Source organism: Mytilus californianus, unplaced genomic scaffold (genome assembly GCF_021869535.1).
Source record: "Mytilus californianus isolate M0D057914Y unplaced genomic scaffold, xbMytCali1.0.p SCAF_1, whole genome shotgun sequence".
Lineage (NCBI taxonomy): Eukaryota > Metazoa > Mollusca > Bivalvia > Mytilida > Mytilidae > Mytilus > Mytilus californianus.
Window position 1 is genome coordinate 63562983 of NW_026262581.1, and position 60948 is coordinate 63623930.

Genomic DNA, 60948 nt, shown 5'->3' on the forward strand with positions numbered 1-60948 from the left:
AGTAATTGTAGTCTTAATATCATTTTATATGCCTTTTATTTCTTAATCACATTGCAATAGTTTTAACTAGTATTTTTTATTAAAAAAATGTATTTCAAAATCATTGGTTTATTTGTATTATGAAAAACACATTTCTAATATCAAGTTTAAACTTGTAATCAGGAATTTTGAAATTACAAAATCCCTAGCAATATTTTCAGTGTTTTTATAGAATACCTGACAGTTTCAGGGATTTTACAAAATCCCTGATTTAACAAATTCACTGTAACATATATATGGAGGTGCAAGCTCTGTGTATCATTGTATCTGTGTGTGTCCTATTTCAAAATTAATTTATGTTCATCGATATATTGTATAGAATAGACATTTTAATTACAACCAATGGTAGCTGAGAGGTTTCGTCGATGTGTTTGATATCAGTCAGACATAACAGACCTGAAGGAGGGTGTTCGATTCCCGATAAAGGCAAACAATAATTACAAAAGTTAATGGTAAAGTTTTTAAATTAACGAAAGTTCGAACGGTCTATCGAAGTTTAAACCAAGGAAAGAAATTCTGACGGAACAATCTTATTCAATCTTGTTCAAGCATTAATTTTGTGGATATGCAAATAATATAAGAACTATTAGTTAACAAAGTCGTGTATATTTATATTATTACCTGTGTTGTAAATCCTGATTTTGTATTTTTAATAAGTCGACCTCATCTTTGTGGTTCTGTAACATGTTCGTCACTTTCTGATTTGTCTCCTCTTTTAGAGAATCCAATTTCTTAACTATCACACTGTTTTCGTCTTTCAATTGTTCCATTTTTTGTCCTGCTGATTCTATTTCGCATTTATAAATATTGCTATTTAAAAAAGAAACCGTTCTTGTTATTAGTTCCTATAATTTGATTTTTGAAGGGGGTGTATATGTATTATATATTTTGAATCAAGCCATAAGAAAATGCTAGGAGGGGATAGTTTTATCACGAAAGATATTACAATATTGTTATGAAAGTATCACTTAGTTGGCAGCTGGAAAACCATTTTGTTGTTTTATTTCTTAGAATAAGTTTGTGTATTTTTGCATAGATTGCGATAACATTATGCTTTTTTTACTTCTCTATATCACTTAACCGTTAGTTTTAGAAAAGTGGTTTAAGGTTCGTAGTGTTTTGTAATAAGGGATGAATAAATGCGACGTAATGGTCAGTACCAATACAACAGCAACAAACATCGCAAAGGGTAGAAAATTAAAAAAAAACATCTGCGTGACTCCCAGTCAGAGCAAACTCTAAATTTGCCCGATTGATTTTTTATAAGATTTGAAAAACTTCAATATTATAAATCATCAACTGGTAAAAGCAACTTTGTATTCCGTGATTCATATTTCTACATTACTATTCTTATACAGCTTATGTAGTGAGAAATTTACGATAATTGAACATACACATTGCCTTCCTCTGTGTTTAGTTGTGACAGAAACGCCTTTTGTTGGTCCTTTTCTCTTGCATTCATATAGTTTGTCCATTTTGCACGACGGAGACTTAGTTCCTTCAGTTCTTTCTTTAGTTCTAAGCTAAAAATGAAATTCAATAATGCTTCTTGTTTTAAATCCATTATCAGTGCTAAAAAATCAGATAAAACGGAAGAAGATGGTTATGGACACAGACACTTGTTTCTACATTTGAAAATGCCTGTACCAAGTCAGGAATATGACAGTTGTTGTCCATTCGTTTGATGTGTTTTGTCATTTGATTTTGCCATGTGATTAGGGACTTTCCGATTGAATTTTCCTCGGAGTTCAGTATTTTTGTGATTTTACTTTTTTCTATCCTTTGGGAGGTCGACTATCTATATATATAATAGATACGGATAGTCGACCACCCAATGGATAGAAACAAGTGCCTATGATTATGGAGTGTAAATTCATAACATAAAAATCCCTAAATTGCCTTGTCAAAATAGCAAAGTAACAGCGCTAATATTTGACATCAGCCATACGACACAAATATGTAATATTTAGTGCGTGCGTCACATGGGTGCAGCTATTTAGCGTTGGACACACCGAGAGACTACTTGTGACGTTAGAATGACTTGCGTTACCTGTTTTCGACTTATTTCACGAGGTGAGAAAATTAAATTATGTCGTCTTTTTCTCTTCTTCAAGACTCAAAACTCATTAGGAAAAGAAACAAAATTTGAAGGTTTCAGTTTAGTGTTTGAATGAATTATATTTAAAGAGGTAAACGAAATTATAATACAAGTCAATTAAAAGAAAATAAATTCAATGTTTACCAACTTCACATAACCATTTGAGATTTAATTTGCCAATCATTATTTTAAAAGACGAGAAAATAAATAAAATGCTTCTGAATCAACAGCACAATATTTAGAAAACATATTAATGCAACTAATCTCTACAAATTTAGTAGTGACCTTTATTCGGTTAGTTTAAGGTCAGAAAACGATGTCCATCTCGTGCGAAATTGTAAGTGAAATGGGACAAATACAAAAGAAATGGAGATAGACCCGAATTGGCATCGAAGGTCATTTCGTCCCCAAAAAGATTTCCTATATAATAGTTCTTATTTTGTATTTTGTAGGTTATTGCCAAAGATGGATTAGAACAATATTCACCCTTTACCGTTTCGGTGGTCGCGTTTAAAGTGCTCACCTTGAGTGCGAGATGCTGTGAGTACAATCTCCAGCCGTCATATTCCTGACTTGGTACAGGCATTTCCTTGTGTAGAAAATGGTGAATTACACCTGTTTTATAGTTAGCTAAACCTCTCACTTGTATGACCGTCGCATAGAATTCCATTATATTGACAACAAAAAGAGGATTGTGGTTGTCTTAATTGCCAGAGCAGTTTCAAAGGAGAAGAATTTTGTAATCGTTAACGGACGACGGACGACAAAGTCCCTTTTTTTTGTCCAGGCGAGATTGAAGTAGATCATATCATTAGTTTTGTATTTTAAATTATCAGCAGATAACCTCTGTTTAAATTATCGTTATTTGTATGTCAAGGCAAGTAATTGTATAAATAATGATAGTAAATTAAATTATTTTTCACTCTTTTTGAAAATTGCAAGGATTTTCACAAAAATATACATCCGGTCAAACGTAAAACTGGTACATCACATAACAATCGGACATATATAATTAAATCATGCCAATAATTTACCCTTTTTTCTGAGATGTTGTTGATTTCTGAGGACCTTTTGATTCTCCTTGGGATTCCTGGTTGGTGATACTCGATAATTTTAATGAAAATTTGTCAACCTTTTCCTCATATGATTCTTTTTCTTCTCTAACCACCCCCATCTCGTATTCTTGATTTCTATGAAATGTGAAATTCACACATTTTTCAGTATTTCATTTTATAACATATTAATTTATTTATCGATTTATTTTTTACTCTTTTAAATCAGGTCTTTCCACCTTTCCGTAGAAATACCTTATGCCTTTGGAATTGTTCCTGGTCGGTCGCGACATATTGAAAAGATACATATGATATATGATATCAAATATTAATATGCTCTCAGGACTCCCTGTTTAACTCAACATTTTTCTTTATAGAACTTTTTTGTTTTCTTATGGGGCAGTTTCAAACCATCCTGTATACGATTCTTTTCGTTTAAATGACACAAAAATATGGCTGATATGTTTCTGCATTTATACAAATTTTCATATTTCCAAATGTGTGATTGACTTTCATACTGCTCGAACCCATTTCGAGATCGTTTATTGTTGATTACCATATGTATGTCATGGTTTAATTGAGTCGTGCATTCCAAGAAAAAAGTCTTAGAAGAGAATTGATCACTAACATGGCAACTCCTGCGACCATAAAGAAACTTCAACCTTAATCTCCAACGGAAAGGACCATCTGGAAACAAAAATGACAACCGATTGTATTATGTACATTACGTAGCAACTTTGAAGTAAATTATTTTATGGCGCACTAAAGAGAAACATTTACCAGTTGTTTTACTACATTCCTCGACCATTCAGTTACTTGTTACCTTACAATTCTGATCTCATATTGACATTTTTCTTATCATTTCAGTTACACGCAACACGTAAGGGTCAACAACAAAACTCACAAGTTTTCACCCAAATGTCATCACACTGGACAAAATACAAAGGGAAACCGCTAATCTGGATAAATTTTTTATTACTATTGTCTGAGATGTTGATTATGGTGTGCATGTGCCATTTATGTGTAAATTTCTAATTTTTTATCAAAAATATGGAATTTTTAAACGTTTAAATCTGAAAATTGAAAAGCTCTGAAAGTTACTGGACTGTTTTGTTTGCATATCCTAAGACGTCTTCAAAATTTTACAAGGAATACGGATTATCAATTGTTTTCTTGTTTCCGAATCCCTGTATTTGTGGTGTATATTTGTCATTTGTGCACTTTTAAAAATAAAATAGTGTTTAAACTGAAATCTTAGAACTATCGGTCAATTTCTCAACAAGATCCGTCGGTTTGAATTTTTATCAGATGGGAAAATACATGTAAGGGTTGCGGTCTGTTGGCACTCAGTATATGAGGCATCTCGTTTTACAGATCAGTTTGAATTTAAACTTCTACTTTAGTAATTTGATTTGTGCAAACAATCATTATATTGAACAGTGACTGTGACAAAAAAATAGACAAAAACATGCTGTTTTTTGCTATTTTACGTGGTGGATACAATTTTATGTAAAAGAAGTCAGGACTACATTTGTTTTGATGCCATGTCTTAAAAAGTTTGTACTGGTATATGTAAGTATTCACACAGGTCTAATTGAGTTTGTTTATAACCCTACTCTGTTATGTAGTGGACACATTCTCGTGAGACAGGATCACTGCTACTGAATTACATAAACAATTTGTTTTTAAAATTAAAAAAATAGATTTTACTTTATATGTACTGAGGAATAGTGAATAAAGCTTCCAAAACAAAACGTGTACAATATCAATGAGAATCAAGGATACGTTGATAACGGTTCTAGTGAGACAAGAATGTTCCTGTAATTGTAATACAAATATTTTTTTTATTTTTTATTGAAGTAATAACTGTTTTGGTGCAATACATGGTTCAAATAAAACACATAAATGTGAGATATATGCGACTGAGACACAAATGTGCATTTTGTTTTAAACCCACGTAGGCCTATACATGTCTGTCAGGTTGTCTTTTTTTTTATTTGGTTGTTCTCATTGAAATGTAGAAACCTTTACTATTCATGTATAAATCTGACCTTTTTCTATTATTTACAAGTCCAGATATTCGTGTTATCACATATATATTATAATCAGTTGAATTTATCTATTTGGCTACATGTATTATCAGTGCAAAAATGCCCAATTGATATAAAATAAAGGCTAAGCTTACATGTCAACAATGAGATTGCCAAATAGATTGCTAACGTCAAACGAGTCTTCGACTCCAGGACGAAACTTCAGCTTTTGTAACAAATATGGACAAGGTTCCATACTTTCAAACTCTTCTTTTGTGTGTTTTATTTTCAACCATGACTTCAAAAATGTCCATACATTACTATTTTCGAGGTTGCTAAAACATGCCTTCGCTGTTGTTAGAAGCAATTCCAACTCTTGACAGTTGTCTTGTAGTTGACCAATCTTACCATCAACAATAGAAACCAAGGACTGTTTTTTTCTTAGGATATGATACGTCCATTTATTTCCTTCATATTCTATCTGTTGCTTAATCAAACTTAGTTCTTTTATTTTACTTGCACATATTTCATCGTAACTGTTTAGTTTGCTGCAAAGAAGATCAAAATCATCTTTCACAGCGCGCAAATCTCTTTTAATGTTGTTATGGACCACTTTTACTGGATGGATCACATGTTTTGAATGATTTTTACACTCTACGCAGGTAAGTTCAGAACATTCATTACAGTAACCACTTACAATAATATCGTGTAAAGCACAATTACAGCTAGCAGAAACGGACCCAAGATCGGAACATGATTTATTTTGGTGATCTGGTAGACAGGCAGAACACAACTTGAAACCGCAATATTCACATAGATATATAATCCCATATAATTCACACACAACACAGGTGTCGTTATTCGACATTGTTTGTTCTAATTTGTACGCCTACCAAGGATTAACTTCCAGCTTTAAAGTGAAAATAAATTCATTTATATAAATTTATCTATGTTAATTTATCTATATAAATTTATCTATAAATTTATCGAAAACTAATTGTTGGCTACAGTAGTTTACCGATGTTCAAATCTCATTAACCGAATTTAGAAGATAAGTAACATAAAAACTGAGGACCGGATATGTTTTTCTTTGTGCCTGTCCAGAGTCAGGAGCCTGTACTATCCAGTTATTATAATTTGAATCAACTGAAGATGACGGTTACATAATAATGTATACTTACAAGGCAGGTAGTTGTCTAACACTAGATTTCTATGATCTTGAATCGATTGATAACCATCATTCAGTCAAAATTGATGTCTATATATAGAAATATATATATGTATATCACTTCAAAATTGTAAGAAAAATATGCCTACCAAGACGTTAGTGTTCATGTTGTTTAGAACTACTTGTGAAACGATGGCCTATTTCTGTCCGTTACGCTCAGGTTATTCCGAACATTTATTCAATGCTTTACGAAAAGTAAAAACATGTCCAATCATCCAGGCTTTCATTTTTTACAAATTCTATTTTTCGATGGGACTTTGCGAACTTAAATAGAAATTATACAAAAATGGGACGCTTTTCGAAAACAAAAAATCAGTACAAAATGTAACATTTTAGCCAGAGATGGATTGGATCGGGGTTTCGTGTATTTTTTAACCATCTCTAACTACTCTTGAAAAACAATTTGGGTATATGCCGATCCATTTGACTCACCACAAACAATATTTCATATAAAGTATAGTAATAAGGAGCTAATTTATTTTATGAATGGGACAGCAACTCACAAAAAAAAGACAACTGATTAGAATTGCTTGATTGTTGATTCATTGTTTTACGTCCCGTGGCAACCATTTCATCAATATAAAGGACGGCTGATATGATAGGAGATACACATCTAGTTGGAAGCTCATCAATGTATGGGGTATATTTTTTTTACTGAAAACTAAATTAAATTGTCGAGTTCGATCATCAATATGACGACGTTATCAATCTGAAGCGATATAGAAGGCTTAATCTTGATTCCTATCACATTGTTTTTAATTCCATTTTACAGGATCATATTATCCTTTTTGATTGATCGGAAATAGGTTTATCAGATGACAATTAGATGATTATACATCCTAATCAATCGGTATTTTTTGTAATTATTCATTATTCATAGAATGATATAACTTTCATTGTTCTACATAGTAAGTGTTACGTATAATACCATTTAAACTGTCCTGCTGTTTGAGATAACCTATATTTATTGTATATCATACTGTCCTTTCCCTTCTGTGTCATTCAACGTTGAGTGTACGTTCAATAATTAAGTTTTCTAGACAAGCTGATATAGTTTTTTTTAAACATGATGATGATATATTTCCTTTGTAGATGCTTTGAAAAAAAAAGGAAAACTTCATTAGTAAAATTGAATATCGTAGAAAAATTAGAAATATATAGATTCTGACTGTGACCTGGCATACAAATAAACCTAATAATTGCTTCAAATTAAAGTACTGTAAGGTTATACAAAATTTTTGAACTCTTATTGTGTGGTTGTACTTAAAAAGAAGTTTTTATAGTCTGTAGTTTATGTCATAAAATCATTTAATGTTAGAATACTCAGTTTTTAATGTTTCTTAAAACATTACGGAAGGTTGATATTCTAAAACATGTATAAAACAAAGATCTGTGACAATAGAACACCATTGTTTACTCACACTATCACATTTCCCTGTTCAGTGAAACGTGAAATCTGGATAAAAACTCTACTTTGGTTAGAAGTTACTTAAGTAATAGTTGTTATTGGCTTTGAATTAGCTGTCAGCAACTGCGAGTACTCTCAGATCTGTTCTTAGTGTATTTTTGTTGTTGGGATGTACAATTACCCGGTCACGTCCACGTGTATTTGTTATATGTATTTCTATTTGTATCCATCTGATGAGTTAAGCCTTTTTCAACTGATTTTTATAGTTCGTTCTTATGTTGTACTGTTACACCACTGTCTCAGGTTAGGGGGAGGGTTGGGATCCCGCTAACATGTTTAACCCCGCCACATTCTGTCTGTATGTGCCTGTCCTAAGTCAGGAGCCTGTAATTCAGTGGTTGTCGTTTGTTGCTGTGTTACATATTTGTTTTTCGTTCATTTATTTTGTACATTAATTAGGCCGTTAGTTTTCTCGTTTGAATTGTTTTACATTTGTGATTTCGGGGCCTTTCATAGCTGACTATGCGGTATGTGCTTTGCTCATTGTTGAAGGCCGTACGGTGACCTATAGCTGTTAATATCTGTCATTTGGTCTCTTGTGGAGAGTTGTCTCATTGGCAATCATACCACATCTTCTTTTTTTATATGTATTCAAATTCGCAATATCAGTACGTGTTTTGGGTAGAAAAAAAGCAGTTGTAGTTAGTACACATTTGTATCAGATAAAAAAAATGTTTGGCGAAGCTTTTTACTGGAACATAGTGTCTGACCGAGTTCTAACGAACACTGCATTGCTGCAAATTAGAGCAACCACTGTCTGGATTTAAACAGATATACTTTTTGTCGAGCCTGCGACTTTTGTCGCAGAAAGCTCGACATAGGGATAGTGATCCGGCGACGGCGGCTGCGTTAGCTAACTTCTTAAAAGCTTTATATTTTAGAAGCTAGAAGACCTGGATGCTTCATACTTTGTATATAAATGCCTTATGTTACGAAGTTTCCGTCAGTCACATGTCCAATGTCCTTGACCTCATTTTCATGGTTCAGTGACTACTTGAAAAAAAATTTAAGATTTTTTATAATGTTAAATTCTCTCTTATTATAAGTAATAGGATAACTATATTTGGTATGTGCATACCTTGCAAAGTCCTCATGCCTGTCAGACAGTTTTCCCTAGACCTCGACCTCATTTCATGGATCAGTGAACAAGGTTAAGTTTTGGTGGTCAAGTCCATATCTCAGATACTATAAGCAATAGGTCTAGTATATTCAGTGTATGGAAGGACTGTAAGGTGTACATGTTCAACTGGCAGGTGTCATCTGACCTTGACCTCATTTTCATGGTTCAGTGGTTATAGTTAAGTTTTTGTGTTTTGGTCTGTTTTTCTTATACTGTATGAAATAGGTCTACTATATTTGGTGTATGGAATGATTGTAAGGTGTACATGTCTAGCTGACAGGTGTCATCTGACCTTGACCTCATTTTCATGATTCAGTGGCCAAAGTTAAGTTTTTGAGTTTTGGTCTTTTTTTTCTAATATTATATGCAATAGTTCAACTATATTTGGTGTATGGAAATATTTTATGATCTATATGTCAGACACAGGTTTTATTTGACCTTGACCTCATTTTCAAGGTTCATTGCTCAGTGTTAAGTTTTTGTGTTTTTGTCTGTTTTTCTTAAACTATAAGCAATAGGTCAACTATATTTGTTGTATGGAAGAATTGTTAGCTGTACATGCCTGTCTAGCATGGTTCATCTGACCTTGACCTCATTTTCATGGTTCATTGGTCAATGTTTAGTTTACTTGGTTAATGTTAAGTTTATGTGACAGTTGTAATAAAGCTTTATATTTAGGACTATCAACATAATATCAATGATTAGTAAAGAAGACGAGACATTCCAGCGTGTGCACTCTTGTTAAAAATTGCCAGGGGATTATAATGCTTCAATAGAACGTACTATTAACAACGTCACCAATGTCTACCGGGATGCAATTATCCTTGTAAGGGAATCTGTTATTTCCGATCATCTTCCATCATTACATTTAAAATGCTACAAGACAATGGTTCGTCTCATTGGTAATCACAATGGATCGGAAGTCTGTAACTGTAGCTGAAATGACATTAATGTATTGAGCCTGAATCCCTAGTCAATGAAATGAAAATATATCAAGGACATATACCGCTCAGATCTTTGTTCAATTTTGTCTAGAAATAAAATGAACCACATTGTGTAGTCTTCATAGCATTTTTTCATGTATTTGATATATTAATGATGACAAAAGTAACGATCCTACGTCAAAGTAATACGTTTTTCTTAATCAAATTGCAAGATATATTTAATAATAACAGCAAAAAAGCAATGAATTTATTGAATCCCGGATTTGTTTTTTTCTCAATCGATTTATGAATTTCGAACAGCGGTATACTACTGTTGCCTTTATTTAATTCTGCACATTTTGGTTATATACTGTAGCTCTAAGGAAAGGCGGCGGCGGATTTGCAATGAGTGTTTTGCAAATTAAAAGTGTCCAGTGTTATGAGTTAACTGGTTTAAAGTCATATATATGAATTCTTTGTATGATATATATTTGAGTTTGCTTTCAAGAATTATTCAAAGTTTCAATCAGTGATCGCGAATAAAGTTTGTAATTTTTACATTTCCTTCAAACTTGACATAAAAATTATATAATTGTAAATTTCACCCACGAGTGTCAGCCATAAATGTTAAGTGAATGCTCTAATCATGATCAATGTTAACAAGTACTCCATAAATATCCAATACATGTTCCCAGCTTCTTTCAATTTTACAGCTGGATAAAAGAGGTTCATTTGCACTAATTAGTATGTATTGATACTAAGAAAAGTCTTCAGATTTGTTTAACGACGCATACCTGGTACTTCAAGTTTTGCAATTGTTTGGCAAAGTTCATCAAATATCGTTGAACTGTCAGAACTGTTTGTTTCCATCACATGTGAAATCCGAGGAATACGTGTTAAAAGAAAAAAGGAACATTTAGGAAGTTATTTGGTCTGGAAATTCACCGAAAATAAAAAAGAAACCATTATAACCATTTGTCTAAACCTCAGGCTTTCATAAGATTGAAATTATCAGTTTTAGCTTGGATTACACATTAAAGCGAAAGAGAGATCATCAATTAATAATTGTTCTGCTAACTGAAGTGGAGGGCATGCGTTGTCAAATATAATCTTTAATGATCGCAAAAGTACGACGACTCAATCTTTTTGTCTTTTGATATTCTAACATATATTGTGTAAAGTGCTATTTATTTCATTAATACCCCACATTTCCGTTTATTCATCTTCTTAAATCACTACTTACTAGTAATTAATCAAGTTGCGCAAAACGACCTCCCACCAAAATCAAGTCTCTATTATATAATTCCCGCTTCATTACTGTAATTTACATTTATCAATTCTTGTTTTAGATCTCAAGTACTGATTGACATACAAACAAAACATAAAATAAGGATTACAAATGGAAGAATGTCGAAGTAAATCATCATAAAGAGATTCACTTTCATTGACTTGTGTATTTGATTCTTCATCAATTTCTTTCATATTCCAAAGGCCAGTTTCTAAATCGAAATCTAGCTAAATTTCTATACAAAGATGTGGTATTATTGCCAATGAGACAACTCTCCACCAGAGACCAAATGACATAGAAGTTAGCAACTATAGGTCACCGTACGGCCTTCGATATTCTAGTCTGCATTAATAAGTGTATTATTTTCCGTAGCAACATACATATTTTGTTTATCGCTGCAAGAGTAAGAAGAATTCCGTTATTTTCACTACTAAGGAAACTGAGCATGATTGTGCCCCTTTTTTATGGTTATATATGTAAATATCGCCGGCGAAGGCATTTTATGGTCCCGCCGACTCAGGTCGGGGCCATATGGTTTTAACATAATCTGTCATTCCGTCATTCCGTCATTCTGTCATTCCGCAAAACAGTTATACGGACTTTTCAAATTTTCTAAACGCCTTTACATATTGAGCTGACTTTTAGTATGCAAGTCTACTATGATGCATTTCAGATGGAGTTAACGTTTTGTTCCGCTCCGCTGATTTTTGCCGAAATAACGGGCTTGGGACTCTGAAAATTTCGTAAAAATAACAGTTATACGGATTTTGGTCTAAATGCCTTCACATATTGAGCTGATTTTTAGTATGCGAGTCTATTATGATGAGTTACAGACCGAGTAAACGTTTGGTTCCGCTCCGATGATTTTTTTCCGAAATTACGGGCATTGGGCTTTGAAAATTTCGTGAAAATAACAGTTATACAGACTTTTTTTCTAAACGTCTTCATATATTTAGCTGATTAATAGTATGGGAGTCTGCTATGATAAGTTACAGATCGAGTTTTACGTTTGATAAGACAAATTAAATGCCTACATTTCGTCTTAAAATCATTAAAGGAAAAAATTCCACTCTCGGCAGTTGAATTTTGAATATGCAAGCCTCGTTTTATAATCGAAAAGTTAACCAACTCGACCGGAGAAATATTGTATCACACTCGATGCATTGGTAGAATCTGTATATGAACATTCAGACTTTCTGAGGTCGTGAGTGCAACGTCCAGTTAATACCTCCTGAAAAAAAGTGCAATCGTGTAATGAAATTGTAAAGTTTTGTCACAAGCTAGATAATATTTACAGAATGAACCTTAACTACAGGACATTTCAATAAATGGATTTTTTGGTACGAGACCTAACCTCTTAGTATGCTTAACATTCAAACAAATCCGTTCTTACCATAAAACTTTTAATCAAATCTCTAAAACACTGAACGTGTTTGGAAATCAAATTACAAACCATTGTCCCAACTTTTATCTCAAATATTACTGATCACGTCAACATTTTAAACCATTGATATGAATAATTTACAAAAGCATTGTTTCCTAAAATTAAGATATTAAAAATCCTGTTTACCCTTCACAGTTTAACAGTTCGTCTCATTAGCTTGAATTTCAATTTGTAGTCAGCACCTGCAACATCAACTCGTAAGAAACAATTATAAACACGCGTCGACAGCGTTTTAACTATCGGTTAACACTAAAAAAGTAGTATTTTTCATCCAAATTCTTATACCTTTAGTAAATTTATGTTTAGGGACTTAATCAAAATTAAATTAATAAAATCACAGGCAATTGTCTCTGAAATTCTTTTTACCCATATACTTTGATATGTTATATGTAATTTTTGTTTCAGCGACAAATGCCTGCGTGAATAAAAGCTGTGTATCAAGAGACCCAAATAACTGAACATCAACTCGTCAGTTAGAAGCCTAAAATGGATGTGTGTAGGATTATGCAAGACAATGGACGGAATGGGATGATTTAACACATCTAATTCGATCAGATTTGTGGGAGACAGTGTCAGAAGGTGGACATCTAAATGGTTCATTGTTCTCGTAGATTCGTAGTGTTTTCAAATATCTACAAGTTGCAAAGACAGTTAACTTTCAATATCTTCCTTTACAGCTGTTTTAAAAACTTCTGTAGTGTCGTGAAGATAAAACATAAACAATAAAAAGTATAATAGAAATTACTAAAAGTATTTGACAGTATATCAGACCGCAACAATCACCAACATCCAACTCCCAAAAGATATACACACTTTTATCAAACACACAATACAAAACTTGAACGGTCAAGCTATCAGTAGAATAATCACTAACTAGAACAATTTTGAAAATAAAAGATGGCAAATAATTCAAAAGCATACAGTTAGAATGTACCCACTTCTACAAGAAGCTATCGAAGGAAGCCAGGTCTGATGGTCGAATACTGTCGCTCAAGAAAACATGCAAACTAAAGGAAACGACACACCAAACATGTTTCATAAAGTCTCATAATAAAATTTAATTGAAACCGACAATATCTGTATTTATAGAGGCCTGTGAGTATTTAAAATCGTCAGACTGTCGAAAGAAATCAAAATTTTATCTCAATTAGTTACACGTGGGGGGGGGGGGGGGGGGGGGGGGGATTCCAAAACATATAAATTTCGGTACCGACGTGAGGCTGGGGTTTAAAAAACATCCACCATGCATATATTGATTTAAGCGAAAATCCAAACCCATTCATATATTTCACAGGAAAATCCCAACCCATTCATATATTTCATAGGAAAATCACAACCCATTTATATACACTTCAATGCTATTACGACATCTTATTTAGATGTTAACCACATGGAATCATTCATATTATTAGATAAAAAGATCAAAACACTGTTTTACTCACTATATAGAATATGAACATTTATGACCCATTTACTTGTTTCCTCCGTGAAATTGCGCCCCATTGATATATTTGACATTCCAAAAAAAAGTGACCCATACCAGCGGCACGTCTGTGTATACCTTTAGGAAAAGACCGCTCCATATAACAAAGTTTTTGAAAATATTCAAAAGTCTTTATCATTAAGAATTAAATTATCTGTGAGAAGCAACTACAATTATAGGAAACACAATTTCTGGAACGTCGTATCAACTGGGAGACCTTTACCGTAAGTTTGGGATATAAATATGAAGCATATTTAACTTCATTTAAATGGACGCGATCAACATAGTCACACAGCTTTGCATCATTCAGTGAAAGGACATCATCCCTGGACGTATATAGCTGACCTTTAAGATAAGGGATAATGCTATCGTCTTTTCGTTCATCTTTAATTCTGCCAAATGCGAAAAAGGAAAAAGTCGGCTAGGAAATATTTGTACTGATAGGTATGCCGACTATCTGTTGAGAAATTAAGTCGAACAAAGCCAGCATATTTTGTTATTGTCAAGATTGTTCTGTCATCCGACTGCCGAAACAGACCCCAAAACAGTTTTAATGTAATAAAAAATGAAACAAGTATATGTAGATGATGTCTGATTCAGATATCTTTTTGCAAGTGTCAGAGTGGTTTTAAAAAAGTGTGATTTCTAACTTCCAAAACCTATAATATTTTAACTGCAATGGATATTCCTTTTTTTTTTTTTGGAAGAAAGCTAAACCATCATCTTAATATGACTGTAAGTTTAATTGGTAAATATAGTTTATAGGGCAGATTAGTCAAATGTTTAATGTTATTGCTTGAGGAGAATGGCTGTTATTGTATGTAATTCTAACATTTTAGTCTCCCTATCGGAATCAACCCACCTCTAGAGTATAGGTAACTTGATAAAGTAAATGTTAATCATTTTGAAAAAAAAAACATCGTGGAACATTTGATAGACTAGGCATGTAACGCTGCTGGCAGTAACACGTAAGTACCATACACACACAAGTTCTATCTCTTCATCTTTAGTTGAAATTTAAGGAAACTGAAACATGTAGACTTATAATTTTTTCATGATTTCCTCTTTATTATCTTAACACTTTGATATGTCTACATTTTCTAACATAGAGGAGATAGTATAGTTATACACATATAGGTTGAGGATGACAACAAATATTGTACTTGTTCACATAAAAAGTACACAGAAGAAGATATTGTCAGAATACTTGAGCCTTTATTCGAAAATATCTTTGGTGAAAACATATTTTGCAACAGTCAGCTAGACCAACTGTGTGAATTTTTAATTGTGAATTTAACTCTTCATCACCTGCGTAAGCTACTTTTATATTGCCGTTGATTCACTTTATGTAGGTACTGCATTAATCTCATTGCAAGATACTTTAATAAATTACGTAGACATGTAAAGAAAGTATTAAAACCATTTGTTTTTATGATTAAATTTATGATCGATTTGGATATAAAGTATTCAGTTAATTTATTAATATTCCAATGGAGACTAACTGTGTTCCAGTTATTTCAGATTTGTTCCTTTATAAAAATCAGAGTATGAAGAACTATTGAAACACAAAAGAAAACCCAAATATTGTCAACAATTTTTATGGACATAAAGACGATACATATCTGTAAATGTATGGATAAAAGGAGATAAAGGGGGTTGTGTCAATGCGGCAACAATCTAACGATACAACACAAACACAAAAGACATATAGATTCAGCAAACTATCTTCAACTATAAACCGGTGATGATTTTTTTAGTAGTGACTGCCATCTACAACAAAATCTCCAAATGAGAATACCATTAAGCTATAGGGAAAAGACAAATACTGTCGAGATTTTTTTAATAAGGACAGACAAATGAATATGTGGATTAACCTAGTCTTTTGAGATGACCACCCATAACAGAACATACAATAAAAATCTGTTTAGGAAAACCACATAACTCTAATAGGATTTTGTACATTGCACAAGACGTGCCTCTATAGAATTTCAATGCAGGAAAAATACTGAATGAACATTCTAGTCTTGCTTCGCTGCTTTAAATGAATAAATTGATGTTCATCCTAATCCCCCCCCCCCCCCCCCCCCCCCCAACACACACACAAAATCCACCAAACACAATTACTGAACAACAGCATTCTAAGTACAGTCCTAAATTTGTTAACTTTATAAATAATATTACAGTTAAAATTCCTCTTAGGGTAGAATCATACTTTCTTAAAAAGTCTTTATACTTGTGATAAATCTTTGTATAGAGTGTTGACCAATTTAAGATTACAAAACCAGATTTGATAAGTAGTTCATCATTATTACTTTGGCAATTACCTCAGTTTATTAATCTCAGTGCTCTTTAGGTATTGCCAAGTTAGATAACTCTGTTATTCACATTGGTACTTTTTGCTTTTACCTCAACATAAACTAAGTTTTCTGTAGGAAAGAAATGAACATACAGTTAACTTCACGTGTTTGTTTTAATAATAAGAATAAAAGTACCCAATAAAATTTTAAAAAAAAACAACAAAAGACGGAGATAGTCTTAAAGTAGTACTCAGAGAAGATATACCGTCAATTAAAAGAGGTAATCAAAACCAATATTCGGCGGAAAATACCAGACGGTTCAATTGGTAAAAAACGACGAAAAGACAAACTACAGTCCACACTGATACTACTTACAAATCTAAAGATTGAACACACACCCCATTAAAAACCAGTGGTCACCAAGGATTCAGATAGAATAAGAAGTTATACTGTTGTTAAAAATACCTTGATGAGTAATGTCCACTGAAAAGAAATCATATGATATTAGCGAAATGGTAAATGACTTTTATTTGAATCTACATCTACATCTACTTAATTCATTAATACTTTCGTAACAATGCCTTCAATATCATGTTGAAGATTTGAAGAAAGAGGGACGAAAGAAACCAGAGGGACAGTCAAACTCATAGATCGAAAACAAACTGACAACGCCATGGCCAAAAATAAAAAGACAAATAGACAAATAATAGTACAGATGACACAACAAAGAAAACTAAAGACTAAGCAACACGAACCCCACCAAAAACTGGGGGTGATCTCAGGTGCTCCGGAAGGGTAAGAAGATCCTGCTCCACATGTGGCACCCGTCGTGTTGCTTATGCTATTACAAATCCGGTAAATAGTCTATTTCGGTAGGTCACATTCGTGAAAAGGGAAGGATTGTAGTTACGACATAAGGAACATATCCGATATCATCTGTGAAACGGTTATTCCATAACAGTCAACCAACTTGTGATGGGGTCCTACTAAAAAGCCCCCGGGAGCGCCCGGGTAAAGATAAAGCGCCCGGGGTAAAAAAAATCGCCCGGGGAAAGGAAAAAGGCACCCGGGGAAAATATATACTCGTAGATACTGTATTGGCATGAGACAACTTTGAGTCGATGGAATACGTTATGCACATTGATTTTTTTAAATTTTAGACAAGTATTTTGCAAATTCAAGATAATAGACACTTGTAATAAAGCACAAAAACAAGTATGAATGTTTCAATTTTAACAATAATATATGAATACTATTTCGAAAGACAGACAATAATGGATCACAGTTTATGCTGAAGATTTATAAAATGTTAAAAATCAAAAGACATGTTTTCAAAAACGATATCAAAATAAAAAATGCAAAAACAACTTAAATTTCACAGATAAATATTAATTTTATAAAATTAAAAGAGTTACACATTATTTAAAAACGATAAAAGTTACACGCACATGTATATCAGCATCAGCAAATAAAACAATTATACTATGCATGTTAAAAGCAGGAGCTTGGTATAAAACAAATAACATTGAATCACCGTAGTTAAAACAAGGGGGTAAAAAACAGGAGTTTGGTTTAAATTTAAAACTAAGCATTAAAACACTGATAAGCATAGCCATTAAAACAGTTTTAGTTTTATAAAAAGATATAATAAATCTATATCAGATTGATTGATTGTTGGTTGCTTAACGTATATATCAACATCTGCATATAAAACATTTACTATTGTTAGTATTGTACTAAAAGTAAAAATTAAAACACTGATAAGCAAAGCCATTAAAACAGTTTCAGTTTTATAAAAAGATATAATAAATCTATATACGCTTGTTTATATTTACTTACTTACTTACTCAGTTATATACAATTTTGAAATCTAAAATGTAAAAGTGAAACAACACTATCTACACACTTTAGATGTAGCATCGTACATATCCCCATTTATATTAAGGACAAAACAAGCAATGATTTTTTTTTTTATTCAGGAAAACATTTATTGTTATAAAATATTATTATTTTATTCTCTCGGTCGGCTTGTTTTTCTTCCCCGGGCGTTTTTTCTTTTCCCCGGACTCTGTATTTTCTTTCCCGGGCGCTTTTTCTTTTCCCCGGGCGATTTTTTTTCTTCCCCGGGCGCTCCCGGGCGCTTTTAGTAGGACCGCGTGATGGCGTCCGTAAAATTTACGAAGGGATGATTTCAACTTCACCGGCCATTTGGAACTCTTGGTTTAATAGCTTCCTTGTGAGCAGCAATCCTCTATCAAGGAAATCATGATAGGAAATACAAGCCCGGGAAAATAATATCAATTGGGAGATATATATTGTATAACCAACTCTTCTAAGCCAACTGTCGACCAGTGAGCTTGGATCTCCGGCTAAGTCATTCCGGAAAGCATATCGAAACCGTGTTTGAATATTTTAAAAGCATCCTCTTACATCCGGTCGATTCAAGATTCAACGAGCTCGATTCAACACATGTTTCTGTCTTATTTCAGCATCTAATTCAGCTTCTATGGCAGCCGTGACGGCCCATGTTGTCACAGGAGAATGTTATAAAAAAAATATAGGTATGTGTTTTAATAGCAAATTCGCTCATTTCTTCTCCAAAGTAAACATTTATCTATTAATGCACAGGTCCAAAGACAATGCTCGTTTAGCTGTTTAGTGGGTCAGACGAGGTTTTACTGTCAGTGGCGGTCGCTATCCTATATAAGATTGTTAATTAATATAGGATAGCGACCGCCATTGACCATCGGCCTCCAGTGATTATCGCACACACTCATTCTTCCCAAGATAGATATGACACATTTTGTGCCTTATAATTATACATGTAGGTCCCAAGAACCATCCGGGATTGGAACGCTCTTCCTCCTGGGGTTGTATCAGCACTGTCAGTCGAGGCTTTTAAAGCCTCTATGACAAAGCTGAATTAAATTTAAATAATGTGGGGGCAGGGGGTGGTTCTGGGGTCGCCCCAAAATTGGACACCCCATTAGTCAGACACCCCATTGGTCCAACACCCCATTGGTCCGACACTCCAATAGTCTGACAAAGGTAAATTACTTTGGTAATAGAAAATCTTCATAGAATCATTATCGACGTGGTATATGAACTACTCTTTGTTATAAGAAATGGAAATAGATAATACTTCACCAGAGCTATCAACCCATTGGTAGTAAAAACTGGTCAAAGATACCAGGCTTATAATTTTTCTATATATGGCAGACACACCTGTCTTTTAAACAAGACTTGTCAGTGGGGATCAAGTCAAAGCAGTTTGAAAGTGAAATCAATTACTTTGCAAGTTGAAGAGCTTGAAATCAAAAAGTTTTGCCAAATCTGACTTAACATGGCTAAGGCCATCAATATCAAGTGTTCGAGAGGTTCAGCAACACTACAAGTTCTGCAATAGTATGTTTTTGCCACACTTAGTATTTTATTATATTCTTAACATGTACAAATATATTATACATTAATTGTTTTGACAGAAATTTTTGTTGACAACAATTAACTTACTGAATGCCAGTGTGACACTTACAAGAACCTGCAAGGACACCTTCTCACTCTCCTGGATCAGTATGATTCATTTTTTTAGGGAGGGCGGGGCTGGTGTGTAGTCTGGGGTCTGCCAACAATTTCTGTGCAATAACTGATGAACCATTTAACAAATGCTTTTCCAATTTTAATATGATGTTACTGATGACAAAACCAAGTCAAGTTCAATGAGTTATAGTCCCTGATAAATTGTAATTTGGCATTGCATGTCATATGCATTTAATAACTTATGAATTGTTCAGCCAATGCTTTTCAAATTTTACTTACATGACTTATGTTGTTAGTATTGACAAAATGGAGATCAAGTAACTTAAAGTTTGATATTGACTATGTTCAGTTTTACCATTCAGGACATATCCTTGATACATGTAGATTGTAAAATACATGTAGGAATAGAACTTGGCAGGTCAAACAAGCCTGAAAGCTCAATACATTTGTATCAGCTGCTCTCTTTAAGTTCAGCATTTGGTCACCTTCAAAATACAGAAAACACTATTTCAATGCTGTCAATTTGACAGCACATTTCTTGTTGTTTATTACCTTGAAAACTAAAATAGATAAAGAGAAACTGTTCATAGCAAAAATGATCAGCAAGACAAGATCTTCAAATAAATCATCTTACAGTAGTTATTGCCCTTCGATTAGGATTTTTACCATATTTGTCATTTTTCCCTGATATTTTAAATGATCAGTAAAACAACCTCTACAAATTAGTAATATGGTAGTTATTGTCAGACAACCACTTATTGAAGTTATTGCCCTTAAATGACGATTTTTACCAAGTGTTTGCGTTTTTGCCTATTATCTTTAAAACTATTATAGATTGGGAGAAATTTTGAATACTAAAAATGATCAGCAAGGCAAGACTTATACTTATAGTATCTGAGATAAGGACTTGATCACGGAAGCTTAACCTTGTTCACTGATCAATGAAATAAGGTCTAGATCAGGTGAACCATGTCTGACTGACATGCAGACCTTGCTAGGATACAATATATTAGTACCGGTAACCAAATATAGTTATCCTTGAACTCATGATAAATGAGGCATTCAAATGACAAAAAAAGTTATACAGTTTTTTTTAGCAGTCACATAACAATGAAAAAAAGGTCAAGGATAATGATCATATGACAGACAGACTTTGTAACACAACAAATCTATATACAAAGTATGAATCATCCAATTCCTCTATTAATCTCTGAAATATAAAGCTATCCAAATAATTTACGTCGTTGCTGCCACCACCACCATCAGATTGTATTCACTATGCGTCGTATTCTACGACTTTCGTCGAATGTGTCTTAAAACAGAACAACTGAAATTAGCTCTCTGACCTAGATCTGGTCGCTGGGCTTTCAAATTAACAGTAGACAATGAAATGTAATAGCTACTTAAAACTACTAGCTTCAACATAGAAAACAAAAGACTGAGCAACAATTTTTTTTCAACAATTTTTCTATGTTGTTTACACATGTTACAAGTGTTTGTAAAATACATCGGATGCTGTACATAACCCTCTTTTTGTAGATAATCTTTTACTTCATGTCAATTGTATAGCAAATGTATGCTCAATAAGTCATGTAAGTGTGTAAGATGGAGTGATTAACCTGTTTTTTTATTGTCAGTTTGTTTTCGTATCTTTGATAGACACCCCTCCCCCTTTTTAGCTCACCGGGGCCCAAAGGGTCCCATGTGAGCTTATGCCATCACTTGGCGTCGGTCGTCGTCTGTCATCATAAACTATTTCAAAAATCTTCTCCTCTGAAACTACTGGGCCAAATACCTTTAAACTTTAACTAAATGTTCCTTAGGGTATCTAGTTTATAAATTGTATCCGAAGTTTTGATCCATTGACAAACATGGCCACCATGGCTAAAAATAGAACATAGGGGTCAAATGCAGTTTTTGGCTTATATCTTAAAAAGTAAAGCTTTTAGAACAAATCTGACATGTGGTAAAATTGATCAATTGGTCAAGATCTATCAGCCCTGAAATTTTCAGACGAATCGAACAACCCATTGTTGGGTTGCTGCCACTAAATTGGTAGTTTTAAGGAAATTTTTCAGTTTTTTGTTATCTTGAATATTATTATAGATAGATATAAACTGTAAACAGCAATAATGTTCAGCAAAGTAAGATCTACAAAAAAGTTAATAAGACCATAATTGTCAATTGACCCCTTAAGGAGTTATTGCCCTTTAAAGACAATTTTACACAATTTGTTCATCAAGTTTGCTAACATTTAAAAATCTTCTCCTCTGAAGTACAGGTGAGCGATTCAGGCTCTTGAGAGCCTCTTGTTTTACCTTTTCCAGTAATATCTCATTTCTATAAAGCAAAAATATACTCAGACCTGCTAATTCAATCATTCTGCGTTAAGGTTACACCAGTTTTGGAACAAATAAAATTGAGAATGGAAGTACAATTGGATGTGCTTCCACACTTACCAAAAGAAAATTGGATATAAATAACCAAGAAAATCATATAAGAATACCTTCTATCAAAAGACAACTTTGTAAATGTTAATGTCTGAAAAAAACATCTCTAGAGATCACTAGTATGGAATCTTAAGTAAAAATTCTGATTTTGGAAATTTTAATGAGTCAACAGTCAGGGACGTTACTTAAACAAGTAATTTATTTTAGTAACTTATATAGGTAATATTTGTTTTTGAAAATTATTTAAAATTACTCAATAGAGTTATTTTATATTTCAATAGAAGCATGGACTAATGTAGTTTTCATGAATTTTTACATCATTTTATTACATAAAATTAAGAATCTATTAAATTTGAGAGAACTATAGAGATAAAAGGTTACTTTGAAAATAATGACAAAAATATTACTTGAATAAGTTATTTTATACATCTTTGAAAGAATTAGTAATTACAATTAATTAAGGAACATATGTTATTGTTTTGGGTTACAAATTAAAAATAACTTGAAGTCTTAATCAAATCACAAGTTTCTATCTAATTATATATGTCTACCTTCAAGATTTTCAAGGAAAATGATATTTTAATAGTCCCATGAAACCAATCTTTGACCAAGAAGCCTTGATATGAAAGAAAAGATAAGTGCGTTTGGAAAGGCAATTAGTGTTTCAGGAGGATTTATCTCAGGGGGTTCACGCTTATATATTAGCAAGCTTTGGAAGTGTCTATGGGTCACTCGATATCCTCCGAATCACGATTCTCAGAACGTCTCGAAAATTTTCCATCATTTATATAGGTAGTTATTTATGTCTTTGATACGGTCCCTCTATGGATAGGCTACCAAGTGACATTGTATATTTCAACAATCCGACAAACGGTTCATTTGTAGATTTGAAAGTAAAACAATAAAGACTAGGTTGCATTCTAAAAATCATTTATATGTTAGAACCTATTTGCCTTTTGACAAAACATATATGTTTTTAATAATGTGAATGTTTATTAAATATCAAGTATAATGATAACGTAATTATATAATTCATGCTATGAGATGGTCCCTCTACGCGTTGTGTGTGTTTTACTTAATAAACCTGGGAATAGTTTATTGATATACAATGACCATGATGACCCAGAATAAACTGATTATTTCTGAACCTTTATCATTTGATATTTAGTATTTAATCATAGCATGAGAAAATGTCAGAATGAATGAAGAAAAGTAAGAAAACGATGTTTCCTGTTAAAAATATTTATCTAAGGTCGGAAACACAGTGGTTGGAAAGCAGAAAGATAATCAAACAAAAGGATTTTTCTGTAAAAAATTTCTAATTTCATTAATAGATACTACCAGTCTAAGAGAATATTCATTGTTAAGGTAAAACTGAGACTGAATTTATTCCTAATAATTATAGAATATAATTAAAATTGTCATGTATACGAGCATTATGTCTCACAGGTGTGATCAGTCATCACATTTATGAAAATTATATGTAATGTATGAGCACCAATGAGCAGGGATGCGTGGCCAAAGTTAGCTAAATATCTAAATTTTAAACGGTCCTGAATGAAAAAATACTTACATGGTTTCAATTCACAAGGATTTTAAATCCTTGCATCTCACAAAAAGCGTAATTAATATTTTAAAATAATCACAACAAAATTTAATTACTATTATAATGTTAAATTATTTTTTAAAATTTTTTTTTATTTAATTAGTTCAACCTTATAGCATCTAAATATTTGTACTATGGTACGGTTTTGAAAATTGTAATCATTGTGTTGGTCAGCTATCCTACACGTCTTGATTCATTCAGATTATACATCACCCTGTTCACACGCATACTATCGGTTTGCGTTCACAAAAATTCCAGATAAAATGTCAATGAATCCGGAGTCAAAACACTTGAGGTATGTAGTTTGACATCCGAATTTAACTATTAGATTAATATACATGATATATGTGATGACGCAAATGCGTATTCTTATCCAGAGTATCAGTGCGTATGCTTTCTACTTACTATTTCTTGCGCAAAAATACCAGGTTCATGCATAAATATTAATTTCACTCGCGAATGTGAATTTTAGCTTTTCTATCTAAATTCAGGACACGGCAATAAGAGGTTGCCATGTGACTTTCAAGCACTGTCGTCATTGCTTACAGTATTCTGACCTCTAGCTGTTTCTTTTTTGTTTTCTTTTTTGAGTCACTGTCCTTTTATAAACTTTGACATTTTCCAAATGCCAAGGAATTTCTACCCAAGGAATAGATTACTTCACTTCGTACTTTACCTAAAAAATGGCCTTTTTAACTATTTTTATTCGAGTGTCACTGATGATTCTTTGTAGACTTAACTCGCATCTGGCGTACAACATGTTTATCTTTTTATTTAATTGGTTCTTTTGAGAGTATGTTCAAGTATTCATAAAACTTCTGAAAATAAGATATTCTTCAAAACCAAGTTTTCCTATAAAATATTTGGATTGTTTTAAGTAAAATCAGGAAATCCTTAAAATTTGAGATGTTTTATGAGACCAAAATAAGTCTCTATATAAGAGGTCCAAATGAAGCTGGTGTGTTACTCTCAAGAAAAATATACAAAACCTTCTTATAAGTTGCATGCCACAGGGTTTCACTTCACATGGAAAATGGACTTTAAATTTATCTTTACCAGTCAGAGATATAACTCTATAGGGTTATTACAGAAAATAAATTGCGTGTGTTATTACAGATACTTTCATGAGTTGTCTACTCTTTATTCCTTAAATTTTCTAAATCTGCAATAACATATGTTTGTTATTTGTAAAATAAATCAAAAATATTTTAATTTGTAATGGGCTCTAGGGAACTCTTGATACTTTGTGCAGAAACTAAATGCATAGCCTTGATAATTAATTTTTTATTTAAATTAATACATTTTTTATTAACCATGGTAAATCAATGAGACGAGGCTTTTAAGGGATAAAATTAGCTGTAATAACATAGCTTAGTTATTAAAGGAATGTAACCTATTAAATGAGACACTTGGGAATTACTGGGAAGCTTGCACAGAACCTCATTACATGCTCTGGTCATTATTTCTTACAATAAATTAAAATACATTGTAATTAAGCATGATGGATGTCTGAGAAAAGCCTTGATTTTGGGGGTAATTGCCTCAAAATTTTAGGAATTAGGGGCCAAAAAAGGGGCAAAAAACAAGCATTTTTCTAGTTTCATGACAATAACTTGTGTGTAAGTGTTTGGATATTTCTGAAATTGTACTACAAGGTTCCATATCACAAAGGGAAAGCTGGAATTGAGTTTGGGGGTAATTGCCCGAAACGTTTAGGAATTGGGGGCCAAAAAGGGGCCAAAAATAAGCATTTTTCTAGTTTCCAGACAATAACTTGTGTTCAAGTGTATGGATCTCGCTGAAATTGTACTGCAAGGTACCATACCACAAAGGGAAGGCTGGGATTGAGTTTGGGGGTGATGAATCATAAGGGGGTTCAAAAAATTTGGGGGGGGGATTTTTTTTTTTCTTTTTTTTTCTTTTTTTCCTTTTTTTTTCTTTTAAAATTTTCCATTTTAAGTTGGTTATTTCTGATTTATATTTAAAATTTTCCATTTTAAGTTGGTTATTTCTGATTTATATTTAAAAGCAAATAATAATGATATGGTAGGAGATACACACCAAACAGGATGTGTAAATTATTATATAATAAGTATTGTGCAATAGCAAGAAATTTTCAATTGCACAGTATTGCACAATAGCAAGAAATCTTCAATTGCACAGTATTGCGCAATAGCAAGAAATCTTCAATTGCACAGTATTGCGCAATAGCAAGAAATATCCAATAGCACAATATTGCGCAATAGCAAGAAATTGTCAATTGTACAGTATTGCGCAATAGCAAGAAATATTCAATTGCACAGTATTGTGCAAAAGAAGATACTTCGTATAAATTGCTTATTTCTTGATCAATTTCAATGGGGTTTATTCTTGAATTCTTGGGGTTCTTTAATATGCTGAATCTAACCGTGTATTAAGTTTTTGGATTTTGGGCCCTGTTTTTAAATTGGTCCACATTGAGGTCTAAAGGGTCCAAAATTTAACTTTGTTTGATTTCATCAAAAATTGAATTATTGGGGTTCTGTGATATGCCGAATCTAACCGTGTATTTAGATTCTTAATTTTTGGTTCCGTTTTCAAATTGGTCTACATTAAGGTCCAAAGGGTCCAAAATTAAACTTAGTTTGATTTTAACAAAAATTGAATTTTTAGGGTTCTTTGATATGCTGAATCTAAACATGTATTTAGATTTTTGATTATTGGCCCAGTTTTCAAGTTGGTCCAAATGGGGGTCCTAAATTAAACTTTGTTTGATTTCAACAAAAATTGAATATATGGGGTTCTTTGATATGCTGAATCTAACCATGTATTTAGATTTTGATTTTTGGGCCCCGTTATCAACTTTGTCCATATTGAGGTCAAAAGGGTCCAAAATTAAACTTTGTTTGATTTCATCAAAAATTGAATTCTTGGGGTTCTTTGATATGCTGAATCTAACCATGTATTTAGATTTTGGATATTGGACCATAATAGGTGAATGTCTAATTTAAAATTTTTAAGTTCTTAGACCACATTCATTCTGTGTCAGAAACCTATGCTGTGTCAAATATTTAATCACAATCCAAATTCAGAGCTGTATCAAGCTAGAATGTTGTGTCCATACTTGCCCCAACTGTTTAGAGTTTGACCTCTGCGGTCGTATCAAGCTGCACCCTGCGGAGCATTTTATTATATTTCTTGGAAAAAATAATCAGATGACTGTGAAAATTTGTTAAAGCTAGTAAAATTTGTATTAATGACACCTATAAAAACAATATTTAGAAAAGTTACTTATATAAGTAATATTTGATATAGCCTCGTTTTTAACATTACTTATATAGGTAATTTTAAAAGTTACTTGTTTTTAAAGTAATGTGCCTGACTGGTCAAGGACACTGTTATTTATCAGCTGAGTGAAAATTGAATTATTCAGAAAATGTGCACCCTATAAGTACAAATGTCTTCCTTGAATCATATTTGGCAACAGAAATATCAAATTAGTCCTAAATATAGAAACTTTTAGTTATAATCCTTTGAATTATTTGAATTTTTTGCTCTAAACGCATATGTAGGGGTTGCAAGCTGTCTAAACATGACTCTATGTTTTCCCTGAAATTTTAAGAAAATCGTGACCACCGTAGACAACGACGACATTGATATTTCTTTCCAATGATATAAAATACTGCTGTGTGTTATTCCGCTAACCCAAATTGCTCAAATTCGTTGACTGGGCACCCTACTAATAGCAGATTGAAGAAAACAAATCAGAAAAAAATGATCAACAAAAAGAGATTTTAGTCATGAATTATATTATAGCCTACAATGTGGGAGAGTGGCCATTGTTAAAGATGCACTTAGATCCAGGTGAGGGACACAAGCGCTTTAGAGCCTCTAGTTTTTCCGTTTCAGAGATACTAAACTCCTTCTACTTCAGTTCTTCAGACTTCTGTGATATTAGTTTAAATGAACTTATCCTCATAATTTAATTTACTGAAAATAACTTTATTAAACACATACAACGTATTTAAATTATTCTCTGAAATTTTAAGTACATTGTATGTCATTTAGCATTCCTAAAGCAATACAATTTTTAATAGAACCTCCATTTTTCATGTTTTTACTTTAAGAAATAGATTAATGGAAAAATCAAATAATCAAGAAAGCATGTAAATGTTTGAAGATTTCTATGCTTCAGGTTTTATCTAATGTATAATTTTTCCATAAAAGAAATGAATTAATGCCTCAAATGACAACAGGAAAATCTAAAACTCATTTTTAAATCTGATATTGTTTTATTATTGACAGCTCATTTTACGAATGGAGAGATAAAAGAAAATCATACTGATGGTTTGTCAGTTGGACAGTTTATCAGAGCAGGAGATGGCAGAAAGAGAAAACACACAATATTGGTTTGTGGTACTTTTAAGATTTCTTAAAACTATTTAAAGAAAAATATTATTCCATTTGTTAAGAACATGATTTTAAATCACCATTATTAATAAGTTATGATATTGAACTTAAAGTACTGAATTAATGGATTAAACATGATTGTTACATAAGCTAATTTCAGGAGGAATTTATTCTTAAGTTCAGTCTTATCTGTTGTTTATTATCTCTTTCACTACTTGATTTCTCAATAGATTATATTGTACTTTAGCTAGAAAAATTTTGAGCAATTCATTTAAATCTTCTTGAAGACATTGTAGAATTATCTACTAAATTACAAGGCATACAGTAGTGCTCAGCATCAAATGTGATCCATGCCTTCTTTTTCTTTTTGTTTGGTTCCATCCATTGTGATTTGGTTTCCATTCAGTTTCTTGAATTTAGCCTTTACAATTCATTAAAAAAAAATAAAATAGAAGTAATAGATATATTGGAAAATTAGAGGTTTGTCCAATTTCATAATTTAGCCTTGAGCAACCAAAGTAATGAAAATTTGGCAGCTTACTTCAGGACTGTTAAACTCAGATGAAATTTAAGTCTTGTTTTATTTTTGGCAGCAAAGATTCTAAGTTTTGCCCCTTGATTCTACAGAAAATAGCAAAATTTGAGGGATTTGTACTTGCTTCTAAATTTTTTCAAGCAAACTTTTTCATTTTTTTTACAATTTTAGGAATAATGTAAGATAAATTTCATTAAGATGATTAATGTACATGTCTATATGTAATTTTTGTGTCATGGTCCATACCATCAGCAAGTCTTTTTTTCTTTCAGTTTTGCTTAGTTTTTCAAATGGATTTGTTTAACAGAACAGGTTATTTTTTCTGGGCTGTGCATCCATTTCCATCGACTATTTTTACTTGCATTACTGAAGGCGGAAGCAGGTCTAGTAACTGCTTGACTCCACCCGTCTTTCTGTCTGTCCAATAGTCTGAAATTTTGCAGCACTCTTTGTACAAGGGAAAATTTTCTTCAAACTTTTCTTGGCTAATTTTGAAGTGAATGACTTTAATTTTTGGTCCGGGGAATGATCAGTTATGCTTTGGTATACATGTTATCACAATCAACTACATGCAGTAACACAGATCCAGTCCTGGTTTTGATCTAGTTTCCATTAGAATTCACACGACTTATATTTATTTGAAACAAGAAAAAACTAACTGACTGAAAATTATCTAAAAGAAAAATACACATAAACAATTACTTATATTCTGGAAGAGTAAACATATCATTCACAGTTGTCATTTATCATTGAAAAAAATCCAATGAAATATCACCATTAAGAAAGGGTATAAAGATAATAAAATTAGACAGCCATACACATGTGATATATGATACATCAGAAAAACTGAGTCTCAGATCACACCAAATAAAATCAAATTCACATTTGTATATATATAATATACAAATCATGGGTTACTTTCATACAATCGAATTAAAATTAAATTTCTGCATCGCTTATTTTTTTTCTACCATTGTAGTGACCAAGCATAAAAAATGAGTGAGTGCAGAGATTTAATTTTAATTAGATTGACTTTCAAATTTTTTTTTTATGGTAGTTTACTGTGAAGTGGTCAAATCAACTTGAAACTTAAAATAAGTACACATGTTCAATATGATGTAAACTTTAAAAGGAAATATGCTAAATTAGGGTCTTGTCCCAGGTTTTATGGTTCATTGAACATGAAAATGTGATAGTGTGAAGAGGGAATAGTGTCCTAAGGACACATAGTCTTGTTTGAACTGTCATGGTTTGGTTACAGTATTCATAAAAAAACTAATCAAAGTCTTTAGTATTTCATGCTTAAAGCTAGGTTGTTAAACGTCCTTTAGAAATGTCATCTTAAAGTATAAATCTATGTGAAGCTGATTTGAACAAAGGCTGAATTTTAAAATTTGATTGTGTTTTTTTACGGCAGCAAAATTTTTTTCGTATATTGGTATCACATCGTCATCGTCCGAAGACATTTGGTTTCCAGGCAATAACTTTAGTATAAGTAAATAGAAATCTATGAAATTTAAACACAAGGTTTATAACTACAAAAGGAAGGTTGAGATTGATTTTGGGGGTTAAAGTCCTAACAGTTTAGGAATTAGGGGTCAAAAAGGGGCCCAAAGAAGCATTTTTCTAGTTTCCAGACAATAACTTGTGGAACTGTGTATCGACCTCTCTGAAATTATACCACAAGTTTCCATACCACAAAGGGATGGTAAGGATTGGCTTTGGGGGGTAATCGCTCAAACCGTTTAGGAATTAGGGGCAAAAAAGGGGGAAAAACAAGGGTTTCCTTGTTAATGGACAATTACTTTTAAGTACAATGATTTGTGTTCGGATTACCTCCCTTACACTGCTTTTTAATTATGTATAAAGAAATTTATTGTCTTGAGGTGATTAGCTGTCAATTTATTTTTAAAAGTTACTATTAAAAATGCTGATTAAGGAATATTAATTTTAGACATGATTATATACATGATGTATGTCATTTTCTATTTTAAGACTTTTATGATGTATTTAAATGGGTAATTATGGTTGCAAACTCCATTGGAAATTTGAATTGAGATAATGACCATTTCTTGAGGGAAAGAATTATTATGGAGAAAAGGGGGGGAGGTTTAAAAAAAATTTGGGGGGAGGGTAAAAAAAAATTTTTTTGGGGGGGTAAAACAAATTTTTTAGGGGGGGGAGTCAATTCCCAACAGCATAGTGTATTGCACAAAAAGCAAAAAAAAAGGGGGGGTAGAAAATTTTTTTAATTTTTTTTTTGGGGGGGGGGAGGGGTATAATTCGCAATAGCATAGTGTATTGCACAAAAGCAAAAAATTGAATATAAATTCAAATCATATAACCAATTCTAAGTTCTTTGACTACAGTTATTCTGTGTCAGAAACCTATTATGTGTCAAATATTTAATTACAATCCAAATTCAGACCTGTATCAAGCGCGAATATTGTGTCCATTTTTGCCCCAACTGTTCAGGGTTGGACCTCTGCGGTCGTATCCAGCTGCACTCGGCGAAGCAATTTATCAAAATTAAAACTCTAAATTTTCATACCATTTGTTCTGCATGAACCCTACATTTTATTTTTACCCGCAGTAATAACTAAATGCATGTATTAGGTATTTGATATGACTTTTTATCAATTAGTATATCTTATTTAAATTAAAGGTTGGGGAAACTGCAACTATGTCATATGTTGGGAAAAACTTTGGACCAGATGCCAGTAAAGCTCAGAGTTATTGCAGGTATTTTTTTTTTATTAAACTTTAGATTTGTGTTTTGGATAAGGTATTTGTTTCCCTTGCCCAAAACATTGACTGTGGATATGGGTTCATGATGTCATTCAGGCTGCCAATCAAACATTGTAAGCTCTCTCATGCTTACAGATCTCATTTTATTTTAATAATATTTATGTCAAAGATTAGCAAGAGCAATATCTTAGATGAGTTAAAAACATCAGTGTTTGGATAGGGTTTTGAATCAGATTTTTCAGTTCACAGAACATGGGAATGTGATAAGACAAGCAGGGCATGGTAACCTATGGACACATATTTTTGTTTGAATGTTGTCTTACAGATTTGCTTTATGCCTTCTTGCCTTAAAAGGAAAAAAATACAAAACAGCAATATTTGCATCATTTTTGAGATTTAAATCCCATCAAGAATTAAATACGAGAAACAGCCTTACCCAAACAATATTTTGCCTCAAGATATCTTATTCAATGAAAGATATTGATGTTAGTCAAATATCTGTTTGGTTAAGAGTTTTTCTCATGTTTGATTATAATCACTTGAACTCTATCATGTACATTGTTTATATGTAAAATGGCAATTTTTGATCATTTATATTGATGTTGATTACACAGAAAATGACAATCCTCCACTTATGCGACCAGACTATTGATCATTCAATTCATGTATAAAAAAAAATTACAAGCTTTTTGTTATTTGAAAGATTTTACAATTTTACTAATTAAAGAAATAAAGAACTGCTGAACCAAAGCCTCCTAAATTTTGTGCTGGGTGAGTTCCCTTAAGTGGAAACCAGATGGTCTGCAGGGTTATCAGATAATAAGATATTAAATACCACTAAATTGACAACAACACTTTACGGCATTCCCGACACGATTGGAAGTAGTACCTCTGGCCAAAGGGAAGCCAGTCGAAATGGTAGGGAAATGCCTTAAAAGTGTCGTCCAAATTAGGAAGAAACTATATAGAAACTGTACACTGACATTATACTTGCATTCATATTACACATTGATTTATTTTACAACACATTTTATTTATACATTTACCGCCAGAATAGTTTACAACATTTTTTTCCAGATAAAGACAATTATAACAATAAAAGATTAACTCTGAATTTTTAATAATTTCATTTTTATTGTATTATATTTGATTCATTTTCTGTTCAACATTACATAATGACATATAGTATCCTATAGCAACCTCAGTAGACAAGACATGATTATGACGTCACAAACCGGATACCATTTTCCTGTACTTCAGGGATTCTAAATTTGTATACTTTGTCCTGAAGACGCCGATCTATTCAGCGAAACATGTTGACAAATAAAAGTTGCAGTTTACTTAAGTGTTGTTGTCAGTTTAGTGGTATTTAATTTTTATTATAAAAGCATGAGCATACTCCCTCAATTGTCTGAACCAATAAAATTCATTATCTTTTCACTGTTGATGATTTTATAAATTTGTTTTATTTTAGAGTAAAGTAAATTAAAGCTGATTTTATTTTATTAAAATAATGATGGCAGATAAATTGGTCAGGGCACAGGTGTTTATTGATGTGTTGATATCTGGTTGCATGGTATTTATAATATGAAAAGTCTTCATTTTACAGATATTATGTTGGTGTTGTAGACAGAAAACGTGGAAAAATGAGAGTATTTGATTCAGAAATAATTCAAATGGTTCCAAAACAGCCAGGTAGGCACTCATCATCTATTTTATTATAAATTCAACTAAGCCATAGATGTTTCATTTAAATTTGCTTGGGCATTATACTGTAAACAAACTAATTTTAGACTTTCAGGAGAAGAAAGATAACAGGGAAAATAAATCATAGCAACTTGTGAAGCTAGGATCTTGTCTAGAAGTATATAAATGCATCAATAATGTTGGGAAATTAATTGTTGTGAAGTCCGCTACAAAGAAGGGCTTAAGGCCAAAAAAGTATCCTTGAAAATAAGTTTGTTTACAGTAATCAATATTATATTTTTATTCAGAATTTTCGAAAGAAAAATCATTTATTGATTTGGGGATGTACGGCGGACGGACGGGCGGGTGGCTGCCAAACAGTGTCTGTTCATTAACATGAAAACACTTTGACGAAATCTTTTAAAATTTAGATAATCATGTTGTTTCCTGTGACTAAATGAAGGTCTAGTTCAATTTTCACGATTTTAGCTTTTTGAGTTGTTGAGTTGTAGACCTTTAAACAGCCAAAAGGGATACTTATTATATGATTTTGAGTTATTTCCCTTTGAACAGAAATGTAATTTCTATGTCATTTGGTCTGTTGTTTATTTTGAGTTATTTCCTTTTGAACAGAAATGTAATTAATAAATAAGTATATATTTTTCACTTGATCCTGTTCTGGGGTCCACATTGCAAATATCATTTTCATTAGATAATAATCTATTTTTATTAAGTGATATATTTCATTACATTACATTGTGTAGATAAACTTGTTGACATTGATAGATTATAAGATAAGTTGCAGATATGAGTTTGTGACAAATGAAAGATATAAAGTTTGATTACACTAAGTGTTTTTAAGATAACAACATGTGGTAATTATCAATCACAATTATAATTGGAGTGACAGATTTATTTGAAAATTTTGTGTTTCCTAAGTGTTTTTGATGATAAGCTCTGTAGGACAGTATAAATATAGCTTGAAATTTACTGTTCATTATTAGACATTTTGATTTTTCTTTCCTTTGGTAAATTGTTTGAAGAATTTTGTGGTAGGTTTGTTTGTTATTCTGTATAAACTAATTTTCTGAATGCTGTATATATATTTTTTTTTGATGAAGCAAACTCCTTTAAAAACTAAGCTTATATTGTCTATTAATAAACATATATTTAGATTTCTGATTTTGGGCCCAGTTTTCAAGTTGGTCCAAATCGGGGTCCAAAATTAAACTGTATTTGATTTCAACATAAATTGAATATATATAGGGTTCTTTGAAATGCTGAATCTAAACCTGTATTTATTTTCATTATTAATTAGATAATAAATACCATATTGAGGTCCAAAGGGTCCTAAATTAAACTTTTGTTTGATTTCATCAAAAATTGAATTCTTGGGGTTCTTTGATATGCTGATTCTAAAAATGTACTTAGATTTTGGATATTGGACCATATTCCATATTGAAACCTAATCTGTGTCAAATAAACAATCACAATCCAAATTCAGAGCTGTTTTAAGCTTAAATGTTGTGTCCATACTTGCTCAACTGTTCAGTGTTCGACCTCTACAGGGAAATCCGGTTTGCTGTCACTCTGACAGCCTCTTGTCATTTCTTAACATCTGACTCTTAAGGCCAAAAATAGAATTTAAATTGTTTGATGTTGCCTACCTACCCACCTAGAAAAATTTTATGACACAAATCGTTTCATACTTTTTTTTTAAAGATATTTCCTGCTCTTACATTATTGTCTTGTCTAGACATGTAACTTATGCTGTTGGCAAAAAAAAATCCCTATCTGCCTACCCAACCCTACAAGGCATGGGTAGGCAACATCAAACAAAGAATTTGTTAAGTGTGGCCTTAAAATAATCTCTTTTCTTTCTTCATGTTTGCACTTTTTACATGTACTATCCTGTGATGATGAGTAATTGGTAAACATGAGTAAAACCCATAACTTGTGACAATTTTACATACTTTAATAATTTCAAAGAGTATATAACTTAATATGGAAGAGTAAAAAGTATTAGAGAAATTGTCTTGATATGATTTATTTAAAAGAAAAAGGAAGATCTATTATTATCTTCAAAACTTTGACAATAATACATAATGTATTCAAGATTGAATTTTTTTTCAGTTATCTTATATCTGTAAATGTCTATATTCTTCTTATATTCAATGATAGAAAAGTTCACAAACTTGATTTTCATAACCATCAAAATTTGATTTACATATTCAATTTTATACTTGAGTGACAATATATAGTCAGTGTAATTAACCATCAGTTCAATCACTTCATCATTTAGTAAATATTGAATGAAGCTCCATTCATGTACAATAACTGAATTATCAATTCTATAGCAATTTAGATTGATTCTAAATATAAAGAAATTAACTGTCATTCATATTTCATGTATTTACATGTTAATGTAGTGAATGAATGGAATTAAAATAAAAATTAGAATAACTTTTTCCTTTCAATTAAATATACTGTGGATTCATTATTATTCATTGGATACAAATTTTTCTTGGATTTCACACATTTAGGTTAACAAAATATTTAAATATTCAATTAAGTACTTATGTTCTAATGACCTGTAGGGGGACTTTGGCAAAACCATAAAATTAAATATCCTCAAAAATACAGTCTTTCCTCAAACCACGAAAAATTGGTATCCAAGAAAATAAATGAATTTACAGCATACAGATTTGTACTTGAATTGATTGATTCATCTTGACTGACATATCTACGTTTACCCACACATCTGCAGATTCTTTTCAAATCTAAACTTTTAAGTACCTGCAAGCTAGACAAGCTTTTTACACAGGATGTTGTGAATTGATTGTCTTAGTGATTTCAAGATTCTTTTGTAATCTAAACCTTAATATACTTGCAAACTAGACAAGATTTTATATACCAGACTCCCGTGTTTTAAATAGATTATCTCGGTTATTTAATGTGACCATACATTGGCCTTAAGGATAACTATCATCTTTTCAATTAAAATGTATTTCTTTATGCTTTGTAGTTTGCTTTTATCATATTCTCTTTCTGTTGTAAATGGGTTAAGACATTTCTCCCATCAGTAAAGTTAAACGTAGATTTTCTCCTTTGGAGCTAAGGTGAGCATGTTCAACATTGTTAAAATCTAAAATATAATTATCAACCGGTAAGAAATATGGTTACCCACTGGAAATATATAGAGAATCTGTTTATCCCATATGTTTTTATCAGTTTTTCAAGTGTAAAAACTTGTTATCCGACAGGACAAAAATGTCACTGTTGCCAACATAGTAGCCTATCATGTGACATCAAATGACCATAAATGCGACCAATCACTGCATCTGAAATTACCAGTTTATTGTGGTAAACAATTTAAACCGTATATGGTTTAAATGATTTCATACCACCTTTTGGAATGTGTATAATCATACTTTTATAATTGAAAAAAATCTAATATTACAAACTTATTTTAGATATCTGCATATTCCTAATTGTTGTAGATTTCCAAGAAGAAGATGAGAGAGGGCAAATATCGTTACCTGCTAATGGTGATAAAACATACACACAACGGGTAGGGTAAACATTGAAAGTTAAATATAAAAAACGTTAAATAATTCTTTAACATAAAAATTTTACTTTAAAAAAATGCCACCTTTACAGATCGTTAATATCAAAATCCATAGAGAAATTGAAAGTTTATATTTCATATAAGAAGATTTTAAGAGTTAAACATTACAATTGTTGAATTCCTTAAAATATTTTTTTTATTCTGGTTAACTTCAAAAAGTAAGTAAAACATTGGTAAAGAAACTAGAGTATAAGTTATATAAGTCAGTTTCATGTTATTGAATTGATTTATATTTATTTCTTAGATTTGTAGAAGTCATAAAGTATTAGATCCATCAAATATGGCATATTTCTGTACTTTTAATCTGCAATGATTGTCAATTTATTCAAAGTTTCATATGATGTTTTTTCTACTTTGTTTTTTATATCACTTGAGGTCTGTCAACCAGAAAACATTTGAATGGAATTGACACTGTTGAAATTTGATTAAATTTGTATAATGTTATTACAGATTGATGATTTGACAGCCAACTTTGGTAGTAAGAAGAAAAAGCAAGCCATGGGGTCACGATTACGAAATGAAATCCATGGAGAAGCATTAGAAAAATCTCTCAACTCTGTTGTAGAAGATGCTGCATCTCAGAATAAAAACAAGCAAGGTATTTTATCATTTCTTAATAAATTCCTATTGATATTCTGTTGTGACTGTATCTTGAGGTTTAACTTACTTGTAAGAGTATTTTTGTTGTGGCTGACTTTTGAGGTTTCATTGCTAAAATATACCACAACTCTTAAAAAGGGGGCCATTTTACATTTACCTTGTTTGTCTGTCTGATCGATGCTCCAACAAATATTTCTGTCACACTTTTTAGCTCACCGGGCCCAAAGGGCCCCGTTTGAGCTTATGCCATCACTTGGTGTCCGTCGTCTGTCATCGTCGTCGGCATCTGTCGTCGTAAACTATTTCAAAAATCTTCTCCTCTGAAACTACTGGGCCAAATACCTTCAAACTTGAACTAAATGTTCCTTAGGGTATCTAGTTTATAAATTGTATCCGAAGTTTGTTTCCATCGACAAACATGGCCGCCATGTCTAAAAATAGAACATAAGGGTCAAATGCAGTTTTTGGCTTATATCTCAAAAACTAAATCTTTTAGAGCAAATGTGACATGGGGTAAAATTGTTTAATTGGTCAAGATCTATCTGCCCTGAAATTATCAGACGAATCGAACAACCCATTGTTGGGTTGCTGCCACCGAATTGGTAGTTTTAACAAAATTTTGCAGTTTTTTGTTATTATTTTGAATATTATTATAGATATACATAAACTGTAAGCAGCAATAATGTTCAGTAAAGTAAGATCTACAAAAAAGTTAAAATGTGAGGACTTTTCTGGATCTGTCAGACACCTACTTTATGTTTGCAATTACTTTACATTTTTTCAATATGTGAGTCAACTTAAAATTTTTGTCACACTTTTAACAAGAACAACTGAAAAGAATTACTATATTTGGATGGCAGCTTGACAGTGATAAGTTGTACTGTTTGAGAGTTTTTAGATCTGCCAAACACCAACTTCCTGTTTGCCGATACTTTGAATTGTTCTATATGTTGATTGAACTTAAAATGCTTCCTCAACCTTTCTTAAGTATTGCTTAATAGACTGTCTATTAATTTGGTCAGCAGCTCAATAATGATGAGTTGTAACGATGTCTGTTTGACACTCACTTCCTGTTTCTAAAACTTTGAATTATGAGTGAGAGTATAACAACACATGTATTTTTGTTTTGTTTTTATTTCAAAATGTTTCATGCACACAAATGCACATACATAGGAAAACAAGAGGAAAGGTGATAAATGATATGTGCCATTCTCATATTTTAGATTAAACCGAATTATATTAATGCCTTTTCCAATAATTTAATCTATGGATTGGAGATTTCATTCCTGATAAAACTTTTAGCTGTGAAACAAAATGGGTAAAAAAATATAACAATATGTGTCAACACAAACAATATATTGAAATAAATTGTTTTTTAATTCCGTGTTCTGGGTATAGTAATTTTTTGATAACAAGTTTGTCCATCCCATATGACCAATTATTATTCTCTTAACGTAGAATAGGAAAAGACCACTTGATGTAACAGTTCTCCAATTAACAAATATAAATCAATTAGGCTCACAGAATAAGATTGATTTGGATATTATTGCTTCAGATAAATCAATTTACAATACAAATTGACAAGATTACTTTTTATTGCTTGAAGTTAAAAACGAATTTAAAATGTTTACTTGTTGATTTGGTAGATCTAGTCATTACTGCCATAGTTACAACATCAAATGTACTTTAATGTTGTTTTTTCTGAGAATTTTTTTTGCTTTTATTACAAAAATTTTGGTGTAAATGCCCATCCTAAGATAGTATGATGACATGTCTTACCTTGAAAATGCAAGAAAATATAATCTAGAAAAAGCAATGGTTATAGAACAAATGAAATTATATATTGATTAGATACTGTACACCAAAATATTTTTAAACTTATATTAATTTGACTGATTTTAAAACCTGTTCAAGGTTAAAACAGCATTATAGATTAAAAAATTGTTCATTCACTCGACTAAAATCATTAAGCAATATTAAATTGATGTTGAAATAACATTCAGTTTAGATAGGTTTTCAATAACCAAAAAGATATGGTGTCAACTTAGTCCTAGAATGGTAAACAAAGTATAGCAAATCATCATTTTAGCTTAAATTGCCTAAAAGGCAATAGACTCCAATTGGTATCACTTTTTATATCATCTATTGTTGAAATTTTTTTTTAAAACTTCTCCTCCAAACCACAGTGCCACTTGTGACAAATAAAGGCAACAGTATTAGTATACTGCTGTTCAATAGTCATAAATCGATTAAGTGAAAACAGATCCGGGTTACAAACTAAAACCGAGGGAAACACATCAACTATAAGAAGAAAACAACAGAACAACAGAAACACTGATCATGAACTGCAACAAAAACAAACAACAACATACATAGAAACGGACTATTTAATAACAACTGCTATATACCTGACTTGGTACAGGACATTCAAGAAAAAATGGTGGGTTGAACCTGGTTTTATGGCTAGCCAAACCTCCCGATTATAGCAATGTTAAAAATAATGCTAAAATGACAACATCACGCGACAGGCATATAGTACATAGAAAAGCAAGAACACTCAGGACAGAGAAATGCATAAATAAATAATATAATATACATTACAACATGTAATAAATAGATTTGGTGTATTTACTGTCTTCTGATTGGTTAAAAGTACTACCTTTGTTTTCAATGTTGTCAATTTTTATGGCGACACGCCCACTTTGACGTTGTGTATTCATATGCCAACATGTGTGTACGTTGTTATTGTTAATATAAATAATATAAAAAGCTCTTTGAGCCTTATTTTTAAAAAAGAAATTTATTGATAATCAGTGACAATAATTTATTTTTGACTCTTCACATTGAATAATACTCGAATAACAACAACACCTCCCATGAATTTACGACAGTACACCAGTCCACCACAAACGAAGTGTAAAGTGACAAAACATAGCCTGAATCACCCTTTGACTTTTCTACATGTAATCCCATCTCTGAATTCATTTATTGATTGATTGTTCTTTATTAAATATCCAGTGACAATATTATTTCATGCTTATTCAGTACGAGAAATTTATAATTATTTCTACAACAGGTAGGTTCTTAAAGGTTGGATAACAAGGATAAAGGGGAATTTGGATTGCCACTGGTAAACAATGGTACATTGTGTATATTGGATATGGGCAGAAATTTTCCTTGCAACAAGCCACATACAGACCCCTTAAAGAATTGTTGCAAGGGTTTTTTTTTAAGTGCAGAGAGAATGCTATTGACCTAGGGCATCAGATTTAATTTATTCAGTCAAGTCCCCATTTACAGAATTTATGTAGGACTTCTAACTTGGTAAACCTGATCCAGAATTTTTGTCTTGTCAAGTTCATGATGTAAGGAATTATTATCCAAATCTGTTCCTGAATTTCTGTCCTTTCAAGGTCAAGATGTAAGGAATTATTTAAGGCATTATTATGTAAACAAATATAATTATAAGGAGATGTGGTAGGATTGCCAATGAGACAACTATCCACCAGAGATGAAAGAATTTACTGGATAGAGGAAAGACATATTAACGGTAAAATTGGATAGTAGTACAACATTTTTTTTATAATTAGTCCTATATTTTATGCAGGAATGAGCTGTGGTTATAAAATAGTGGTAAATATTGGGGAAGCCCCGTTATTCCAACGCCCCATTAGTCCGACGCACCATTGGTTCGACACCCCAATAGTCTGACGCTCCATTAATCTGACACCCCATTGGCCCAACACCCCTATAGTCTGATCTCCAATAGCCCGAAACAGAATAATTGAACAATATTTTATATCTTTTTAAGTTAAAAGTCCTGGTGACTTGTTCATTTAATATAATAATTGATTTATTGATGTTTAAATAAATAAATAAATAATCTTTATTTCAAGAGGATAATCCCATTACTTTAAACTTATCTTCTTGAGAGTCCTCAAAATAATAATAACATTTTCATAAAGTACATACAATATTATAATGATATATACAAAATATACACTTTTATCAAGGTAGGTTGATAGACATGTATTAGTGAAAATATTGGGATATCTTTACCCAAACAACACATAGAATGTAAGAGACGCGGACCTCATGTCTTGTGTGACTAAAACATGAGTATCAATCTAACTGTAGTGATCATTTTGTCAAACTAAATATACTTTGTAAAGTTTTGTTGATTACTAACATGAAGATACGCAGCTGTGTATATCTCCCAAAGCAGAGAATTGAGAAAGTTAAGGCTCCAATTAGGCTATAATGCTTACACGATTGTATGTGTGATGCTTGGTTCAGTGTACAGAATTATTTTGAAAAGAACGTCAGTTTAGTTTGTCTTTATGCAACAATGTTTGTACTTAGTTGAAGGGTGATTTTTTTAAAGTTAATTCCTTGAACTCTTATGACAGTCATGACAGTGGGAAAACTAGTTAACCATATAGAATTTTGTAAAGTTTGGCGCGCTCTCCGTAGGGAATCTGTTTTGAGTATACGAGTTCACAACAACAAAAAATGTGCTGGCAAATAGCAATAATGAAAACAGGTACATTCCTGTGTCAATGTTAAGAGAAGTGGTGTAGGTTGCCAGAGTTATTTTCATGTTGCATGTTTGCTTGTGCTCTTCAAAAGACAACAGATAAGTTGTGTTTTTAAAGAGGCAACAAAGAACACAAATGTAAATACTAGTGTACAGAAAAAAGATTTGTTGTTTTATGAATATGCAATTACAAATTTTATCACTTATGTAAACAGTTCATGCACATGGCTATTTGTACATGATTGGTATTTATTTGTTTGTCTTATGTCTAGTGGCAAATGTTTCATGACTATATAATACAACTTCATTCTGACAGCACATTTCATCCGTTTTAAGCAAAGTTTCAACCTCAATAAAGTCTTTTTTATATAGAAATAATTATCACCGATTGACAATTTTACTATCGATTTTACAAACAAACTTTTATATTTTGGCTTTAATATTGATTCACTTATAGGGTCTTTGCATCGGAATTAAACACATTTATTCTAAAACCAGTTGTTGGCATGACACGGGTTATGTTCTTCTCATATATTTTATGACGGTATAATACTAAACCCCTAACAGGAGGGATTGTGCCTGATATTCATATGATGAAGACATAATCTTTCAATCAGTTAAATTGAGGTCTGGAGCTGGCATGTCAGTAACTGCTAGTAGTCTGTTGTTATTTATGTATTATTGTCATTTTGTTTATTTTCTTTTGTTTCCTATTCTGACATCGGACTCTGACTTCTCTTATACTGAGTTTTACTGTGCGTACTGTTGTGCGTTTGTTTTTTTCTACATTGGCTAGAGGTATAGGGGAGGGTTGAGATCTCAAAAAACATGTTTAACCTTGCCACATTTTTGCGCCTGTCCCAAGTCAGGAGCCTCTGGCCTTTGTTAGTCTTGTATCATTTTTAATTTTAGTTTCCTGTGTATAATTTGGAGTTTAGTATGATGTCCATTATCACTGAACTAGTATACATATTTGTTTAGGGGCCAGCTGAAGTACGCCTCCGGGTGCGGGAGTTTCTCGCTGCATTGAAGACCCATTGGTGGCCTTCGGCTGTTGTCTGCTCTATGGTCAGGTTGTTGTCTTTTTGACACATTCCCCATTTCCATTCTCAATTTTATTTTAAACTGGCTAATTTTTTAGTATATTATCAATCAACAATTTGAGAGCTCTCAGTTTTGGAAGTTTACAATCTTTAAGATCGTGTACAGTGTAGATGAATGGAAATAATAATGCCTGGAGATATAGTCCTTCATTATGGTAAAATGACACTTTTTCAGTTTGGACAGTTTCCGAGACTAAATCATGTGACCATTATCCTTTACAATGAGAGACTGCACTGCTGAAGACTGATCTTTTTATTTCCTTTTTAGTAGAATTTGTTCCCATATACATGATATAGAACACACCTTGTATAAGTTAACCAAAACTTGCAAGGTTCTTCATTTCTTTATATATGCATATATTTCTTTAATACCAGATGTGTTGTATTGTATTATTTGTTTCTGTGATATACTTATAAGAAAGAGTAGTGCAAATATAACCCTTGTTAACGGGTTACATTATAGTCTTTTGGTCTATAATTGACACTGTGGCTGCTTTAAACACAAGACCGTATGCAATATATACAAATTTATTCACACAAGTTTACAGATTGAAAGCTAGCGGAAGACTCCCCTAACAGTTTACAAAACAATCTTATATTCATTCAAAGTTAATGAACTTAAACATTACAAAAGGTTCTTATAAAATATATCTATTATTGTCCAATCTTATGTAATAATAATCGGATTATTGTCCTCCGGCTAAAGTTAGTGAAATAGCGATAATTGCTTCTTTTATAGTTTAGTGTAAGATACATGTATTATCTTTTGCACTTTTAAATGCCATCGGATTAAGTTGTAAATTATTGAAATCTATAATCTATTTGGGTATTTGACATAAAGAAACATTATATTAAAAATAAAGAAACATTTAAAACAAGAAATATTCAATTTAAAACGACACTCATTAAATGTTCATATAAAGCATTTTTTTAATTACTGTAAAAGTTCCTAACGTCACTTTTCTTCTGGTTATACAAATACCACAACAACAATTCTATGAAGTAGATTTTCTATTACGGCAGTAATTAACCTTTGTCGGACTATTGGGGCGTCGGATTAACAGGGTGTCGGACTAATGGGGTGTCGGAATATCGGGCCGACCCCTAAATATTTACCTCAAAACATGTAGGGAAATGCATATCAGAATTGTTTTGTAATTTATATTAAATTCATAAAACATTTTATAATTCAGTGAATAAGGATGACCAGCAATCAACATTACTTCCTGCATATAACAAAGATGGCGAAACACCAAAAGATGTGTACCCTTTAGAAAGTGGTAAGAATGATTAAGATTGAAATTTTGTCAAGCAATGGTTACTCTTAATTATTCTTATACATGTAATGATTGCCAATATGACAAGTATCCACCATATACCAAAGAAAGAGAATGTAAACAACTGTTGGTCACAATAACAATAAGCTAAACCCATACTGTACATGTGGTATAGTAAGCTATAAAAGATACCAGCATGAGAGAATTCAATTGAGAAAACCAACGATCTAACTTATGTACCAGTTTTGTTAGAATTTGTGTCCAATAATTCATGAAATGAATTAAAAGTATCAAATATTTTGAAAAAAAAGTAATCCACCTTTTATTAGCAAATCCTTTTAACCATAAATTTTTTTTGTCAAGCCAGTGACTTTTGTCGCAGAAAGCTCGACATAGGGATAGTGATCCGGCGGTGGCGGCTGCGTTAGCTAACTTCTTAAAAGCTTTATATTTTAGAAGGTAGAAGACCTGGATGCTTCATACTTTGTATATATATGCCTTATGTTACCAAGTTTCCGTCTGTCATATGTCCATTGTCCTTGACCTCATTTTCATGGTTCAGTGGACGTGATGACTTGAAAAAAAAAGTCAACATTTTTTGTAATGTTAATTTCTTTCTTATTATGAGTAATAGGATAACTATATTTAGTATGTGCGTACCTTGCAAGGTCCTCATGCCCGTCAGACAATTTTCATTTGACCTCCACCTCATTTCATGGATCAGTGGACAAGGTTAAGTTTTCGTGGTCAAGTCCATATATCAGATACTATAAGCAGTAGGTCTACTATATTTGGTATATGGAATGATTGTAAGGTGTACATGTCCAACTGGTAGGTGTCATCTGACCTTGACCTCATTTTCATGGTTCAGTGGTCAAAGTTAAGTTTTTGAGTTTTGGTCTTTTTTTCTAATACTATATGCAATAGGTCAACTATATTTGGTGTATGGAAATATTTTATGATGTACATGTCAGTCTGGCAGGTTTTATTTGACCTTGACCTCATTTTCACGGTTCTTTCTCAGTGTTAAGTTTTTGTGTTTTGGTCTGTTTTTCTTCAACTATAAGCAATAGATCAACTATATTTGTTGTATGGAAGGATTGTAAGGTGTATATGTCTGTCTGGCAGGTATCATCTGACCTTGACCTCATTTTCATGGTTCATTGGTCAATGTTAAGTTTTCATGGTTGAGTTTGTTTCTTAGATACTATAAGCAATAGGTCAACTATATTTAATGCATAAATTGATTGTAAGGTGTACATGTCTGTCTGGCATGGTTCGTCTGACCTTGACCTCATTTTCATGGTTCATTGGTCAATGTTAAGTTTTCTTGGTTAAGACTGTTTCTTTGAAACTATAAGCAATAGGTCAACTATGTTTGTTTTATTGAATGATTGTAAGGTGTACATGTATTTCTCGTTTGGTTTAACTGACCTTGACCTCATTTTCTTGGATCATGTTAAGTTTATGTGTTACTTGTAGTAAAGCTTTATATTTAGGACTATCAACATAAAATCAATGGTGAGTAAAGAAGGGGAGACATTTCAGCGTGTGCACTCTTGTTTCAATTATTTATTCTTTTTTCTCAATATATAAAGTCAGAAAATGAATGTACAAACGTTTTTTTTACTGAATTAATTTTACTGAAAATGTTTATTTTATATCTTTATAAAAAAGACATCCTAAAGAAATGCATAACCCTGTTTCAAAGTGCATATTTATAAAGCCATAAATTTCAGGACATCAATTTAGCAATTGACAGCCTGAATTTTTTCACACAAGTGTAAAAATCATATTACTGATTTTTAAATGATTAATATAAAGATGTTCTCTTACAGTTACATTAGATAACAGTTTTGTTGGCATAAGTGTTTGATTTGATGGTAACACATGTGTTTATCGATGTCACTGATGTGTCACTATTAAAATGAATTCAGTCATCAATTTTCATGCCTACAAATCTTCCAATGCAACCTGTTATCTCCTAGTTAAAGGAAACTTTCAAAAAGTACTATAGTGACAAAAAAAGCAAATGCATACAAGGGATGTATGAAAGTTTTATCTATGCTTACAGCTTAACTTATTCATTCTTGATCTCAGCTAACACCTGTTTCATATGATGCATAAAGTTAAATGTCTTGTTAACATCCCATAAATGATGTTAGTCATGATTGTGATTTTCAATTAGAAGAGCCAAGAATTCAGACTTATATCTTTTCCTTTTTGCAGTAAAAAAAGATTGATATCAGTGAAATTTAATGAACAATAATTAGATAAGTAATTATAGGAAAGAGTCTTGATAAATGAATTATGAATCTGACATAAATATTGGTAACGTTAGGTGCCATCCGTTTCATGTGAGCACAAAATCAGAGTTATAATGGTTTAACACTGCTGGGAAATGATAGATATGATTTTATGTCATACATCAAAGTTAACTGTCTGTAAGATCTAATAAAGATAAATATAGTAATGAAGCAAATGTCAAAGAGATGTTAAATCAACAATAAAAAACACTCACAGCCAAATATCCATTATTGTTATAGGTGGTTCCAATATATTCGTTAAAAAGCTATCATATTCGGAATTGATTTATATGTATGTACTTGTAGAAACCAAATTGAAAAAAAATGCAGACAATTTATTAAATGACTTGATAAGTTTTTGTGTTACCTATTTTCATTATGCACTTTTACAAAATATTACATTATATCTGTCATGCTAGCTTTCAGCATAAGGAAAAGAGATCTGGATGTTGCCCTCTAGATGTCATTTGGTTATTGTTTTATACCCAATGCTTCAATGTAGTGGGGGTATATAGTTTTTGACCTGTCAGTCAGTCCATCAGTTATTTAGTTTCTGGATGCAAACTCAAATACTCTGTATATCAGATTAAACTTTACTTGGAGAAATTGACATTTATAATGACAGAATGGTTGATTGATTGAATGTTGGTGCTTAACGCCACTTTCAGCACTATTGGCTATATTCTTTCGGCCATTTTTAGCTCACCTGGCCCAAAGGGCCAAGTGAGCTTTTCTCATCACTTGGCATCCGGCGGCCGGCGTCGTCAGGTGTCGTCGTCGTCGTCGTTAACTTTTTACATTTTGAACTTCTTCTAGAGAACCACTGAATGGAATGAAACCAAACATGGCATGAATGTTCCTTATGAGGTGCTGACCAAGTGTTGTTACTTTGAAGCCGATCCATCATCCAAAATGGCCGCCAGCGAGGGGGACTTAGTTTAACATAGGACCCTATGGGAAATACATACAAATGTCTTCTTTTAGAGAACCACTGAATGGAATGAAACCAAACATGGCATGAATGTTCCTTATGAGGTGCTGATCAAGTGTTGTTACTTTGAAGTCGATCCATCATCCAAGATGGCCGCCAGCGGGGGACTTAGTTTAACATAGGACCCTATGGGAAATACATACAAATGTCTTCTTTTAGAGAACCACTGAATGGAATTAAACCAAACATGACATGAATGTTCCTTATGAGGTGCTGACCAAGTGTTGTTACTTTGAAGCTGATCCATCATCCAAGATGGCTGCCAGCGGGGGACTTAGTTTTACATAGGACCCTACGGGAAATACATACAAATGTCTTCTTTTAGAGAACCACTGAATGCAATGAAACCAAACATGGCATGAATGTTCTTTATGAGGTGCTGACCAAGTAATGTTACTATGAAGTCGATCCATAATCTAAGATGGCCGCCAGCGGAGGACTTAGTTTAACATAGGACCCTATGAGAAGTACATACAAATGTTTTCTTTTAGAGAACCATTGAATGGAATGAAACCAAACATGGCATGCATGTTCCTTTTGAGGTGATGACCAAGTGTTGTTAATTTGAAGCTGATCCTTCATCCACGATTGCCGCCAGGTGGGGACAATGTTTAACAAAGGACCCTATGGACAATACATACAAATGTCCTCTTTTAGAGAACCACATACTGAATGGATTGAAACCAAACATGGCATGAATGTTCCTTATAAGGTGCTGACTAAGTTTTGTTACTTTGAAGCTGATCCTTCATCCATGATGGCCGCCAATGGGGGGACTTTCTTTAACATAAGACCCTATGGGAAATACATGCAAATGCTTCTTCTAGAGGTGCACTGAATGGAATGAAACCAAAACATGGCTTAAATGTTTCTTATGAGGTGCTGATGAAGTGTTGCTACTTTGTTGCCGATTTACTGTTCAAGATGGCCACCAGGATTTTTTATTAAATTACAGGACCAATATTAAACCAAATTTGGCCTCACTCATTATTGGGGTATCTGTTATGATTTTAATCTATTTTTACATGATTTCCAAAACCAAAGTAGAATCAGGTGAGCGACACAGGCTCTTGAGAGCCTCTAGTTTATTGGAAGGCTGAGTGCACAGATTGAACAACAACCTTAGACAAGAAAACTGGCAATCCTAGTTAATTAAGATAGGAATCAAACACACCTGCAACATGCAGGCTTCAAACTTACAACCTCAGTGTTGACAGGCTATAATGAGAGGAAGATCACTATTGATTTATGAGGTCAGCAGGTCTAAGTTAAAAAAAACATAAAAAAATAGACAGAAATATGTGCAACAAGACTGGTTTCTTGATGCTCAATCAAATATGATATCTCTGAGTGCAACTTTTCTAGAATATATGGTTACATCTAATGAGAGGAAGATTCCTAATCATTTTAAGGTCACAAGGTTCAAGGTCATAGTTACTAAAAATGAATTAATATTTGTTCAGAAAAGTGGTTTTAAGATGCTTTATCAGAATGAAACCTTACTTTGATATATGGTCATTTATAATGAGAGGAATCTGGTCACTACATCTAATGGTAAATATCATAGTTACAGAAAGCATATTTTTGATAAACACTATTACTGTCTAAAACCATATCAGAAAAGACTCATACATAGAAGTAAATAGTAAAAGAATTACAGTGGGTAATTTCCAGCTCTTCCCCTTTATTGTTCTTTAATTTGTTTTGTTTGGTGTCTCATTGACATTGATACCACATCTCTTTTATTCATACTGTTCACATATTATGCTAACTAAAGGTATTGAATTATTTTTTTTTCAGAATTAAACATTTGCAAGTCAATAACAAGACAAATAACATTTGATATGAATTTATTTCAGTGCTAAATCAGCAGGCAATGGATGCCATGATGACACCAGCTCAAGTATTCTATGATTCCACTAAAACACAGATCAAAGACTGGAATGTAAAAGAGGAGTTAGTAATTTCCATAACAGCTTGGTTTTATATAAAAACAAAAATTAAATTGATAAATATGTAGAAAAAATGTTTATTTGATACCCTGGATAATAATCCACATGAAAATAATTGGATGTAGTATTATTACCAATGAAACTTCTTGTTACTGACTGCCTTCAACAATGAGCAAAACTATACAATATGACAAACTATAAAAGGCTGTGAGAAGAAAAAAAACTATAATATTTAACCAACAATTATGACATATAGCCTCTAACAACAACAACTGGATTACTGGCTCCTTGCTTTAGAGAGGCATACATATCAAGAAATGTGGTAATGCTATAAACATGTTTGTGAGCACTCAACCATCCCAACCTTGGACAGTGGTACATTGTAACAGCACAGAATAAGAACTAAATGTAAAAATTTGTTGGAAAGGGATTGACACATTAGATCTTTACTTCCACAAAAACAACAAACAAATTGTCAAAAGCCACAAAGTACCAATCTTAGAATCTTCACAGTAACCCGGTAACAGAAAGCTAGTTCAATATTCACAGTAACCAGGTAACAGAAAGCTAGTTCAATATTCACAGTAACCAGGTAACAGAAAGCTAGTTCAATATTCACAGTAACCAGGTAACAGAAAGCTAGTTCAATATTCACAGTAACCAGGTAACAGAAACCTAGTTCAATATTCACAGTAACCAGGTAACAGAAACCTAGTTCAATATTCACAGTAACCAGGTAACAGAAACCTAGTTCAATATTCACAGTAACCAGGTAACAGAAAGCTAGTTCAATATTCACAGTAACCAGGTAACAGAAAGCTAGTTCAAAACCCAATTTCAGTAACTTATAAATAAATGTAAGTTATAATAATAATTGAAAGGTTATGAGAATTACTGTTTTAAACAGGCATATTCAAGTTGTTGTACCAATTGTCAGGAACTTTTCGCATGTATCTAATTTTGCTATATTTGTGATGCACTTGTCAAGACTTCACCATCCCTTTTCATTGCATTGTAAATCTGGGGTAATGGTGAATAAATAAATCAGCTAGAATAAAATCTTAAGTCTAATAGCGAAAAAACATATGCAAAGATAACCCCATAAACAGTATTTTAAATGGATAATACTGTCATACCTGTAGTTTCTTAAGGTGATTTTCTGTGAATATCCTTACGCTCCTGTGGAACTTAATTAATTGTTGTAAAGTAAAAGATATTTATGGTTAAAAATAAGTCATATAGAAATACAACCACCCACCTGAGAAATACAACTCAAATTAGTCTGTACATTATTATACTGTATAAGAATCCTGCAATTTCGAAAATATATGATGCAGAGCAACAATTACTAATTTTTTTCTCTTTAAGTTTTATAGTTTGTGTCTGTCCTGATTTAGACTAAAATGTTATCTGAGCTGCTTTTTCGAGGCAGGATATTGACATTTAATGTCTGAAAATATACAGTGCATTGTTCTTTAATTCAAAGACTTGTGTCTTTTTCTTCTTTTTTTTTATCTTCAACAGACAAGGATGAATCAGGAAATCATAAAGAAATCAGTTATTAAACGCATGGGTGGCAAGGGAGGCACTTTTTTAAGACCCCAACCACCCATGAAATACGAACTTTCATTTTATTTATAATTCATATAAAAATCAAAGCAAAATGCAGCCACCCATATTTATTAATTTATTTGAGTGCCTCCAATCCTCTACCCTATAAATTTTTATTCCTTTTGTGCCCAAGCTGAAAATGAGGGAAAGAGGAAGGTAGATTTGGGATTTACATGTCGCTCTATTTTCACCTGAAATAAAAAAATATAAAATGTTTATCAATTATTGAATGAAAGCTTCAATGAAATGTAAGTATAAAATATGGCTTAATGAACAAATTTTTACCTTTGTGTTAAAAAAAAAAAGAACTTGTAAGAGGAGATTAATCTGGTTTTAGAAAGAATAGAACAAATTGACCAATAACAGGAACAATAAGTTAAAATTCGTGAAACGCATGAGTATCATCCAGATTGATATATTTTCCTCAAATAAATACTAAAATAATACACTTTTAGGCTTTGCAGCCATGCATCACAAAAACACCTTATTGATATTTGTCTGCCATTACTGGCCATTACAGACATTCCTGTGAAATGTTGATGTCATAAAAGAAAAGTCGGACGCTGAAATACAAAAGTGATTGTTGTATGATGTCAATAATACAAGTGTTGCAAAATCACCGCAGATTTCGAAATACAAATAAGGTCTAATGCATAATGCTGATATCAAGCATTTCTAACTATATAAAAGTGTTTAGTTTTGAAGTGTTAAATATGCTATGCAAGTTTTAAAAATTTGATATTAATTTGTATATTTTTATTATCAGATATCCAAAATACATACTGAACCACTTGTCAGTGTTGCCTTCATCCACAGATCAGAGATTGTACAAGTCCAAGATACTAATGTATCTCCATTATCTAATGTATGTCTATATGAAACCAGCCAAAGAACTTAGAACGAAAAGTATGTACAAACATATTCTTATGTAGATTACAATGTTCATGACAGACAGTTTATTACTGTACTGTGCTTGTGTATGATTAAAAGGAGATGTGGGGTATAGATCAGTGAATCAGCAACCCAGCAAAGAGTATGTACAAAGATATTCTTCTATAAATTAGGATGTTCCATGTTAAGACAGTTTATGACACAGATGTACTTGTGTATGAATAGAAGGAGATGTGGGGTATATTTGATAATGAAACAGCAACCCAACGACAAAAAGATCTAAAAAACATCTAGATGGAAACATACAATATTCAACAATAGACAGGTGTCTATACAATATGTCAAGCTCTAAATCATTCCTAGTCTATAAATGTTGTGAATAAATTAATAGAAACAAACAAATATCTGTCATTGAGACCTAATTTTCCAAATGTAAAATTGTTCTACTTCATTGTTTTAATTTTTCATTAATAAATACTGTTTAAACTAATTCTCCAAATAATTAAACACATTAAGACTTGAGATAGGAAATAAGACATAAGCTACTTCTGATGTGGGATCTTGTGATAGAAAGATTTTCTTTTTTTGAAAAGAAAAATAAAGGGTAAGGTGAAAAAAGATAATACTCACCACTTTCTGACCCAATTTTTAAATTACAACAAAATTTAAGTGATATTAATGGGAAATAAAATTTATGTCAAGGTTTTAAATTTTTATAGTAGACAAATGGTAGAAGGAAACAGTTAAACCCTTCTTGTCTGAAATGACATATTGAGTAACAAAATGTTGTAGAAGCAAGACATTTTTTTATGGTTTTGAGGGTTGTATTTTTGTCGAGCCTTTGACTTTTGTCGAAAAAGCGAGACATAGCGATCCTACATTCCATCGGCGGCGGCGTCCACAAATATTCACTCTGTGGTTAAAGTTTTGAAATTTTAATAACTTTCCTGGATTTCTACCAGACTTAGACAGAAGCTTGTTTATGATCATAAGATAGTATTCAAAAGTGAATTTTGTAAAAAAAAAATTCCCGTTTTTCCGTATTTTACTTATAAATGGACTTAGTTTTTCTGCCAGGAACCATTACATTCACTCTGTGGTTAAAGTTTTTAAAATTTTAATAACTTTCTCAAACTATCCTGGATTTGTACCAAACATGGACATAAGTTTGTTTATGATCAAAAGCTAGTATCTAGAAGGAAATTTTTATTAAAATTTTGTACTTGTTTATCCATATTTTACTTATAAATGGACTTAGTTTTTCTTCCAGTTAACATTAGATACAGTCTAACCCTTACAAATTTTTTTTTTTTTTAACTTGTAATAGTTATATATATACATGATATATGTAGAAAATCTGTAGAAAAAGTTATATCTGTAGAAAATCAGAAGACAAATTGTCACATAAGGAAAAAGGTTTAATATAAGCATATAATTTAATTTTGGATGTAACATGTCTTCTGATTGGCTGACAGTTTTTTGTCTATCAGCTCATAGACATAATTTTGTCATGTGACTATGACGTCATCAATGTTTTTTCATGATTTACTCCTTAAAATGGAATTTAGAATTAAATTATAAGGAATGACTGTAATATTTTTTCTGTCTATTCAAAATAACCTCAAAAATGTGCACCACATATTTGATGTTATTTCTTCATTCCTTAAGTAAATATTTTTATAAAAGGAGACCAGTAGTAAAACTGGAAACAAATACTGCAATAATAGTCACTTATTTTGAAAAAGATAAATGAGGCTGATGGAAATGATCAAATATTTTGATCACAGATATGTACTTCTATTTAAAAGAAATGTAGTTTTTCATTTACATTCAAAGGGAGCTAGGTAATTTAATTATTTTGCAGATCCTTTGCCAAAAGAATGGCCAGATAAAATCAGAAAACTTATATATGATGACTTTACGTTACTGATAGACTCTGGGAACAGACAAATACGGTAAATGACAATTTGCTTTGTTGTGTGTTATACCCCATAAAAAAATTGATCTTAAGTTTAACTTGCCTCTTCTCTAAGCCAATAGTATGTATTGCAACACTTTATATAAGTTGGTATTAAAACTTTTCATAGGCGGATCCAAAGGGGGGCCCGGGGCCCCCCCTTTCGTGGGAAAAATTTGGTTGATTATATAGGGAATCACTGAAGCATGACTGGAGCTGGGCCCCCCTTAGGTCAGTCAGCGGGCCCCCTCTTATGAAAAGTTCTGGATCCGCCACTGCTTTTGCATAGCATTCCTACAAATTAATTAGTGAAATTGAATTCTTAGGCCTAACAAGAGAATATGTGTGTCACCTAACAGACCCTCCCATTTGGCAGTTAATATTAACATTTGTCTTTGGAAAAAACTGGCAATGAAAACTTTTTAGTGGCAACATAAATTTATTAGTCACTGAAAAGTACTATTTGATTCCCAGTGTCAAATAAGTGGTAAGTAAAAATTTTAAGAAGAACAAAAAATGGTAAAATGATAGTTTTTGTTAAAAAAATAAATCACAAATGTAATTGAACAATTTTGGTTCTAAGATTTTAAAGAAAATTGTTATATAGGTATGATATATGCTATTCCAAATAGGTTCTTAATGTCAGATTTTCCTTAAAATCTTAAAATGTCACAAGTTTTGAGAAATATTTTTGCCAGGCTTTTAAATGAAATGTGATTATCAGGTACAATATGCTATTCCAAATTGATTACAGTGTAAAAATTTGTCAGTTGCAATATTTGAAATGGCTTCCAAAATACATAGAATTCAAAGTACTTGGATTTTAATGAAACCTAACATCAATGTTGAACATATCCTGAAATAGTTCTTGGTGCCAAATTAAGGAAGTATAAGTGGCCAGAAACACCATACCAATCTGTTAAAGAAAGGGCTTTGTCATAAATCTGTTTGTGCATTTTTGTACAATTTGACTCTTATACAGGGCTTCCAAAACAGTCGTGTTTTAAGTGAAAAATCGTCAAAACCACGTTGTTTGAACTAGTACACTCATGCGCATGTGCGCAGATGTGAGATTTAATTTTGCATCCGAATTTTCAAAAATGCTAAAAATATCATTGATACCTTTATCTAACGTTCATTTCAAGTATTTTCCTTTAGAAATAACGCGGAATGAGCTACTTAAACTCAATTATTTTTGTCAATTGTGCTTTGTATACGTACACAGGTTTTATGTATCCGTCCATGGTCTGTGTGTTACCATTGTCAAGTCAACATCCGGTATAAGGAAAATGTACTTTTTAAAAACGAAAGTGAAGTTATTGACAGCGTAATTTTGCACAAATAAAGAGTCTTGGGCAGATATTAGTACGCTGATGTTGCACACTTCGAATGGTGCACTGTCAATTTAACAGTTAACGCCAGAACATGGAATTTATATTAAAAATCAAGTCAAATACCGTTTTTGTGTCAATCATAATTTATATGATGCCCAACTGATTACTATGGTTGCCTTTTGTTACTAAGTCTTAAGGGATTAAAATCAGGATAAGACACACAAAAAAATGTCTGGCTAGCTCAATTATTTTTTGGAAGCCCTGCTCTGATACATGTATATGCCAATACATACCATAAAGTTAATCTTTGCCTCCAGAGATTTTTTTTTTTTTCATTTTAGGTGTATTCCATCCCGTCTGAAAGACAAATTAACATTATACATTCTGGTGCTTTGTCTTATTCTAGATGAGTTTGATTTACCATTGAATGATTTACAAAGAGACCTCAAATTAGGTGGAAAAAGGTAATATATATGTGTAAAATAGATGGAAAATGTGTCCATGGGACACAAATGATGCCCCTGGTTACATATAACGTTAAAAAGGGGCATAACTCGAGAACGGTAAAAAAGACGCAACCCAAATTCGAACTTGATCTGTGTTTTGTGGTAATAAGCATTGCGCTTAAGTTTCATGTTATTTGGTTGAGGTAAACTAAAGTTAGAGAATGGAAACTAATTTTGGGACATATGTAAGTATGGATAAGGGCAACACTTAATGCCCCCTCCAGTGATGGAGGGGGGGGGGGGGCATAAAATTGTTTTTAAGCATTGCAATGATAATATACTTTCCCTTTTCGTGCATTATTATTGTTGTACCCCAACTTTAGGAGTGGGGACTATATTGCAATCACCTTGTCTGTCTGTCAGTGTCAGTTCTTTAAACAAAAATTTTCATCACATTTTTATCAGCTATTCCTGCACAGAATAACTTCATACTTTATTAACAGTGCATAACGTGAAAACATGTATTCTTGTTAATTCTACTTAAAAGTATTATTGGAAATACAAGTAGATGTAGATTAAATGTCAGTATCATTAGACAACAACATGCAACTGTTGTCAGTTCATATAGTTACCTGTACTTGGTGGCCACTATGTTAATGGTATAGGCCAAAGATATTTTTTATTATCCTAACATCTGTAGGTAGTTCTGAAACTCAAGGATGTATTATAAAGCCAGCTAAGTTCTGTTTACACAATTACCAAATTTGTATACTAAATTCTGTGTTATATTTATTTGCAGTTTAGACACTTACATTAGAGAAATTGGGTGTAAAATGAAAATCAAGAAGATAACAGCAGAACTGGGAGAGAAACTAGAAATCAAGAGTGCAACTCTTCAATTACCTTTAAGATTTCCAGAGGCAACAACAAGGAAGGCAAAAGCTAGAAGATAGTGATTGAATTATGAATTTTTTCGACTTCATTTCAGTATCAGTAATGGATAGAACCTTTTGAATAAGTCTCTGTGTAGAATCATCATGATCGTCTTATGAAATAATTGATGAAAATAATCTCAGAATAGTGTAAATTACTCTGTACAAGATCTTATAAGCTCAGAATATTATTAGTTACTGTGTGCATGATCTATCAATACTTCATTTGTCTAGTCAGTAATTATATAAAACAGTGTTTGTGTTGTGAACACGATAGCAAAATTCAAAACTGTTATGGAAATTAGAAAATATTATCCCCCTTAAAAATTCATAATAAATGAAATAGGATGTCTGTCCTGCTCTGCAAACAATGCTAGTCATAGTATTACTGTCCCCCTAAAAATCAAAGAAAAAGAAGAAAAAAAGAAAAATTTCAAGGGTAATAAAAAAAAAATCTGTAGACAATAATAGGGCAAAGAGAAATAGAGAACAAAACACATCAGTTCACAAAACACTACACACAAAACTTAACTGAAATATGAAATCAAAAACTGAGAGTGACCACAGGTAACTTGAAGAGTAAGCATTTTTTGCTCCACTAATGATAAACATGTTTTTGCTCATGACAAAAAAAAATCCTGTGATGACATAAAAAAAAAAGGAAAAAGGAGAGAAGGTCAAAACAACAATTGAGTATAATTTTATGTAAGACAAACTGATATAACGTTACAAAAACATTTAAAGGTCAACATATGGTCGTCAACAATAGACAAGTGTCTTTAAAACATATCACTATCAGAGCTGTCTTCTTGTATGGATTGTCTATATATAACGAAATTTGTAGAGAAATACTCATTACATTTAGCAGACAAAAAATTATGGCTTACTGTTGATCTGTTTTTTTTTTCTTCAAAATTTGTCTAAAATTCAGGTTGTCAAGGTAAGAGAATGCTTGTATTACTGAAATCAATTACTTAAAGCATTTTACTGACTAGGGCTTAACATTTGGTATTAGAAATGATCTTACATCCCAGCTCCTTTGTTCTACCAGGAGTGATATGAGCCGGAGCACCACTACCAGATCACCCAAGCTTGAGTTTTTTTGTTCTGCATGCATTCCTTTGTTCTGTAACATTTTGGCGGGAATGTCAAATCCACAATAAAACTTCGAAATATTTATACAGAAAAGACTTATTATCAAAATTTATGTAGAAAAAATCCAGTGTCTATGCTGGGAATCGAACTCAAGACCTTTAGCATATAGACCCACGATTTATACCCCTACACCATGACGACTGGATATAAACTCACTGTTAATTTAACATATGTAAACATTGTGTATGGTGCTCATAAAGGGTATATACTATATAGTAATATATAAAGTATATTATAATGATTGTGTGGTTTTCTAATCTAGATTTTATGAAGTGTAAATGTTTTTTTTATCTAATCTAGATATGTTACAGCTGGGATGTAAAATAGTTATCCCATTCAGACTTGGTGTGTCAATGTAAGATCATCCTGTGGCCTCCCGCCATTGGGGTGATCTTACACTGACACACCGCGTCCTCATGGGATAACTATTACTGAATGTCTTCAGATGAAGCAGACATCCTGGAGAAGAATGATGAAAATGAATTTATAACTTTGAAACGCAGTGGATAAGATGACACAAAAGCTCCAAAAAGAAAGACCAAACACATACAGAAGTAAAAATAATATAATTGTTCTTTATGCCCATATAATGGCTTCAAAAATGGGAGAGCACGTGTTCAACTGTACTACTGCAGTTGCAGTCATGCAGAAAAATTTCTTTCTTTCAGCTTTGTGGTATTGAACTATTGTTTTCACAGTGAGTTAGATGTTACAATACCTTAAAAAAGTAGTTCCTTCGATACAGCTATAAAATGGTCCCTATTTCCAGGTCAAATTTCAAATTAGGATTTATTGACCTATTTCACAATGAATCATAGCTAAACAATGACTTGATAAGAAAAACATCTTTTTTAAATTATTTTTAATAATGTCACAAATACAAAATGTAGCCTCATTTTGATTTTCTAAGAAATTCAATGACAACACGTGAATTTTCATTCATTTTTTTGACTTGAAATATATAGCACATGCGTCAACAAAAAAGATCTTTTAACATAAAGTTTGTCATAATAGTTTACATATGTTGTTACAATGTCAGTACAATTGTCGGACACAAGGAAATGATTTTTTTTATACAATTATAGGATTGGACTTGTATATTGGACTGTATATTGTATACTATATATTGTGACTGACAAATTTGAGTTAGTCCAAATGTTTGACAAGAACTCTCCATTGGCTTTCAATTTTTTGTGAATAAGCGTTCCTGATGAATGTAAAACACGTAAACACTTGAGACACCACATTTATGAATTGGTGTTTTAAATTTTTGTATAAAAATAAGAGATAAAAAACAAATATGACTTGCCAGCAACGAATAACAGGTTCCTGACATGGGACAACACACTGGGTATCCCGATCCTAAATCCATGAAAGGACTTAGGATTTGAATACAGAGGAACAATTAATGAAAAGTTTGTAACGGTGGGGAAGTAAAATCGGGATCTGATCCATTTTTATTGCTCCTTGGAATTCAGATCCCTCCGTGGTTTCGGATCGGGATACTAGGTAGGGACAAGCTAATACAGAAAAAAGAGAGGGTTAAAATTTTAACACGTGCTCAAAACCCAACCCCTGACCAGGATAACTGTGTAATAGCACAACATAAGAACAAACAAAAATAAAGTGCTCCGCTGGGCGCAGCTTGATATGACCGCAGAGAACCCTGAACAGTTGGAGCAAGTATGGACATATCATTCAAGCTTGATACAGCACTGAATTTGGATTGTGATTAAATATTTGACACAGCATAAGTTTCTGACACAGAATGAATGTGGTTTAAGAACTTAAAAATTTTCATATCATTATTATTTGCTTTTATATATAAATCAGAAATAACCAATTTAAAATGGAAAATTTTAAAGAAAAAAAAGGAAAAAAAAATCACCCCTCAAATTTTTTTGAACCCCCTTATGATTCATCACCCCTAAACTCAATCCCAGCCTTTACTTTGTGGTATGGTACCTTGCAGTACAATTTCAGAGAGATCCGTACACTTGAACACAAGTTATTGTCGGGAAACTAGAAAAATGCTTGTTTTTTTGCCCCAAATTCCTAAACGTTTAGGACAATTACCCCCAAACTCAAACCCAGCTTTCCCTTTGTGATATGGAACCTTGTAGTACAATTTCATTAAGATCTATACACTTACACACAAGTTATTGTCCTGAAACTAGAAAAATGCTTGTTTTTTGCCCCTTTTTTGCCCTAATTCCTAAAATTTGGAGGCAATTACCCCCCAAATCAATCCCAGCCTTCCCTTTGTGGTATGGTACCTTGCAGTACAATTTCAGAGAGATCCGTACACTTAAACACAAGTTATTGTCTGGAAACTAGAAAAAATGCTTGTTTTTTGGCCCCTTATTGGCCCCAAATTCCTAAACGTTTAGGGCAATTACCCCCAAACTCAATTCCAGCTTTCCCTTTGTGATATGGAACCTTGTAGTACAATTTCATAAAGATCCATAAACTTACACACAAGTTATTGTCATGAAACTAGAAAAATGCTTGTTTTTTGCCCCTTTTTTGGCCCCTAATTCCTAAAATTTGGAGGCAATTACCCCCAAAATCAATCCCAGCATTCCCTTTGTGATATGAAACCTTGTGGTACTATGTCAGAGAGATCCATACACTAACACACAAGTATGTCTGGAAGTTACTAAAATGCTTATTTTTGGCCCCTAATTCCTTAACCGTTGGTACCATAACCCCCAAACTCAAACCCAGCTTTCCCTTTGTGATATGGAACCTTGTAGTACTATTTCATTAAGATCCATACACTTACACACAAGTTATTGTCCTGAAAC

At 32.2% G+C, this 60948-nt stretch overlaps 2 protein-coding genes across 2 annotated transcripts in view; one reads left to right on the forward strand and one right to left on the reverse strand.

The window, feature by feature from the left end:
- The window catches only part of LOC127706460 (uncharacterized), a 9393-nt gene extending 3658 nt beyond the window's left edge, over window positions 1-5735 (reverse strand). The window contains exons 1-4 of the mRNA XM_052211091.1: window positions 5375-5735; window positions 3172-3327; window positions 1434-1562; window positions 661-849 (exon numbers count right to left, since the gene is read on the reverse strand). Coding sequence (XP_052067051.1) covers window positions 661-849; window positions 1434-1562; window positions 3172-3327; window positions 5375-5475 — 575 coding nt within the window. The 5' untranslated portion in view covers window positions 5476-5735. The remainder of the gene's footprint in view (window positions 1-660; window positions 850-1433; window positions 1563-3171; window positions 3328-5374) is intronic.
- A 13138-nt stretch (window positions 5736-18873) lies between these two features.
- LOC127706292 (DNA-directed RNA polymerase I subunit RPA49-like) lies at window positions 18874-57357 on the forward strand. The gene is made up of 12 exons (XM_052210806.1): window positions 18874-19031; window positions 28348-28451; window positions 31653-31729; window positions 33345-33430; window positions 36922-36992; window positions 37500-37647; window positions 44483-44569; window positions 49723-49819; window positions 52193-52332; window positions 54182-54272; window positions 55950-56072; window positions 56854-57357. The coding sequence occupies exons 1-12, from the start codon at window positions 18977-18979 to the stop codon at window positions 57005-57007; spliced, it is 1233 nt and encodes a 410-aa protein (XP_052066766.1). The 5' UTR covers window positions 18874-18976; the 3' UTR covers window positions 57008-57357.
- The last annotated feature ends 3591 nt before the right edge of the window (window positions 57358-60948 follow it).

Bases quoted from the DNA above. Each gene is read 5' to 3' on its own strand.
- LOC127706292 (XM_052210806.1), top strand. From the start codon at position 18,977: ATGGCAGCCGTGACGGCCCATGTTGTCACAGGAGAATGTTATAAAAAA. The intron at 36,993-37,499 runs GTAGGGTAAACA...ATGTTATTACAG, and splicing joins ATAAAACATACACACAACGG to ATTGATGATTTGACAGCCAA. The intron at 52,333-54,181 runs GTATGTACAAAC...ATTATTTTGCAG, and splicing joins CAAAGAACTTAGAACGAAAA to ATCCTTTGCCAAAAGAATGG.